The sequence below is a fragment of the Schistocerca serialis genome, chromosome 7, assembly GCF_023864345.2.
Source record: "Schistocerca serialis cubense isolate TAMUIC-IGC-003099 chromosome 7, iqSchSeri2.2, whole genome shotgun sequence".
Taxonomy (NCBI): Eukaryota; Metazoa; Arthropoda; class Insecta; order Orthoptera; family Acrididae; genus Schistocerca; species Schistocerca serialis.
This window is the reverse complement of record NC_064644.1, coordinates 566,800,431-566,872,519: the sequence shown is the minus strand read 5'-3', so window position 1 is coordinate 566,872,519 and position 72,089 is coordinate 566,800,431.

The following is a 72,089-nucleotide window of genomic DNA, read 5'->3' as shown; positions in this document are numbered from 1 at the left end:
TTACGAAGTCACCGCCACACTTTTAATAGCGGGCCGACCGGTCCGCTGGAACAGTGAACAGAAAGATGAAAACCCAAACACTCTGATAAAATAAAAGTCGGTACTTATCTTTATTGACGTAGATACAGCAACACAATAGTGAACTCCGTGTCTACAGAAATCTGTCTAGTTCGAGTCGGAGCGGCTAGGTCAGCGTCGGCTGACGACAAACAACAACTCTGCTGCGATGAACACACAACTGACTACCAGGTACACAATTCGGTGGCGAGTATACAACTGAGCGGCGAATACAGAACTGTCCTAGCGCTCGCTACTCCAGCGCTTAAGAAGCCAGAAGCCAGCGGTGGCGCGCGCAGACTTGCGGCGATTTGCTGTCTCGCTGGCGCTGCTTATGCGGACGGCGTCCGGACTTGGATGCTGCCAACCTTTTGGCAGCGGGCTCGGGTGGCATTACTGGCTAGGATATAACAGCGAGGAAGGGCTCTTTCTTACCTTACCACTGGCGATATGCATCGGAGCTATCAGCGGAGTAAGTAAGTTGACATGTTATCCTTATTGGGTGCATTCTGTAAGATTTATACAAAAGAAATACGCTTATGTTTCTCGTAGAAATAAACAAAGATGTGTGTAATGAATATACAGACCTGCAATTCGAGCTCATTTCTCGAAGACTGTACAGGCGAGTTATTTGCGTTTTAGATGAACTACCAGCAACACATTGAGGTGTGAATCTCGCACCGGCTAGGGACATCTGAAAACTGGAAGAGACGGGGTCAACAACTATTATTTTGGACAAATCTATGAAAGCTGAATATTTATTATCGGCAAAGGATTTCCAGTATGTTGTACCAACTCGATGATGTTATGAAAACAGTAAAATGTAAGCTTTCACGGACGGTATCTCACTCTTCGTCCGAACAGGCCTCAGAAGGGCCAACAGTACCGATCGACGGCCGTGTCATCCACAACTACTGGGCATCGCTGGATGCGGATGTGGAGGGGCATGTGGTCAGCACGTCAGAACGTTATGGGGAAGTATTATCAGATCCTACCTTCCCTGATGAAGAAAAGAAAGGTTTTAAACTGTCTTTTATATTGTCACAATTAAAGAAACGATGGCGTGCTTTAGACAAAGTTGAAAGTACCTTCCTAAAATATAACCATAACTTGCTGTGAAGTATCTTTAAAATTCCCTGTTGCCTATAAAGAGTAGGCAGGCCATCGAAGTTACTCGTAGAGTTAAGGAAACGCAGTAAAAGACTTAAAACAGCAATTTTGGAGCCACAGAATTAACGTATGCCAGTCAAATAAAGTTACGAGCATGTGAAAATGTTTAAGATTCCAAAGTGGTTAGAGATATTACTTCATCTTCTACACGAGGAGCTAAGTACAGACAAGCATTGGATATGAGTTGTAGAGACTTGTTGTTGTTGTGGTCTTCAGTCCAGAGACTGGTTTGATGCAGCTCTCCATGCGGCTCTATCCTGTGCAAGCTTCTTCATCTCCCAGTACCTACTGCAACCTACATCTTTCTGAATCTGCTTAGTGTATTCATCTCTTGGTCTCCCTCTACGATTTTTACCCTCCACGCTGCCCTCCAATGCTAAATTTGTGATCCCTTGTTGCCCCAGAACATGTCCTACCAAACGGTCCCTTCTGCTCGTCAAGTTGTGCCACAAACTCCTCTTCTCCCCAATTCTATTCAATACCTCCTCATTAGTTATGTGATCTACCCATCTAATCTTCAGTATTCTTCTGTAGCACCACATTTCGAAAGCTTCTATTCTCTTCCTGTCCAAACTATTTATCGTCCATGTTTCACTTCCATACATGGCTACACTCCATACAAATACTTTCAGAAACGAATTCCTGACACTTAAATCTATACTCGATGTTAACAAATTTCTCTTCTTCAGAAAAGCTTCCTTGCCATAGCCAGTCTACATTTTATATCCTCTCTACTTCGACCATCATCAGATATTTTGCTCCCCAAATAGCAACATTCCTTTACTACTTTAAGTGTCTCATTTACTAATCTAATTCCCTCAGCATCACCCGATTTAACTCGACTGCATTCCATTATCCTCGTTTTGCTTTTGTTGATGTTCATCTTATATCCTCCTTTCAAGAAACTGTCCATTCCGTTCAACTGCTCTTCCAAATCCTTTGCTGTCTCTGACAGAATTACAATGTCATCGGCGAACCTCAAAGTTTCCATTTCTTCTCCACGGGTTTTAATACCTACTCCGAATTTTTCTTTTGTTTCCTTTACTGCTTGCTCAATATACAGATTGAATAACATTGGGGAGAGGCTACAACCCTGTCTCACTCCCTTCCCAACCACTGCTTCCCTTTCATGCCCTTCGACTCTTATAACTGCCATCTGGTTTCTGTACAAATTGTAAATAGCCTCTCGCTCCCCGTATTTTACCCCTGCCACCTTTAGAATTTGAAAGAGAGTATTCCAGTCGACATTGTCAAAAGCTTTCTCTAAGTCTACAAATGCTAGAAACGTAGGTTTGCCTTTCCTTAATCTATCTTCTAAGATAAGTCGTAAGGTCAGTATTGCCTCACGTGTTCCAATATGTCTACGGAATCCAAACTGATCTTCCCCGAGGTCGGCTTCTACCAGTTTTTCCATTCGTCTGTAAAGAATTCGCGTTAGTATTTTGCAGCTGTGACTTATTAAACTGATAGTTCGGTAATTTTCACATCTGTCAACACCTGCTTTCTTTGGGATTGGAATTATTATATTCTTCTTCAAGTCTGAGGGAATTTCGCCTGTCTCATACATCTTGCTCACCAGATGGTAGAGTTTTGTCAGGACTGGCTCTCCCAAGGCCGTCAGTAGTTCTAATGGAATGTTGTCTACTCCCGGGGCCTTGTTTCGGCTCAGGTCTTTCAGTGCTCTGTCAAACTCTTCACGCAGTATCGTATCTCCCATTTCATCTTCATCTACATTCTCTTCCATTTCTATAATATTGTCCTCAAGTACATCGCCCTTGTATAGACCCTCTATATACTCCTTCCACCTTTCTGCTTTCCCTTCTTTGGTTTGGACTGGGTTTCCATCTGAGCACTTGATATTCATACAAGTGGTTCTCTTTTCTCCAAAGGTCTCTTTAATTTTCCTGTAGGCAGTATCTACCTTACCCCTAGTGAGATAAGCCTCTACATCCTTACATTTGTCCTCTAGCCATCCCTGCTTAGTCGTTTTGCACTTCCTGTCGAGCTCATTTTTGAGACGTTTGTACTGCTTTTTGCCTGCTTCATTTACTGCGTTTTTATGTTTCCTCCTTTCATCAATTAAATTCAATATTTCTTCTGCTACCCAAGGATATCTTCTATCCCTCATCTTTTTACCTACTTGATCCTCTGCTGCCTTCACTACTTCGTCCCTCAGAGCTAGCCATTCTTCTTCTACTGTACTTCTTTCCCCCACTGCTGTCAATTGTTCCCTTATGCCCTCCATGAAACTCTGTACAACCTCTTGTTTAGTCAGTTTATCCAGGTCCCATCTCCTTAAATTCCCACCTTTTTGCAGTTTCTTCAATTTTAATCTGCAGTTCATAATCAATAGATTGTGGTCAGAGTCCACATGTGCCCCTGGAAATGTCTTACAGTTTAAAACCTGTTTCCTATATCTCTATCTTACAATTATATGATCTATCTGATACCTTTTAGTATCTCCGGGATTCTTCGATGTATACAACCTTCTTTTATGATTCTTGAACCAAGTGTTAGCTATGATTAAGTTATGCTCTGTGCAAAATTCTAACAGACGGTTTCCTCTTTCATACTACTAGTAGAACATATTTTGCAGACGCTGAAACATCAGCAGAAATACCAAGTGTAAATCTGCAACTCATTTATTCAGGGCTATTCTAGAGGCTAGACTGATTTGCTCCTTATACTTTTGAGACACAAAGACTGTATGTTCATTTATACCAACGGCATTCTATGTACTCCACTGAAAACAATATTTTTGTGCACGGCCTAGTTGTCATTGAACATGCTCTCTTACCCATAGGCAGTTTGTCAGAAGAAGCCGTCGAGGCTCGCCATAAACACTTTCGTCTGTACAGACAAACGTTTGCCAGGAAACTGTCACGAGAAGAATACACTCTGGACATAATAAGCAGGCTACTACTGACGTACTATCCACAAATAACAGGTATGAGACCGAAGCCAAAGGAAACCAGCAAATCGTTCTTAAAAGAGATATTAGATCTATTGCTCTCGAGCGAAGGACGGATGAGGCAGGTCCCTCAAGCTGAAATAACAGCAGACTGCTCAAATGTACGAGACTGGTAGGCATCATCGGAAAATACGAGACTAACATGAATACTATAATTTTGTTTTATTTTATGTTACATATTATGTATATAGATTAGTATCCCACGGCCGGCTGATGTGGCCGAGCGGTTCTAGGTGCTTCAGTCTGGAACCGCGCTGCCACTACGATCGCAGGTTCGAATCCTGCCTCGGGCATGGGTGTGTGTGATGTCCTTAGGTTACTTAGGTTTAAGTAGTTCTGAGTCTAGGGGACTGATGACCTCAGATGTTAAGTCCCATAGTGCTTAGAGCCATTTGAACAGCCATAGTATCCCACAAATATATTCTCTAGGACCTAATAGCACAAAAATACCAAACACTAATCCTGGTCAACTTTTTGCGATGGCCAGGACATCCCGTATCTACGGACAATAACAGAGGACGGTGTCTTCATCTGTTTAGTGCATTCTCTAGGTTGATCATAATAGCAAAGAGCTTACAATAGAAGAAGTGTATTTCACAGTAGTGAAGATGAACATAGCTCTTGTTGTTGTTGTGCTCTTCAGTCCAGAGACTGATTTGATGCACCTCTCCATGCTACTCTATCCTGTGCAAGCTTCTTCATCTACCAGTACCTACTGCGACCTACATCTTTCTGAATCTGTTTAGTCTATTCATCTCTTGGTCTCCCTCTACGATTTTTATGCTCCACGCTGCCCTCCTATATTAAATTGATGATCCCTTGATGCCTCAGAATATGTCCCACCAACCGATCCCTTCTTCTAGTGAAGTTGTGCCACAAATTTCTCTTCTCCCCATTTGTGTACAATACCTCCTCATTAGTTATGTGATCTACCCATCTAACCTTCAGCATTCTCCTATAGCACCACATTTCGAAAGCTTCTATTCTGTTCTTGTCCAAACTACATATCGTCCACGATTCACTTCCACGCATGGCTACACTCCATGCAAATACTTTCAGAAACGACCTCCTGACAGCTAAATCAATACTCGATGTTAACAGATTTCTCTTCTTCAGAAACGCATACCTTGCCATTGCCAGCCTACATTTTAAATCCTCTCCACTTCGACCATCGTGAGTTATTTTGCTCCCCAAATAGAAAAACTCATTTACTACTTTAAGCGTCTCATTTACTAATATAATTCCCGCAGCACCATCCGATTTAATTCGACTACATTCCATTATCGTCGTTTTGCTTCTGTTGATGTTCATCTTATATCCTCCTTTCAAGACACTGTCCATTCCGTTCAACTGCTCTTCCAGGTCCTTTGCTGTCTCTGACAGAATTATAATGTCATCACCGAACCTCAAGGTTTTTATTTCTTCTCCATGGATTTTAATTCCTAATCCGAATTTTTCTTTTGTTTCCTTTACTTCTTGCTCAATTGACAGATTGAATAACATCGGGGAGAGGCTACAACCCTGTCTCACTCCCTTCCAGACCGCAGCTTCCCTTTCATGCCCCTCGACACTTATAACTGCCATGTAGTTTCTGTACAAATTGTAAATAGCCTTTCGCTCCCTGTATTTTACCCCTGCCACCTTCAGACAATGAAAGAGAGTATTCCAATCAACGTTGTCATAAGCTTTCTCTAAGTCTACAAATGCTAGAAAAGTAGGCTTGCCTTTCATTAATCTATTCTCTAAGATGAGTGGTAGGGTCAGTATTGCCTCAGGTGTTCCAACATTCCTACGGATTCCAAACTGATCTTCCACGAGGTCAGATTCTACCAGTTTTTCCATTCGTCTGTAAAGAATTCGTGTTAGTATTTTGCAGCCGTTGCTTATTAAAGTGATAGTTCTGTAATTTTCAAATCTGTCAGCACCTGCTTTCTTTGGGATTAGAATTATTATATTCTTCTTGAAGTCTGAGGGTATTTCGCATGTCTCATACATCTTGCTCACCAGATGGTAGAGTTTTGTGAGGGCTGGCTCTCCTTAGCCTATAAGTAGTTCTAATGGAATGTTGTCTACTCCCGGTGTCTGGTTTCGACTTAGATCTTTCCGTGCTCTGTCAAAAACTTCACGCAGTATCATATCTCCCATTTCAGGTTCTATCTCCTCTTCCATTTCCAAAATATTGTCCTCAAGCACATCGCCCTTGTATAGACCCTCTATATACTCCTTCCACCTTTCTGCTTTCCCTTCTTTGCTTAGAACTGGGTTTCCATCTGAGCTCTTGATATTCATGCGAGTGGTTCTTTTTTCTCCAAAGGTCTCTTTAATTTTCCTGTAGGCAGTATCTACCTTACCCCTAGTGATAGTGCTTCTACATCCTTACATATGTTCTCTAGCCAAACCTGCTTAGCCATTTTGCACTTCCTGTCGGTCTCATTTTTGAGACTTTTGAAAACCTTTTGGTCTGCATCATTTACTGCATTTTTGTATTTTCTCTTTCCATCAATTAAATTCAATATTTCTTCTGTTTCCCAAGGATTTTTATTACCCCTCGTCTTATTACTTACTTGATCCTCTGCTGCTTTCACTATTTCATCTCTCAAAGGTACCCATTCTTCTTCTACTGTGTTTCTTTCCCCTATTCTTGTCAATCGTTCCCTAATGCTCTCCTTGAAACTCTCTACAACCTCTGATTCTTTCAATTTATCCAGATTCCATCTCATTAAATTCCCCACCTTTTTGCAGTTTCTTTAGTTTTAATCTACAGTTCATAACCAAAAGATTATGGTCAGAGTCCACATCTGCCTCTGGATTTGTCTTACAATTTAAAACCTGGTTCCTAAATCTTTGTCTTACCATTGTATAATCTGTCCGACACCTTCTGGTATCTCCAGGCTTCTTCCATGTATACAATCTTCTTTTATGATTCTCGAAGCAAGTGTTAGCTGTGATTAAGTTTTGCTCTGTGCAAAATGCTACCAGGCGGCTTCCTCTTTCATTCCTTAACCCCATTCCATATTCACCTACTACGTTTCCTTCGCTTCCTTTTCCTACACTCGAATTCCAGTCACCCATGACTATTAAATTTTCGTCTCCCTTCTCTATGGCCGCCCGGAGTGGCCGTGCGGTTCTAGGCGCTACAGTCTGTAGCCGAGCGACCGCTACGGTCGCAGGTTCGAATCCTGCCTCGGGCATGGATGTGTGTGATGTCCTTAGGTTAGTTAGGTATAATTAGTTCTTAGTTCTAGGCGATTGATGGCCGCAGATGTTAAGTCGCATAGTGCTCAGAGCCATTTGAACCATTTGAACCTTCTCTACCTGAATAATTTCTTTTATCTCATCATACATTTCATCAGTCTCTCTGTCATCTGCGGAGATAGTTGGCATATAAACTTGTGGTACTGTGGTAGGCATGGGCTTCGTATCTATGTTGGCCACAATAATGCGTTCACTATGCTGTTTGTAGTAGCTTACCCGTACTCCTAGTTTTTTATTCATTATTAAACCAACTCCTGCATGACCCCTATTTGATTTTGTATTTATAACCCTGTATTCGCTTGACCAAAAGTCTTGTTCGTCCTGCCACAGAACTTCACTAATTCCCACTATATCTAACTTTAACCTATCCATTTCCCTTTTTAAATTTTCTAACCTACCTGCCAGATTAAGCGATCTGACATTCCACGCTCCGATCCGTAGAACGCCAGTTTTATTTCTCCTGATAAGAACGTTCTCCTGAGTAGTCCCCGTCCGGAGATCCGAATGGGGGACTATTTTACCTCCGGAATATTTTACCCAAGAGGACGCCATCATCATTTAATCATACAGTAAAGCTTCATGCCCTCGGGAAAAACTACGGCTGTAGTTTCTCCTTGCTTTCAGCCGTTTGCAGTACCAGCACAGCAAGGCCGTTTTGGTTAGTGTTAAAAGGCCAGATCAGTCAACCATCCAGACTTGCCCCTGCAACTACTGAAAAGGCTGCTGCCCCTCTTCAGGAACCACACCTTTGGCCTCTCAACAGATACCCCTCCGTTGTGGTTGCACCTACGGTACGGCTATCTGTATCGCTGAGGCACGCAGGCCTCCCCACCAAAGTCCATGGTTCTTTTGGGGGGGGGGGGGGGGAAATAGCTCTTAAGGTATGCATTTTAGACATCTTTACTGGACATGTTTGTCTTGCTCTTGTCCATGCTGATACCTCTCAAAATATGAAAAAAGCTTTTGAACACCCTTCGTATGTTCTGGGAAGTTCTAGTTTTGCCGATACTAGGTCGTGGTGTAAGGTACACAATGTGTGGACAAAGATAAGGAAACAAAGAAAACGCAACTGATTACCATGCATAGTACGGTGTAGGGAAACCGTTGGAATACAAAACAACTTCGAGTCGTCTCCGAAGGGATAAAGGCATGCTCAGTATAGTTTTCAAGAGTATCTTTTACGATTTTTGCTCCAAAATATCAGTAAATTGAGGTACCTATGATGGGGATGGGTAGCGATCACATGCCGGCCGCAGTTGTCGAGCGGTTCTAGGCGCTTCAGCCTGGAACCGCGCGACCGCTACGGTCGCAGGTTCGAATCCTGCCTCGGGCATGGATGTGTGTGATGTCTTTAGGTTAGTTAGGTTTAAGTAGTTATAAGTTCTAGGGGACTTATGACCTCAGATGTTAAGTCCCATAGTGCTCAGAGCCATTTGAACCATAGTGATCGCGTACGCTTTTCTCGTAAGTAGAACACAAAGGCTCCGTAATATTCTGGTTTGATGACTGTAGTGGCCGTAGTAGATGTGACGCACACACTTAGTGATCACAAAACCAGTCCTAGACATACAACAGGGACCCTTTCGCCTTGGAATACAGCACCACCATTTGGAAACAAACATTGTACAGTACGGATGGACGTGATCAGCCAAAATGATCGTATAATGCATGTCAGTAATGAGACCTTCCAAAGTGTTCATAGAGCCATCGCAGACGAGAGAAGACGTGGGTGGGCGAAGTTGAGGGGGTGGGGCAAAATTCGTGGGACCCAAGTCTCACAAGAGTTCGGATCCCCAGTGTGCTTAGCTGGCAAATATCTGACTGCTATTATAAAATAAGTTTGTTGACATGCTGGGTTACAGAACTTATCCAAACATCTCAACATTCAAAAGTCAACGGTTCATACACTACTGGCCATTAAAATTGCTACACCACGAAGATGACGTGCTACAGACGTGAAATTTAACCGACAGGAAGAAGATGCTGTGATATGCAAATGGTTAGCTTTTCAGAGCATTCACACAAGGTTCGCGCCGGTGGCGACACCTACAACGTGCTGACATGACGAAAGTTTCCAACCGATTTCTCATACGCAAACAGCAGTTGACCGGCGTTGCCTGGTGAAGCGTTGTTGTGATGCCTCTTGTAAGAAGGAGAAATGCGTACCATCACGTCTCCGACTCTGATAAAGGTCGGATTGTAGCCTATCGCGATTGCGGTTTATCGTATCGAGACATTGCTCCTCGCGTTGGTCGAGATCCAATGACTGTTAGCAGAATATGGAATCGGTGGGTTCAGGAGGCTAATACGGAACGCCGTGCTGGATCCCAACGGCCTCGTATCACTAACAGTCGAGATTACAGGCCTCTTATCTGTATGGCTGTATCGGATCGTGCAGTCACGTCTCGATCCCTGAGTCAACAGATGGGGACGTTTACAAGAGAACGACCATCTACACGAACAGTTCGACGACGTTTGCAGCAGAATGGACTGTCAGCTCGGAGACCATGGCTGCGGTTACCCTTGACGCTGCATCACAGACAGGAGATGGTGTACTCAACGACGAACCTGGTTGCACGGATGGCAAAACGTCATTTTTTCGGATGAATCCAGTCTCTGTTTACAGCATCATGATGGTCGCATCCGTGTTTGGCGACATCGCGGTGAACGCACACTGGAAGCGTGTATTCGTCATCGCCATACTGGCGTATCACCCTGAGTGATGGTATGGGGTGCCATTGGTTACACGTCTCGGTCACCTCTTGTTCGCATTGACGGCACTTTGAACAGTGGACGTTGTATTTCAGATGTGTTACGATCCTTAGCTCTACCCTTCATTCGATCCCTGCGAAACCCTATATTTCAGCAGGATAATGTACGACCGCATGTTGTTGGTCCTGTACGGGCCTTTCTGGATACAGAAAATGTTCGACTGCTGCCCTGGCCAGCACAATCTCCAGATCTCTCGCCAATTGAAAACGTCTGGTCAATGGTGGCCGAGCAACTGGCTCGTCACAATACGCCAGTCACTACTGTTGATGAACTATGGTATCGTGTTGAAGCTGCATGGGCAGCTGTACCTGTACACGCCATCCAGGTTATGTTTGACTCAATGCCCAGGCGTATCAAGGCCGTTATTACGGCCACAGGTGGTTGTTCTGGGTACAGATTTCTCAGGATCTATGCACACAAGTCCGCAGCTCGTGGTCGTGCGGTAGCGTTCTCGCTTCCCGCGCCCGGGTTCCCGGATTCGATTCCCGGCGGGGTCATGGATTTTCTCTGCCTCGTGATGACTGGGTGTTGTGTGATGTCTTTAGGTTAGTTAGTTTTAAGTAGTTCTAAGTTCTAAGGGACTGATGACCACAGATGTTCAGTCCCATAGTGGTCAGAGCCATTTGAACCATTTTTATGCACCCAAATTGCATGAAAATGTAATCACATGTCAGTTCTAGTACAATGTATTTGTCCAAAGAATACCCGTTTATCATCTGCATTTCTTCTTGGTGTAGCAAGTTTAATGGCCAGTAGTGTAATAGAGTTCAGCGCCGCCTAGTCAGCAATACCATAGTTACACCTCCACCAACTTAAGATTTCAAGTGGCAGTTCCACGTACGACAAAAAGAAAAAAAAAGAAGCGTGCAACGCGCACTGTGTAGAAGGCTAATCTATGTCCATGGACGCCACATGGCAAAAGGTTCGTTAGTTGCACAAAACGCTGTACCACTTCTAGAGTCACGTGACAGTTACCCGGAATTGTTATTAAAGGACCAATGCTTGCATTACTTTGTTTTTAATATTTCAAACAACGGAAATTTTATCAAATAAAAATATTTAATATAGAAACTGCAAATTTTGTCACCACTGAGACGGCGTGTTAAATTTTTGCCAACTTTCTTTCCCCAGTTATCAGTTACGTCCTTCTTTTAAAAAAGTGATTATAACTGAGACCAATAAACAAACGAAATGACTGGTTAACAAGATGTAAACAACCTTTAGATTCACCCCATCTGTGTCCCTCAGTTCTCTCACTGTGAATGGCAGACAGCATCCGCCAGTGCCAAAGTAATGAATTACTGCAACTGTGCCGCTTCTGGGATTCCTCTCGCTATTGCTGAAGATTACCGTCCTCGCGAACACTTGTTACCTGTCAGCTGGCTGCCCGCTGTGGCGGAGCGGTTCTAGGCGCCTCAGTCCGGAACCACGCTGCTGCAACGGTCGCAGGTTCGAATCCTGCCTCGGGCATGGATGTGTGTGATGTCCTTCGGGTAGTTAGGTTTAAGTGGTTCGAAGTCTAGGGGACTGACGACCACAGATGTTAAGTCCCATAGTGCTTAGGGCCATTTTTGAAGCTGTCAGCTGCGCCCATAACGGGGGAACTACCTGAGAGCAGTTGTATTGTTAGTCCAGCGGTTTCACGCATAACGATACCAAGAGCTGAGAGCAGCACGCCTCGGCGTCGGCTCGAGACCATTGAGTTTGCAACTTTGACGGAAATTTGATCTAGAATCCTTGGACGGTCGTAAGTTTTGTTTGCAAGCTTGATATCAGTGATTTTATCATGGCAATGAACGGAAAAGAAAAAAAATAATTATTTAAGTAAAAAGAACTTTTTAATACAGAGTCCGCCAGAAAAATGTACACACACTTTATGGAACGAAAAGTACTACTTATATGTTTATTTTACATTTAACAATTGATCATATATGTTGAACAACCTTCAGTTTAGTGCATGGTTGCTTTAAATTTCAAAGTGTTCACCGTTGGTGGCTGTATACATAACGCAATGATTAGCGGTCGGCGCTACGACAGTCAATGTTACTGTGGAGATCGCTGCACATGTCGCTGTAATCTCCTGGCGAAGTTCCTCCAGCTTGCTTGGGTTTCGTTCACAGTTCCCCACAAGTAAAAGTCCGTAGGTGTTAGATCTGGCGACCGTGGAGGGAACTCAATGGGCCCTCTTCGTCCAGTCCAATGGCCCGGAAAATTGTCATCCAGGAAAGCTCGTACAGTTAGGTGGTAGTGTGATGACGCCCCGTCCAATTGGTAGAAGACCTCTTCATCAGTTCCATAATTCACACGTATACCTGGCGCCGCGCGGGATTAGCCGAGTGGTCTATGGCGCTACAGTCACGGGCTGTGCGGCTAGTCCCGGCGGAGTTTCGAGTCCTCCCTCGGGCATGGGTGTGTGTGTTTGTCCTTAGGATACTTTAGGTTAAGTAGTCTGTAAGCTTAGGGACTGATGGCCTCAGCAGTTAAGTCCCATAAGATTTCACACAAATTTGAACAAAAGTGATTTTCGTAACATTTCCAGGTGCACTTCTCCAGTGACAGTAGCATCAAAGAAAAAGGGTCCTACTAAGCCCCTAGATGATAGTCCACACTACACATGAACCCCTGGTAGACTGACCACTTTATCCACATAAAGATGCGCATTTTCCAGTGCGCAGTACACGCTGTTATGCCGATTCACGGTTTCATTAAGATTAAATTGTGCCTTGCCACTCCACACTACCTTCGTCACACATTGTTCGTCATGAGTTACCATTTGCTGATACCATTCGAAAAATTGCATTCGGCGATCAGGATGGTTCAAATGGCTCTGAGCACTATGGGACTTAACATCTGTGGTCATCAGTCCCCTAGAACTTAGAACTACTTAAACCTAACTAACCTAAGGACATCACACACATCCATGCCCGAGGCAGGATTCGAACCTGCGACCGGAGCGGTCACGCGGTTCCAGACTGAAGCGCCTTTAACCGCACGGCCACACCGGCCGGCTGGCGATCAGGATCTTCATCATTAATCGCGTGCAGTAATCGTGTAAAGTAAAGTTTCCACTTTGCAGCATTCAGAATTCTTCGTTCACTTGTACTGATAACCCCCACTTCACGGGCACACTGCGTAGCAGACTTCTGTGGAGAATTAACAAAGGCATCTAACACGAGCGGCAACGAAGCAGGACTTGTAGCTGTACGCTGTCTTCCTGATCTTCCTTTGTGAATATCACAAATGGTTCCATGAAATTCAAACTTGCAACTGACGCGTTTAATTGTTAGACAGGTTGGCGGTACTGTTTGAAACTCCCGCCTCCACTGACGTTGCACTTCAATGGCATTATCAATCTTGAAAAACCACTTCACAGTACGTCTTAGTTGCCCGAATGTCAAGCATGCTCCAGCTATCTTGTTTTCTCGATAGCGAGATGAAAGTACTAACATCTGTTGAGCCAAAGTCGATACTACAACAAACTCGTTACTTAAATCGAACGACAATATCGATATCTCGATACTGTAAACCTTTTTCTGGCGGACTCTGTGTAACAGGTTTTTAAAACGGACTGAAAAGTATAAAATAATATTTCCTAGGGCCATACAGTTCCATAACCCCATGCAGATATCCTGTAGATCTGTTGTTGTTGTGGTCTTCAGTCCTGAGACTGGTTTGATGCAGCTCTCCATGCTACTCTATCCTGCGCAACCTTCTTCATCTCCCAGTACCTACTGCAACCTACATCCTTCTGAATCTGCTTAGTGTATTCATCTCTTGGTCTCCCTCTACGATATTTACTCTCCACGCTGCCCTCCAATGCTAAATTTGTGATCCCTTGATGCCTCAAAACATGTCCTACCAACCGATCCCTTCTTCTAGTCAAGTTGTGCCACAAACTTCTCTTCTCCCCAATCCTATTCAATACCTCCTCATTAGTTACGTGATCTACCCGCCTTATCTTCAGCATTTTTCTGTAGCACCACATTTCGAAAGCTTCTATTCTCTTCTTGTCCAAACTAGTTATCGTCCATGTTTCACTTCCATACATGGCTACACTCCATGCAAATACTTTCAGAAATGACTTCCTGACACTTAAATCTATACTCAATTTTAACAAATATCTCTTCTTGAGAAACGCTTTCCTTGCCATTGCCAGTCTACATTTTATATCCTCTCTACTTCGACCATCATCAGTTATTTTACTCCCTAAATAGCAAAACTCCTTTACTACTTTAAGTGTCTCATTTCCTAATCTAATTCCCTCACCATCACTCGATTTAACTCGACTACATTCCATTATCCTCGTTTTGCTTTTGTTGTTGTTCATCTTATATCCTCCTTTCAAGAAACTGTCCATTCCGTTCAACTGCTCTTTCAAGTCCTTTGCTGTCTCTGACAGAATTACAATGTCATCGGCGAACCTCAAAGTTTTTACTTCTTCTCCATGAATTTTAATACCTACTGCGATTTTTTCTTTTGTTTCCTTTACTGCTTGCTCAATATACAGATTGAATAACATCGGGGAGAGGCTACAACCCTGTCTCACTCCTTTCCCAACCACTGCTTCCCTTTCATGCCCCTCGACTCTTATAACTGCCATCTCGTTTCTGTACAAATTGTAAATAGCCTTTCGCTCCCTGTATTTTACCCCTGACACCTTCAGAATTTGAAAGAGAGTATTCCAGTTAACATTGTCAAAAGCTTTCTCTAAGTCTACAAATGCTAGAAACGTAGGTTTGCCTTTTCTTAATCTTTCTTCTAAGATAAGTCGTAAGGTCAGTATTGCCTCACGTGTTCCAACATTTCTACGGAATCCAAACTGATCTTCCCCGAGGTCGGCTTCTACCAGTTTTTCCATTCGTCTGTAAAGAATTCGCGTTAGTATTTTGCAGCTGTGACTTATTAAACTGATAGTTCGGTAATTTTCACATCTGTAAACACCTGCATTCTTTGGGATTGGAATTATTATATTCTTCTTGAAGTCTGAGGGTATTTCGCCAGTCTCATACATCGTGCTCATCAGATGGTAGAGTTTTGTTAGGACTGGCTCTCCCAAGGCCATCAGTAGTTCTAATGGAATGTTGTCTACTCCCGGGGCCTTGTTTCGACTCAGATCTTTCAGTGCTCTGTCAAACTCTTCACGCAGTATCTTATCTCCCATTTCGTCTTCATCTACCTCCTCTTCCATTTCCATAATATTGTCCTCAAGTACATCGCCCTTGTATAGACCCTCTATATACTCCTTCCACCTTTCTGTCTTCCCTTCTTTGCTTAGAACTGGGTTGCCATGTGAGCTCTTGATATTCATACAAGTGGTTCTCTTCTCTCCAAAGGTCTCTTTAATTTTCCTGTAGGCAGTATCTATCTTACCCCTAGTGAGACAAGCCTCTACATCCTTACATTTGTCCTCTAGCCATCCCTGCTTAGCCATTTTGCACTTCCTGTCGATGTCATTTTTGAGACGTTTGTATTCCTTTTTGCCTGCTTCATTTACTGCATTTTTATATTTTCTCCTTTCATCAATTAAATTCAATATTTCTTCTGTTACCCAAGGATTTCTATTAGCCTTCGTCTTTTTACCTACTTGATCGTCTGCTGCCTTCACTACTTCATCCCTCAGAGCTGCCCATTCTTCTTCTACTGTATTTCTTTCCCCCATTCCTGTCAATTGTTCCCTTATGCTCTCCCTCAAACTCTCTACAACCTCTGGTTCTTTCAGTTTGTCCAGGTCCCATCTGCTTAACTTCCCATCTTTTTGCGGTTTCTTCAGTTTCAATCTGCGGTTCATAACCAATAGATTATGGTCAGAATCCATATCTGCCCCAGGAAATGCCCTACAATTTAAAACCTGGTTCCTAAATCTCTGTCTTACCATTATATAATCTATCTGATACCTTTTAGTATCTCCAGGATTCTTCCAGGTATACAACCTTCTTTTATGATTCTTGAACCAAGTGTTAGCTATGATTAAGTTATGCTCTGTGCAAAATTCTACAAGGCGGCTTCCTCTTTCATTCCTTTCCCCCAATCCATATTCACCTACTATGTTTCCTTCTCTCCCTTTTCCTACTGATGAATTCCAGTCACCCATGACTATTAAATTTTCGTCTCCCTTCACTACCTGAATAATTTCTTTTATCTCGTCATACATTTCATCTATTTCTTCATCATCTGCAGAGCTAGTTGGCATATAAACTTGTACTATTGTAGTAGGCATGGGCTTTGTATCTATCTTGGCCACAATAATGCGTTCACTATGCTGTTGTAGTAGCTAACCCACACTCCTATTTTTTTATTTTATTTATATATATATATATATTATATATTATATTTATATATTTATTATACTATTTTTATTATATTTATTATATTTTTTATTATAGATTATTAAAGCTAATCCTGCATTACCCCTATTTGATTTTGTATTTATAACCCTGTAATCACCTGACCAAAAGTCTTATTCTTCCTGCCACCGAACTTCACTAATTCCCACTATATCTAACTTTAACCTATCCATTTCCCTTTTTAAATTTTCTAACCTACCTGCCCGGTTAAGGGATCTGACATGCCACGCTCCGATCCGTAGAACGCCAGTTTTCTTTCTCCTGATAACGACGTCCTCTTGAGTATTCCCCGTCCGGAGATCCGAATGGGGGACTATTTTACCTCCGGAATATTTTACCCAAGAGGACGCCATCATCATTTAATCATACAGTAGAGCTGCATGTCCTCGGGAAAAATTACGGCTGTAGTTTCCCCTTGCTTTCAGCCGTTCGCAGTACCAGCACAGCAAGGCCGTTTTGGTTAATGTTACAAGGCCAGATCAGTCAATCATCCAGACTGTTGCCCCTGCAACTACTGAAAAAGCTGCTGCCCCTCTTCAGGAACCACATGTTTGTCTGGCCTCTCAACAGATACCCCTCCGTTGTGGTTGCACCTACGGTACGGCCATCTGTATCGCTGAGGCACGCAAGCCTCCCCACCAACGGCAAGGTCCATGGTTCATGGGGGGGGGGGGGGGGGATAAAAAGATTTGTGAAATACGAAACCGAAAAAGTAGCGTGCATGTCATAATTAATTGATGTATGAATCTTTTTACAGCTATTAAAAATTCGCAAGCACAAATTTTGAGAACTGCGTGGTTGTAGGAAGCCGTCTGGGGCTATGAGAAATTATTTTATACCTTTAAGTCCGTTTTAAAAGCGTGTTATATTTTAAAAAATTATTTAAGTAATATTTTTTTTATCTTTTCTGAGTGTGTTGAAATGTTTCGACAGTTTTAAACTTTGCATAAGATTTCAAAAGACACGTATGTTAAAGTTAAGGTTTATTTCAGTTTCTGTTCCCCTGAGTTGACAAATATATCGCTTCCTCCTACGTATACCTCGTGAAAAAGACAATGAAGTTACAAAATTAGAAATATTCTAGCCCATATGGTTGCATACCAACAATCGTTGTTAGCGTGAAACGTTCGTGACTATAACAGCAAAAGGGTGCACAAAGTATCCTTTGCCACATACCAACAAGAAAGCGAGTTGGTATTGCATTGTCATCTAGTTTTGAGGTAAGTTTCATGTCTCTAGCTCATTGGGTACATAATCTGAAATCAGTTGTAAAATTTGTACTGATCAGACAGACAGAAAAACAAAGTACCCTGCGCCAAACATCAGGTACTAAACCTACATAACATTTCATTGTTATGTATTTTTAGGCGTGTTGAAAGCTTCAGGTTTCTAATTCATCAGGAAGTCATTTAAACTGTCAGTTGGAGATTTTCTACCGAAGAAACAGAGTAGAAAGCGACCCGATAAATTGTTTTTATAAAGAGAGAAAGACAACAAGGAAGAAAATGTGACACAAGTTTATCTAGCCTCGAATCTGCTTCTGTCTCAACGAATAATGATAAAGGAAACGACAAAAACCCACCACGGTAAAGGTGTTATGTCACTGTGGAATAATCACTGTTTATTGAATTGTCATATCATATAATTTTATTTCCTGGAGTGCATTGTTGCGTATAATATCAGCTCATAGCTGGGTAGATAAACAGTATAACATGTCTGCAGTGACCAATAGTATTGCAGGAAAAACAAGTCATTCAACTGATGTTCAAGAGTTGTTTTAATTTAAAGATAATTATGCTGAAATTGAACCACTGGAAAACAGGATAAATCACTTTATGCTGCCTAGCGGCTGCAGTTTGGCCTTCCCTCTGACCGGATATGTCAGTATATGTCGGAAGTCGTTGTCCTTCAAACAACTGCAGGTGTATGCAAACTAACACTGGATAGCGTGTGTCGGTTCAGTATACTGTGAGTGACGCGCCGGCTGAAGTGGCCGTGCGGTTCTAGGCGCTACAGTCTGGAACCGCGAGACCGCTGCGGTCGCAGGTTCGTATCCTGCCTCGGGCATGGATGTGTGTGATGTCCTTAGGTTAGTTGGGCTTAAGTAGTTCTAAGTTGTAGGGGACTGATGACCTCTGAAGTTGAGTCCCATAGTGCTCAGAGCCATTTTGTACAGCAAATTATTGCTGCAGAGCACTCTTTCCCCACACCGTTCTTCATCGCGCTGACACGGCCTCACCCAAACGGTATAAGATGTTCATCTTATCTTGCGGCATAGCTTTGAGTTGCTTATGTAATCACCTTGAGGTATAGCGATGTGTGGCTTATAGAACAATGGAGTAAGCACCGTTGCCGCCGCGCGGGATTAGCCGAGCGGTCCCAGTGTCGCCTTGCGCGTCCAGCGAGCGGGTTGTTGACTTCCGCCTGTGCCGCAGCGCCGCTTGTGTCGAAGCTACTCAGTCTTGGTGTGTCGGCCGCAGTCACATCGTAGTTGCGTAGCGGAGTTTGTTGTCGTTTTTCTGTTGGCGGCGGTGTTTTCTGCCCGCGCCGTGGTGTCTGTCGAGTCTCCTAAATCTGTTCCTCGTCGAGCTGCTGTTCGTTTCAGTTTTGACAAGAGTACGCGTCGTGTTCAACCTGGCTCTTTAGAAATTCACGATTGGTTGGCTGATGTTATCCGTGTTACACCTGATCAGGTAGATACTGCTTACTTTTATTCTGATTTGTATGCATTCTTTGTGAAGTTTTATGATCCCGTTCTAGTAGAAAGACTTCTCTCCCGGGTTGGTTCTAAAGTGTTGTTTACGCATCGCGACGGTTCCGTTAGTCAAGTCCTCCTTGAAAATGCGGCACTCGAGTATACTCCGTTTAGAATTTATCACCTTCCTCCTGAATTGGACGATTACTTTCTTAAAACAGCGTTGCTTCCGTTTTGAGTAATACGGCATATCCGATGAGAACTCTGTTCAGAACAACATCGCCTCCAGTGTTATAATGGTATCCGGACTGTGGACATGTGCGTTAAAAAGAATATTCCTTCCCACTTAACTGTTTGTGGTTACCGAATCTATGTTACGTACACAGGGCAAGAAGGATCTTGTTTTCTCTGTAACGAAAGAGGTCATCTCAGATCTGATTACCCGCGCCGTACTACTGTTCTGACGTCGTTAGCAGACATAGTAACTTCGCAGTCAGCTGGCAGCCAGTCTCCAGCTTTAAGCGATGTAGGGGCGACATTACCCCCAACTCCTCACTAATTTCCACCGTTACCGACGCGTACCAGTGCGGCCCCTGTCCACGAGGGGACGACGGCTCCTTCAGCACAGGTCAAACGCCGGCGGACTGAGGACGATACAGATTTCGAGGACGCCCCACTCTAGCCTCGTTCTTCTGACACGGCGTTGACAGAGGGTGCACAGTCTGGCGGTAATGCGTTGTCTACTGATGTTAATTGTGATTCCAGTATTATCAAAGAGGATGTAGCTGCTTCTGTTGATGTTGAAACTTGCGTTCAATCTGCGCCCCCACTTCACTTGTCGACGTGACGGTTCCCGTGGGTTCCGTTGTTCCCGCAGAGACGTCGCTGCTGGCCAGCCTTTACAGTGTTCTAGTGCGGTACCACCCCTCCTCCACGCTGAGACGGTCGAGCAACAGGATTCTACGGGTTCACTTCCTGATGTTCAGGAGATGCCACCCGACACCGGCACTGCAGTACCTGTCTCTTCTGCACCTGATGTTGCTGTTGTGTTCCCCGATTTCCGATAAGTGCGGTGACGATGGCTCCTCTGTCAAATCGGAGCTTGACGTGTCCCCAACCCCTCCAAATCAAGAGTGTATATTTTCACGGAGTGGTGTGAAACAGCGTTTTCAACCTGCCCGTGCCGCGGCGCGTCGTAAAGAGAAAAGCGAGGATTCCTCGACGTCAGGTGGGGAGGACTAGCATTATACCTTCTTTTCCCCGCCTCCGAACGATGGGGAGAGACGGACGTGATAGTGCTTTTTCCTTCATGTTGTTTTATTGACCTTACATGTGTTAACGGATGCAGGCGTATACATTTCTAACCCTCAATGTTAATAGGATACGTTCCCAATTACGGCTTGCTGCGTTACGCCAGTTTATTTACGATTCCCAAGCTGATATCGTGTGTTTACAAGAGGTATTATTTGATGTGTTTTGTCTTCCTGGATATTCTATGTTTTTCAATGTCGCGCATGAAAATTCTACCGGTATGGCTTTGCTTTATCGAGATGGAATCCCGCTGACGGACTTCGAAACGCTAGATGATGGTCGCGGTATAGGATGTAGTTTTTATGACCTTAATTTTTCTTTACGCTCCGTCTGGATCCGGTCGTTCATCCGATCGCGCGCGGTTTTATAAGGAAGAAGTTGTTTATTTACTCCGACGGAACCCGTGCAAGGTTTTGTTAGGGGGCGATTTTAACTGCGTCTTACGCCGTGCTGATCAGAGCCCCAATTAGACACTTTGTCGTGAAATTAATGATATGGTGACGTCCTTGCATCTCCAGGATGCTTGGGTTTGCAGATATCCTACATTGGCGCGGTTTACGTTTTTTACACCTTCTTCAAGTATCCGATTGGGCCGCTTTTATTTATCTGCCCCCCATATGTAGTCAGCTTCTATAGATTGATGTCATTCCTGTCAGTTTCACTGATCACTGTGCTGTTTCCATGACTTTCGACCACGTCCCTCAGCGGGTCCATCTTTCGCGCCCTTTATGGAAGCTAAACACTCTACATCTCACGGACCCCTCTCTGGAAGGCGTCATCGCAGACGTATGGTGGCGGACAATCCAGTCCCAGACGCGTTATTCCTCACTTCTCGAATGGTGGGTTACGTTTTCTAAACCCCGGATTCGAAATACACTCAAGCATTTTAGCGCTGAAAAAGCGGCTGAAATAATGCACACTAGGGAATTTTATTATGTAGTCCTCCGCGATCTTTACGATTATGCTCGTCGACGACCACCATGTGAAGGCAAAACAACTCAAACGTAGGCAAATGGATGGGGTCCGACTGTGTTCCCAGCCTCGTTCACAAGCGATCTCAAAGGACTTGTCTTTCTACCATTCGTTATCCAGATGGGCGTGAGTGGTCCTCCCAATCTGATATCATACATGAACTTTACCAGTACTATTCCGAGCTTTATGTTGAAGTGGATTCAGACGGTCCACCGTCTGTTGATTTCACCTCCCTCCTTCAACGTGTTGTTACACCAGCTCTCCAGGAAGCGTTTTTCTCTGTATTCCATCGCGATGATTTGATATTGTGGCTCGTTCTCCCTCCCATAAATCACCTAGACCCGATGGCCTTCTCAAAGAATTTTATATTCAATTTTGGCCCCTGATAGGAGATACGATAACTTGCATGGTGAATGAAGTGTTCCACGGAGGCCTTCTCCCACCCAGCTTTAAGGTTGTTAAAATAGTCCTGATTCTCAAAAAGCTGGGACGTTTGCGTGTGGATCAGGTCAGCCCGATAACGCTCTTCAACTATGATTATAAAATAGTGGCGCCAGCGGTCAATAGCCGACTATCGGTATTGTTGACTACCATCGTCGTGAGCCATTACAGTTGTCTTCCGGGTCGTACTCTCCTGACTCCCGTTGCTGAATGTCTAGATTTAATTTCGATTGCTTCCACCATTCCCGTGCCGAATGCTTTGCTTTTCATTGATTTTCACCAAGCGTTCGACCGCGTCAATCATGGATTCCTTATGCGAGTATTGACGACTGTTGGTTTTAACAATGCTGCACGACGGCTGTTTAGCCCTCTCATCACTGGTATTCGGGCGTCCATTGACGTAAATGGCCGTCTTACCTCCACGATCGCGGTGTGTCAGGGCGTCCTTCAAGGGAGTCCATTATCAATGTCACTCTACGTACTGTTTCTGGAGCCATTATTGCGAACTATAGCTTCTCGTTTGAGTGGCTGGTCGCTGCTGGGGAAAGGTTTACCGTTCGTGCATATGCTGATGACGTTATAGTTCTTCTCCGTACCCATGATGATATACCACTGCTGAAGGAAGTTTTGGATGCCTTTTGTCGTCTTACGGGAGCGCGGGTCAATGGCCAGAAATGTCGTTTAATCAATTTGCGAGGATTTGACGCTGTTGAAATTCCATGGGCTTCGAAGGTCTCCCGATATCGATCGTTGGGTGTAATTGGCAGCTTTCCACTAAAGATGGCTACGATAAACCGGAAGTCTGTCACGAATAAGATTCAGTGTGCAATCATTGAACACGAGCGTCGATCCCTCTCATTTCTTCATAAGGTTCGGGCCATGGAAACGTATGTGTTAAGTAAGGCTTATTTTATTGCACAAATCTTTCCACTTCCTGCGATGATGTCCCGCAAGTGGCAGTTTTATCTGGCGCCACTCTGTATCTTGCGTGCGTTATGCGGTCATGGCGCGGCCCCGCTTGCAGAGAGGTTTGGGCCTCCCTGACATTCGTGTTAAGGCTTCTGCCTTGTTCATCCGTCGCGTCGTGTTAACGAATCACCGCGCCCCCCAGTCACTTACAGCTCGCCTTTGTGACTGTATCCGATCGGCGAGTTTAACACCTCCAGTAGATATTGGTGGGGTTAGTTATAAATTATGGCACGTCAAGGAATTTTTTCTTGAGGTCAGTTATTTAGGAGTAAATATTCTTTCCCAAGCGAATCTCTCTCTAAAAATGCTGTTAAGCTGCTGCCAAGTTCCTCATAGTATTCCCTCTGTGGAAGCCCTGTCGCCAGAAACGAACTGGAAGATTGTTTGGTCTAACGTCAGCCTCCCCATTTTCCCGATGGAAGTGGCGTCCACGTGGTACCAAGTTGTTCATGATATTGTACCTACCAACGTGTCTTTTTCGTATTGGCCTCAGTGTAACGGATCGCTGCAATCGTTGCCCTGAAACTGATACATTATCTCATCGGTTGATTTCCTGCAGTCACGACCATTGGAGATGGCTTTGCCGACAACTGGCTTTTCACCTCAGGACGTCGGAGGTGGCTATCTCGGGGGAGATTCTCGTGCGTCCCGATTCAACCTTCTTTCCTCGATCGAAGAGCAATACCATCATGTGGCTTGTTCGGCATTATGTCCACTACGTGGATGTGAGTGGATATGACGGAGATCCGTGTGTCTTTTCCCAATATATGGCCATCGCTCATTGGACGTGGCTCAGGATGCCCCGTTATCGTATTTTTCTAATATCTTGTATCTTCCCGGAATGATGTATCTTGTTTTTCATCGACAAGGCGTTGGATGAGTTGCCATATCCCCCTCACCCCCCTCTTTCTTAATTTCTTTTTTCATTTTTGTGGGCACTTCTATGGATTTAGATGTTCCGCCATGTAGAAGTGAAGGAAGAAAGAATGTTTGGGCACGTTAAAATTGACGGTCCATTCCTTCCTATACGTTTTTCTGATTTCACCCGTTTGTTTTTGTCGAAGCGACTTCTTTTGTTTTATTTTAATTGATTGCTTTCAATGAGTACTTTGGAAAAAAGAGTGAATATTTTCGTTTTTTGAAGGAGTACACCGCCATTTGAGTGTATAATTTCGGTGTGTTTCCTGTGTCGGGGGGGAAAAAAAGAAAAAAATTAAAATTGGTCGCGGTATTGTACTGTGGGGTGTGCAAGCAGTGTAAAAAAATTAAAAAAAACAAATAAAAAGAAAATAAATAAAAGTGGTTAGCGTTCAAGCCCCGTGATCGCTGGATCGATGAATCGAGTCCCGTTCGTCAGCTTTTTTATTTCTAACACAGTTATTTTCTTTGCTATTTGTAAAAAAGTGGTTTGCGCGCGAAAATTTAAAAAAAAGGAGAAAAAGCGGTCTAAGGCGCTGCAGTCATGGACTGTGCGGCTGAACCCGGCGGAGGTTCGACTCCTCCCAAGGGCATTGGTGCGTGTGTTTGTCCTTAGGATAATTTAGGTTAAGTAGTGTGTAAGCTTAGGGACTGATGACCTTAACAGTTAAGTCCCATAATATTTCACAGACATTTGAACATTTTGTTTGAACTATTGCCGCCGCGGGGAGTTGAATGTTGCGGGGGAAGATCTCCCGCAGTGCTGACATTTTCAGCTCGCGCTACTTTTTGACTGTTTACTGTGATGGAAACTACGCACGGAAGTAGCAAGCTTTCGTGTTTGCGTGAAACATTAACGTTCATGTTCACTTACAGTTATTTGTAGCAATAAATATGAAATGAAATTACGGTCACAACTCGGGGTCAAACAGTTCATTGCGCGTAGTGGCTACCGCACAGTGTGCCGGTCGCTGTGGCCGAGCGGTTCTAGGCGCTTCAGTCCGGAACCGCGCTGGTGCTATGGTCGCAGGTTCGAATCCTGCCTCGGGCATGGATGTGTGTGATGTCCTTAGGTTAGTTAGGTTTAACTAGTTCTAGGGGACTGATGACCTCAGATGTTATGTCCCATACTGCTCAGAGCCATTTGAATCACATAGTGTTACGCGTTACTGAATGGCAGCAGCGGTGAAATTGCAACAACTGTTGCAGCTAAACTCCAAAGGTGGTCAAAGGTGCCAGGTTTGACATATTCTGTCAGATCTCATACTCCGACGTAAAAACTACTACATGGTCAGGAGTGAGTAGATTTTAACACTCACACGATCCTCCTCCACTTTAAGTGCTCTCCCATCACATCAGCCGACGCCGAGTGCAGCCTTTCGACGTAGAAAGTCGTGTTGGATAATTACCGATGAATTTTCAGCCTCGAAAAACTGAGAATGCCACTGCAGTCGCTTCCTTCGAGTCAAGGTATCATAACCAGCTTTGATCCGTCATCGTTTACGTTAAGTACAGTTATTATTCTGGCGTGCTATTTTCAAAGCACAGTCTCTACCGTGCACGCTTATCTTTATCTTCGTGATCGCCGTTATCGTTTCTGCGGTACTCGAACATATAATCAGCGTGTTTCGTTTTTTGGCCACCTGTAGCGCTAGTTGACACCTTTGCTCTCTTTGCGTTGGCCAAAGGTTTCGATTTCCCATTTCTCATTTGCTTTTCTTGGAGCGGTCATCCAACACCACAAGCAAAAAGTAACTGTAGAAGTTCTGAATTATCTCTGCTCTCCTTGTCGTTATTCTTGCGGTCTTCAGTCTGAAGTTTGGTTTTATGCAACTCTCCGTGCGACGCTATCCTGTGCAAGCCTCTTCATCTCTGAATGACTGCTGCAGCCTACATCCTTCTGAATCGGCTTACTGTATTTATCTCTTGGTCTCCCACTGCACTTTCTACCCTACATTCTTTCCTCCAGTATTAAACCGCTGATCCCTTAATGACTCAGAATGCATCCTATCAACACATCCCTTCTCCTAGCCTAGTTCTGCCACAAATTTCTTGTCTTCCCAATTCTGTTCAATTCCGCCTCATTAAGTGCCTCGTTTCCTAATCTAATTCCCTCAGCGTCATCTGATTTTGTTCGACTGCATTCCATTATCTTAGTTTTGCCTTTCTTGATGCTCATATTCTCCTATCAAGACACTGTTCATTCCGTTCAACAGCTCTTCCAAGTCCTTTGCTGTCTCTGATAGAAGTACCTTGTCATCGACGAATATGAAAGTTTTTGTTTCTGCTCCTTGAACTTTAATTGCTATTCCAAATTATCGTTTAGTTTCCTTTACAGCATGTTGAGTGCCTGTGGTTTGTTGGGTAGACTATAGGAAGAGAGATATGGTGCGCCGCCACGATTCTTTAAAACACTGTAACCTCCCCACAAAATTTTTGAAAGAAAAGACATTACTCAATAGAAATGGGAACCAAGTGTAACCTCGCCCACAAAAATGTGCTGACAATGGCATCCAAAAACGTGAAATTCGCAATCTGACTCAAATATAAATTCCTCATGAAAAATTAAAGTCCATTCAGTGATAAGGAAATTCAATTAAACCGAAATATCGGTCTTTGGCCCTGTGTAAAACAATCAGAATTAAAGTCTTACCTCAGAATAAATCGATGTCACATATCTGCTCTTGTTGTTGCGCACCGCTTGGAGGAACTGCATTGCAAATAATAATATTTCCTTTTTTTGTGATTCTAGTGAAATTTTTCTTCAAAAGAAGTGGAATGAAATGGGAAGTGCAACGAAATCTTTAGTTCAATAAAAAATTAAATTTTTGAGAAAATGCTTTTGAAATAAAAATTATTATTGGGGAACTTGTTGGATAATAGTTACAATAAATAAAATTTTTCATTATCTAATGATTATATTAATAAACAGTATACCTTATTCACCATCTTGACCAGTGTTGCCGACCGCTCTCCATGACGACTATTGGCGTACAGCACGCGACGACTACTGACTGAGTACTCGCAACGACTAGACAGAGCTACAGACTCGCAACGACTAACTGACTGACTCGCAACGACTACTACTGACTGACTCGCAACGACAGACTGACTGACTCGCAACACTCGCGCGGTCAAGCGCAAACTCTCTGGTCACAGATGCTACAATGCCTCGCCATCGCTGCTGCGTTACATACGTGTTTCATAACCCTCCACTGGGGGGGCAAAAATTTGGCAGCGATGGTGAGTCATTTGGACTTGCCAATCGCGGCAAAATTTTTCTTTAATTAACAAAATCCTACAACTTACAGAATATTTAAATGTTGTGCACACGCACTAAGTACAAAATATATCAGACAAAGACAAAATGTGAGTACAAAACATAGTAGCAAATCAGAAAAATGTATATACAAATTATTTGACAGATAATAAAGTGCACAGGCACTGAAAAAAAATTCTTTAGCATATGCAGAACAAATAAACAGACTGGCAAGAATAATTAGATGTAGTACATAAAGTAAATGTTGTGCACACGCACTAAGTACAAAATATATCAGACAAAGACAAAATGTGAGTACAAAACATAGTAGCAAATCAGAAAAATGTATATACAAATTATTTGACAGATAACAAAGTGCACAGGCACTGAAAATTCTTTAGCATATTCAGAACAAATGAACAGACTGGCAAAAAATATTATGTTGACAAGTGACATGAGTGTACTCGCATTGGAGTTCAGCGAATCGAAAAATGTATAACCTATGAACATAAATGATGTTACCAAAAAATTTTTTCTTTATGTGACAAGAATCAGGATAGGAAAGGGAAGGATTGCATCATGGTTGTAGCACTTTAGATTGCACACAGCTGCTCTGAAAGTCCATATCTTTCCACAGAAGTACAACACCAAGTGACACAACTTGAAGTTCTTTTCCCATCAGAATTTATCAGTGTAGCCAAGACACTGAACTGTCGTAGTAATGTTCCATGTTTTCATTTTGGCAGTACATTAGGTACACCAAACAGTGGGACCATAATAATGTCTTCATCGCTCATGGTGGTGGACAGCATGTCGTGTCAACACCACACTCTTACAAGGCACACCAACGTAGAATTAGTGCAAAACCAAATATAGTGCTCCATGATCACTGGGATAGACAGGACAAATGGACATTGCAATAATTCAGGGTCGTCAGCTTATGAGGTGAAGGACATCAAGTCACATAATATTGACAATTACAGACTTAATTAGTAGTTTGTGGCATTCATAGCCCAGTTATTGAACATTTCTGTACCAAGTATGTAGTATTACAGAAAAATGTTCATTAATTGTTGTACATAGAATCAGTAGCCTTCTTTTCCTGGTTACAAAGCATTATGAAATAATCGCATTCTTTTCAGTTACAGAGTATAATTAAGAATCATTAACCTTCTCCTAATTACAGTTAATTAATCATTTGTCATTCCAATAATCATTAGCCTTTGCCTAATTACAGTTAATTAATCATTTGTCGTTAATTAATCATTTGTCTAATTACAGTTAATTAATCATTTGTCTAATTACAGTTAATTAATCATTTGTCGTTAATTAATCGTTTGTCTAATTACAGTTAATTAATCATTTGTCGTTAATTAATCATTTGTCTAATTACAGTTAATTAATTAATCATTTGTCATTTCAATATAGTAAGAATTATTAGCCTTAATTAATTACAAAGCATTATTAAACAGTCACATTCTTTTCTGGTTACAAAGTATCAACATTGGAAACAAGAGCTAATCAATGGCATAATTAATCACAATTCTTCAAGTGACAATTATTGGCACTCAGTGGCCAGCAAGTATTGAATAGAATCATCATTCAGTATTATTCAGGTTATTACGAAGTCATTATTAAAAATCAGTTAATTACAGTCAAATCATTAATAATCACAGGCATTATAAGTGGTATCATTACAATAAACAGTGGCAGTTATTAGCTAGTGACAAAGCATCATTTTGAATATAGTCTCATTAAGAGGTCATTAATCAAGTGACATGCTATTCAGAGTTGATCAGTATTATTCAGAATTATCATAAACTAGTGACATTATGTGGGACTGGTAATACATGTTTTTTGTTAGCAATGCATTGCGTTGGGATCGATAATTAATTGCTGAGGCATAATACTTTTCGCTTTTGACCTATTGCTGCAAATGAGGATAGGTAACGTCATTCGTCATGAGTCAGCTGTAGCAAGATTATGTAACAAGGCAGTACATGTGATCACATTTATAAATGATAAACACAAATGGGTAAAAAATATAAAAATGCAAGTACTAGAACAGGTATAATAAGTAACAGGTTTAGTAAGTGTCACGAAAAACTTCTCCTGGAAAAAATACAAAAACGGATTATTGACCTGAAAGAAGAAACGCACACTATGCTGAAAAGTAGTGAACTTCGAATTAACAAGTAGTGAAATGTGTATAAAATGTGTTCCATAGCTGTCCTTTCCAAAACTCTCCGTCATCCTACTATGCAATGTAACACCTGCTGTCAAAGCAAACTGCAACAAATACTTAAATAACTACGTAGCATAAATACATAACTTCAACATTATCCTCATCTGTAAAGAAAAAAACTTCATTATCCATATCATCATAACCTCACCATTATCATCACCTGTAAAGAAAAACTTCATTATTCATAATACCATATCCTTCATCATTATTCATCAGTATTCATTATCATCTGCAAAAAATCACTTCATTACTCATTATACAACTATTCCTTATCTCTAGCATATTTCATCACTAAAACTAAGATGTGTAGTTCAGTCTGACAGCCTGCATCAATCACCTTGTATTCTGAAAGAAAAAATTAGTTAAGACTGCTATTCTGTGATGAGTATTGTATATTCTTGTTAATGTTTGTTAATCCTGATCCATTTACTCTTCCTCATAAAGTTATTGCATCTCCTTTCGTTTATTCCGTAGGTGAAATTCCCATTTCTGTTGAATTTATTTCTTACACGCACCATTTCTTTCTGAAATTGATGACAGAGATTAATGTCTTGCATTTAAATCATATACCCACTAAATAATGACTGGTTTATGGTGACATAATTAGCCATACAGCATAACATGACAGAAAACGTAATATGTCAAAAACATTGACAGTGTTCAAAAACAAAAATATACACAGAATAATACTATGCAGCAGCAAAAAAAAAAAAAAAAATGTGAAACAGTCACGATGTTGAGATGTCATAAGGCAAAAAAAAATGTCAAAGTCGACTGGTGTGTGTTATATCTTAACTATTTCATAGTGCATACAAACAAAACTGGAGTACAATCATACACACAAAAAAAAGTGGAAAATGTGCACGGTCTGATGTGTAACGACAAGAAAAGCGACCTGCTAACCTTACCTTGCCGGGCACTTGCCAAGAAAAAATACGATAATCATCAATAAGTAGTCACATAAATATAATTGCAGAAATAGTCATAAATGTGTAAATTCATCTGGAAAAATATGCATGGTCTGATGTGTAACGACAAGAAGAGCGACCTGCTAACCTTACCTTGCCGGGCACTTGACAAGAAAAAATACGATAATCATCAGTAATTAGTCAGGTGAATTAATTGCATTAGTAAATGGCATCATAGTGTGTTGAATCATACAGTGGTTTCACTCAATAAACGGTTTAATGTTTGAGATATGGTGATTGCCTTTCGATTTTCTGGTTCTCAAAGTTTCGACGTGTACAACATTGGGGTGAGGGATGCTGCGAATCCGATATGGACCTGTGTATAGAAGTTCAAATTTACTGCACTTACCTTTTAATTTGCTGGATAAATAGTGTGTACGTACTAGTATCTTCTGTCCAACGTGAAAGACGCGGCGTGTACAAACCTGTTTTTGCTGTCTTCTCCGGCGCTCTGCGGCACGTTTGATGTTGTTCAGCGCAATGTCAATTATTTCGTGGTGTCGTAGGCGACGACTTTTGGGAAATTCTATTAATTCTTTAATTTTGTTCGGTGGTTCAACGTTTTTCAGTATAACAGTCGGAGATAGCATAGTGGATTCATTTGGAATGGAATTAATTACATCTTGGAATGAGAGTATGTGTGTATCCCAATCAATATGTCTTTTGTGGCAGTATATTCTACACAGTTTACCAATTTCCTTCATTAATCTTTCACAGGGGTTCGAAGAAGCATGGTACTTGGATATATAGATCGGAGAAATGTTTCTGGCTCGTAACATGCGTGTCCATACGCTACTACGAAATTGTGATCCATTGTCAGAAATTACTTTCATTACATGCCCTACATGAGACAGAAAATGTTTTACAAATGCTTTAGAAACAGTTTTAGCAGTAGCTTTGCGTAACGGAGTGAAAGTAACAAATTTTGAAGTGAGCTCAACAGCGACAAAAATGTAGCAAAAACCTCTGTTAGTTCTGGGAATCGGACCAAAAATATCTACTGCGGCCATGTGTCTTAATTTAACAGGTATAATGGGATATAAAGGAGGAATATGTGAAGTGGTGTCTGATTTAGCTTTCTGGCAAATTTTACAAGACGCTAAAACTCGTCGTATACGTTTCTCCATGTTGGCAAAATAACAGTTCTGTCTCAGTATAAGAAAACATTTTCGTGTTCCGTAATGTGCGTAACTTAAATGAGTGTACCAAATTAATTTGTTAACCAGTTCGTCAGGAATGCATAATAACCAGCTGTTGCTGTCAGGATGAGAGCGGCGAAACAGAATGTCATTACTTACAGTGTAATGGTTTCTAATCGTAACATTATTCCTATCTTGCCAAAGCTGTTTAATTTCTTTCCACACGTTGTCTTTATTTTGCTCCTTTGCTATGTCCTGTAATGACGATGAAATAAGGTTTTCAAATGCAACTTGTTGAATGTACATGACACTGAAATTTGTTTTGCAGAAGTTGGTTGCTACGTCTTGCTGATTGTTGCCGAGAGAACGCGATAGTGCGTCTGCTATAACATTTTGTGTGCCGGGAATGTGAACAATCGTAAAATTAAATTCTTGCAAATAAAGTTTCCATCTGCTTAATCTGTCGTGAGTGAATTTAGCCGAGAGTAAAAATTGTATCGCTCTGTGGTCTGTGTAAACGGTGGTATGTCTGCCATAAAGAAAGTGCCTAAATCTCGTAAAAGCCCATACAACACACAATGTTTCTAATTCTGTAACGGAGTAATTTCGCTCAGCAGGTGACAAAATGCGACTTGCAAATGCGATGTTTTTAATTACTATTGAACCATCTTCTTCTATTTCCTGGAAAATGTGTACGCCTAAAGCGGTGTTGGAACTGTCGGTGGCAATGGAAAAATTTCTGGTAAGATCTGGGTGCGATAACAGTGGAGCATTCAACAGAGCATGTTTCAGGTTCATGAATTCAGAGTGTGCTTGCTTATCCCAAGACCAAATACTGTTTTTACCTGTTAATTGACATAATCTGGGTGTGTCTAAAGCAGAATGATGAATAAATTTACGAAAAAAGTTAATTAAGCCCAAAAAACTGCGTAATTGTTTCTTCGTCGTAGGAACACTAATGTCACGTAGAGCCTGAAGTTTTTCTGGATCAGGCGCAATGCCTTCTGCTGAAATCACGTGTCCAAGAAATTTTATAGAAGTTTTGCCAAAGTGCGATTTACTAAGATTAACTGTAAGTCCTTGTGCATAAAAAGTTTGTAACAGTTGTTCAAGAATCAGATTGTGTTCAGACCAGTTAGCTTCTGCGATAAGAATGTCGTCTACATACGTCGTGATTCTGTCTCTAAGTTCTGTCGGAAGTATTGTGTTCAAACCGCGAATAAAAGCTGCAGAAGAAATAGTTAAGCCGAACGGTAATTTGCAAAATTGATAACAGTCGCCGAAACAGAGAAAAGCTGTATATTTTCTACAATTCGGATGAAGTTGAATTTGCCAAAATCCCGATTTCAAATCTAATGTGGAATAAATAGCAGTGCCGTGAAATGTCTGTAAAAGTTCCTCTAATGTCTGTGGTCGATCTGTTTCATTAATAATAATGTCATTAATGTGACGTGAATCAAGTACAAGGCGAAGTGAGCCATCTTTTTTCTTAACAATATGTAGCGGGTTTATGTACGGACTAACTGCTGGTTCAATAATTCCTTGATCAAGCATATCCTGCAATTCTTTTTTAACTTGTTCTCTATGAATATACGGGATAGGATAATGCTTAGCTTTAAATGTGTCGTGCTGTTTCACTTGAAATTCATACATAAATCCGGACATAGTACCAAGAATGTTGTCAAAAACTGGAGCTTGCTGTAAAAGAATCTTGTGTAACTGCGTTCGCTCGTCGTCTGTAGTTGCACTGCTCTCTTTAACCTTATCAGAAATCAATTGCATTACGTCGAAGTCAGCTTCGTCTGGAGTATTATAGTTGTGTACGTACGTCTCCGTGAACAATGTAGGATTACAGTCTATGTCACGTGTTGCGGAAATGACCTCTGTGCGGTTAATTGTTTGCTCTTCCGCAGATAGTGAGTGCTGAAATTCTAAAGCTAGTTGTACGTTTTCATCCTTTAACATTAAATAAGAATTCTGAAAATCGATAACTGCGTCGTGTTGTACCAGAAAATTCGTGCCTAAAATAATGTCTGTTGTCAATAAAGGAACAATCCAAAAATTAGAGTGGAAAGTATGACCTCCAATACAAAATGATAAATGCGTCTGTAATTTAACGTCTACTCCTTTACTCGATACTGCTCCCTCCACTTTTGTTTTGCCTAAAGGTAATATCGGATAAGTATTCTCTTTGTTGCACTCGTTGAAAGTCTCCTCATTTATTACTGATATTGGTGATCCGGAATCGATTACTGCTGAAAATTTCGATGAACCAATTTTAATTTCGATAACAGGATGTGAAATGGTTTTCTGAATAACAGGTCTTTCCTGTAAAAGAGTGTCTCTGATGTCGTCAAAAGTAATTACATTTTCGTGAACAACATTTTGCGTGTCAAAGGTAGTGCTTGTGTTATTAGAAGATGCGTCCTGTGCAGTATTTAGTCAGATTCTATCTGACGTGTTATTATTATTAGGAGGATTCTGTGGCATTTCGACTATTTGAACTGTCCTATTACTTCTTCCAGGCGTGTTACGCTCTGGATGGTACCTACTGTCGGGTTCATTCATGAGAAAATGTTCTTGCGTATGATTTTGCTGTTGGTATGACCGACTGTTGTTAGATGTTCGCTGAAAATTGTCCTCATTATTTTTACGTCTGTCGTAATAGTCATTCCTATACGGTGCATTACGATAGGAATTGAAATACTGTCTTCTTTGTACGTAGTTGTTTCCTTGCTGACGTACGTTACTATTTGTTGGACCAGGGGCTATACGTCCACGCGGCGAAACATTAAAGCCTGGTTGACCTTGTGTATTCCATTGTTGGTTAGGTATGCTAACCGGCTGGTTTTGATGTTGTTGTTGTGAAACACCTCTATTGTTACTAAAGTGTTGTTCCTGTTGCTGAAAATTTTGACGGTATTGATAATTAGAATTTTGCCTGTTATTAAAGTTTTGGTAGTTGTCGTTCCTAAAACGTCTGTTATCTTTCCGATTGGAATTACGTCCCTGATCATAATTGCAGTACTGTTGTTGACCTTGGTTGTTACACGAAAAGTTTTTGTTTACAAAAGAATAATCGGATTGCTGTACTTCCAAGAGCTGTAAAAGATCTCTGAATGCTGAAATGTTTTCTTTTTGCTGGCCCGTTAGAAGTGACACTCGTAATGACCGTGGTAATTTAGAGATGCATAGTTGTATAAGTGCGGATTCACTGTACGGTTCACTTAGGTACTGGTTTTGTTGTACCATGTGCTCAAAAAATTGCGTTACACTGGGAAAATTTGAGTTCTCGTAGTTTGGCAAACTAATTAGTTGGTCTTTAATTCCGCGCTGTGTCGTCTTCGACCAGTACGCTGACAGAAAAGCATTCTGAAATTCCTCTACTGAATAGCATTGCCTTGCGATCGGTCTCATGCGAGTTGCCGGTTCGCCTTCCAAAAAACTGCAAATAAATTCAAGTTTGTGTGTTACAGGCCAATTCGGTGGAAGAGCAAAGCTAAATTGTTGAATCCAATCCAGTGGGTGAATCTGCGTTCTATCGTTTTTAAAAACTTTAAACTTTCTCACTGACAGAAAATGTTTGTAGTCGAAATTGTCATCTCTGTGTGATGGAACAGGTTCAGGATCGTAAGAGAATCTATTGAACTGTGGTTGATCGGAATCTAAGTCCCGTACTCTCTGTAGATTACCCAAATTATACGCGCTGCGTGAGTCTGACACATGTTCATAAAGTGGCGTCTGTTGCGGTATGTTATTAACTGAAAAGTTTTTTATCTCTGTTACTTCTTGTTGTAAATTTGACAACTTCCTACGTAACGTGTTGTTAGATGAATCGATCTCATTAATTGTCTGCTGTAAATTTTGAAATTCAGGCGTTTGGATAAATGAAACCGGTGCAGTATCGTCTGATTTATTGTCATTAGTATTTTCGATAGCATCAATACGACTGGCCAATTCATCACATTTTTCAGTCAGTATTTTAACCTGATCATCGGTTTTAGAATCAGACGCATTAATCTGTTTTTGCAACTTGCGCGTAGTTTCGCTCAGTTTTTTAACATCACCTTTGATAACATCACCATCCTGTGTTAGATCTAATTGTTCGAATCTATCTGTCACTGTTTGAATATTTACTGTGTGTGTATCTGTTTTTGATTTAAGGTCAGAAATTTCATCCCGTAATTCCGCGTTCAATTGTTCTATGGTATTAATTTTGTCGGACACTGTAGTAATATTATTGTCTACATACGTCTTCGCTTTCGCGAATATTTTACGTTTGTCCTCTTGTCTTTGTGCAGTGATTGTTTCCATGATTTGTCGTTTTACTTTGTTTTGATCTTGAATAAATCTGCGGAAACGCGTATCACTGTTCTGTATGTGCTGACTAAAGCGCTCGTTAATCTGAGTGCTCTGCTGTTCGAATTTCGCGTCTATCTTTGCGTCCATAGTGCGCGAAAGTTCTACCGTCATTGTTCTAAACTCGTCCCGTAGTTGTGCAGCTTTTTCAGAGCATTGTTTAGCGACTCTGCTAATTTCGTCTCTGAGTGTATCTGTCGCGGCTGTTTGCATTTCCCTTAATTCTTGCGCAACAGACTTTATTTCTTCGCTATTTTTTTGTGAACAAGCCTCAATTTCCACGCGCAACTGTTCCTTAGTGTCATGGCACTGCGCGGCAACGGCTGTAATTTGTTCACTAAGTTGTTTGAAATTTTTGTCATTATTGTCAAGTTTTTCATTTAAGTGTTTGTTATCTTCCCTAAGTTGTTTGACCTGTTCATTGAGTTGTTGTTTGAGATTTTCGTTATCTTGTTTGTTATCTTCCCTTTGTTTGTCTAATTTTTCGTCATTTTTATCAAATCTTTCATTAAACTGTTTGAAATTTTGCCGCAAAAATGCCATAATTGGATCCGATTCAAAATTAGCATTTCTATTCTCTGTACTGTGTGGTGGTATATGTGCAATTGTCACGTTCTGTGCGACCATTTGGTCATTCTGCATTTTAGAAAAAGGTTTACCAGTCAAATGTACATTATCAGTCATTGTTTCGGAATTAAATAAATCCGCCCTACTTTGTGTGATCTGTTCATATTCATTAGACAAATTTGTCTGTTCGTTACTTGGGTTTTCCAAATCGGGTGTGTTAAGCTCTGCAGCGCTCATTACAATAGAGCGTTCTGCGTCATCAATTGTCGTCAAGTTAACAGACGAGACAATTGAGTTCGTTTGTTCATCATTAAGGTGAAAGTCATCATTAGTGGTTGGAATGCACTGATTGTTAGTGAACGCAGGATTGTCATCTTTACGTTGCGTATCACAATTACTATCGGTCACGTTGTTTAAGTCGGTAATTTCATTCACAATACTTCGCGATACACTATTCACAGTCTTTCGCGGCATTTTTACAATAGTCAAAATTTTTCACAAAACAAATCGACACAGTGCAAAAGCAACACAAATACAACAAAGCAACAAACTGCCGTTGACCTGTAGAGAGAAAGTCACAATATTATTAAAAGCGTTGCGCTAAATCCTAATTATATCTAAGCAAACAAGAGCAGATATCTGACTGTTGTTCAAAAGACTCTCAACGAAATACGATCCTGGACTGGGTGTCGCCAAGTGTAACCTCCCCACAAAATTTTTGAAAGAAAAGACATTACTCAATAGAAATGGGAACCAAGTGTAACCTCGCCCACAAAAATGTGCTGACAATGGCATCCAAAAACGTGAAATTCGCAATCTGACTCAAATATAAATTCCTCATGAAAAATTAAAGTCCATTCAGTGATAAGGAAATTCAATTAAACCGAAATATCGGTCTTTGGCCCTGTGTAAAACAATCAGAATTAAAGTCTTACCTCAGAATAAATCGATGTCACATATCTGCTCTTGTTGTTGCGCACCGCTTGGAGGAACTGCATTGCAAATAATAATATTTCCTTTTTTTGTGATTCTAGTGAAATTTTTCTTCAAAAGAAGTGGAATGAAATGGGAAGTGCAACGAAATCTTTAGTTCAATAAAAAATTAAATTTTTGAGAAAATGCTTTTGAAATAAAAATTATTATTGGGGAACTTGTTGGAGAATAGTTACAATAAATAAAATTTTTCATTATCTAATGATTATATTAATTAACAGTATACCTTATTCACCATCTTGACCAGTGTTGCCGACTGCTCTCCATGACGACTATTGGCGTACAGCACGCGACGACTACTGACTGAGTACTCGCAACGACTAGACAGAGCTACAGACTCGCAACGACTAACTGACTGACTCGCAACGACTACTACTGACTGACTCGCAACGACAGACTGACTGACTCGCAACACTCGCGCGGTCAAGCGCAAACTCTCTGGTCACAGATGCTACAATGCCTCGCCATCGCTGCTGCGTTACATACGTGTTTCAACACCAATGTTTTTGTATTCAGAGGGAGATCGCAGGGAGATCGTGAAAGATTACCCTCAAACCTCGTTGCTTAGGGACACGAGATGAAAACTGATGTCGTCAAGCCCTGAATGAAAATTGCGCAACGGAAAAGTGGGGAGGGGAGCTTGAGAGCCCTACCTAGAGAGCTTGCGCTTTCTGTACGATGCTAGGCAAGGGGCTGGAGGGCTCACACGCAGATGTGTGGGTCCCTGCATTCTATATCTTTTATTTTAAATGAATTCCTTAACTTGACTTCTTTGTGATTTTTAGGGTATGTTAAAGATTGATGGCAATTGATTATCTATTTATTTTAAACATTATCACTCGACTTTACAGCGATTGCAGCAATTGTTCCAGTTCACAGATATTACAATTTTACAACTTATAGCTCGGGTATATTATATACTAACCTGCACGCACATTTCTACGGGAAAGACTGAATTGCGTTGCCCAAATGTATTCCACCAAAGTCTCCCAATATTTTACATGGGGCATCCACTATGTGAGGAGGATAACGGGCAAACTGGGGACCAGATACATTAACATAGGGGGTCAAATTTACGAAATTAAATGAGAACATTCATTTCCTTACACAATCCGAAGCTGGAAATAAAAGAATTAGTACAAATATTCAAATACCTCTCTTCCACGTGTGAACATTGAGGCAGACGCACTGAGGGCACGTCTGCTCACTTACCCGTCTTCTGTAACACACCAAGAATATGGCGGGCACCCGGAGGTCTTCCTGGGCCCCGGTGGAGGGGATGGTCGAACCACTTGGCCGTGACCAACCTCTCCACCCCAAATCTTATGACACTGGAACGTCTTTGACTCTTACCTGCCTGTGCTGTCTCTCTGATCCCCTACCCAGGTGTAAGGTTGGCACTACTATACTACAGAACTACTTCCCAACTGAGATTTGGCCATGCCTTATGGAAAGGTGTGAGGAGAATTAGGAAAGTTCATGTTCAGATTCACATTCACGTACAAGAAATGCATAATACACGACACATATAAATATGTATTATGAAGCTTGACACATTTCTTTCCACCCGTCCACTTGGGTTCTGTTGCACCCGCGGCCGGCCGCGTCGTGTAATAAAACTGGCTGCGGAGCCGCCTCTTCTTTTTCCCGGTGCGAGCGAGCAGCGAAACCTGCTGCTTATGGAGCGGAAACTACTGTACCGTTTCAATCGTTGAGGGGCCGACTCTGTGTTTCTCATGGCCAGCCACGGTAAGCTCCGACATGTCTGTTTCTTTCACTTGGGTTGCTGCTCTCAAGTTTTTTTTGTACCTAACATGCTGCTAGTGTTCGCTACTTTTGTTAGATCCCGCCCCATGCATTCAGACCTGATTTCTGTTGTGTAACCATCTGCCTCCTTTGCTTTTTTCTAATGTTTAGAATTAGCCTTCATGTAGTAGTTAGCCTGATCGCAAATAAACGGTGCCAATGAGACCCTTCAATACCATGAGTCCCCTGCTGCAGTCATCCTGTCGAGTCCCAAAATCCGCACTGTGACAGTGTTTGGCAATGATCGAAGTCATCGTCCAGGCTTCACTGGGAATTTGTCTTCCTGCATTTGCTCCTCACCGCTCGGAAATTGCAGACTGACCTTAAACACCCTGTCTTCCCTCTATCCTGTGTCAGGACATGACACCAAATTCTAAATTTTTGGACAACATAGTTGTGTGGAGATAAACAGCGATTAATTTACTTATAACCAATTATTCAAAATGAGTCACAATCGCATTATTTCTTTTGCCGCCAACCGGTTTCAACCCGCGATGGGGTCATCTTCAGAGCAATTCACACCATTTGGTGGCTCGCTGAAGTCGTCACCCTATCTGTGCACGGTTGGTAACTTATTGCCCTGAAGATGACCCCATCGCGGGTTGAAACCGCTTGGCAGCAAAATAAATAATGAGATTGTGACTGCCATTTTTAATACTTGACTAACTTCTAACATAAGTCGTGGGGTCAGTACTGCCCCCCCCCCCCTCTCCCCCTGTTCCTGCATTTCTCCAGAATCGAAACTGCTCTTCGCAATGTCGAATTCTACCAGTTTTTCCATTCTGCTGCGAAGAATTCGCGTACGTATTTTGCAACTATGACTTTTTTAACTGATAGTTCTCTTATTTTTTTACCTGTCAGCAAATGCTTTCTATGGAATTGGAATTATTACATTCTTTTTGAAGTCTAAGGATATTTCGCACATCGAATGGAAGACTTTTGTCATGGCTGGCTCTTCCAAGGCTGTCAGTAGCTCTGACGGAATGCGTCTACTCCTCCGGCCTTGTTTCGATTAGGCCTTTCAGTGCTCTGTCAAATTATTCTCGAAGTATCTCATCTCCCAGTTCATCTTCATCTACTTTCTCTTCCATTTCCATGATATTGCCTTCTAGTTCATATCCCTCGAACAGAGTCTCCATATACTCCTTCCACCTTTCAGCGATCCCTTCTTTGCTTAGGACTTGTTTTTCATCTGAGCTCTTGATAGTCATCCAGCTGCGTCATTGGACAGCTTACTACAATAAGGACATTCATAAATATGATTAAATGAACGGTTTTGGGAGTTCGTAGTTTACAATCAGAAACCAGGTCTTGCTATCGCACATTCACTTCGCAGCGGTCATACACTCAGTTCCTATCAGTGAACGCCGCGCACAAGGTAACGATAACGTAAGTGGGTGGGGCTTAGAAAGGATCTCGGACGCATTGTCGTCGGTGGACTCCTGTTTTAAAATTTTCTCCGTGTGCTAGCTGCAGCTGGGAGTTGTCACCAAGTTGACACCGTTCTTTTTTCGGAGTGATTCAACAATCGTTGAATTGCGGTCCACAACGACAGAAAATTCTGGAAACAATTCCTACTTTGGAGACATTACTTTCGAACCATTAGATCTTTGGAATGAGATTGAGAATTTTAGAATTTCAAGCTTACTTACGAATATATGTGAAGTTTTGCTTATCTTTCTCACTCTTCCAGTGACTGCAGTGAATGAGGAAGGTCATTTGTAAGTTTATCAGTGGTGTCAGTTTTCTCTCTTGCCACGTGGGTCTTGGTTGAGCAACCAGTTCTCTAGCTGTGGTGATCTTGCGTTCCTGGTAATCTTTCCATGACTCTAGGTTTTGCATCCTCTCAACACTTGATTATGACATTTTCTGTAGAAAAGACTGAGTAAATCCTGTGGGTCCCTATCTTCTAAAAGTGTGGTTCGGGTTCCAACACTTCTCCGGTGGCGTGTAGTAGTGTCACGAATACAACAATTCTTTGGGGCGACCCAATTGTCATATTACGCAGTGGAAAGGAATGCCTGTCCAGTCCCCTCTCTTCTTCAGAAGAGTGTACCCATAACACCAGTAATAAATGTCTTATTAAAGCTGTGGTTAGCTGAAAATTTTCATTTCTGACGTGAAATGTCATGCAGACTGTTAGTGAGATCACCGTAGCCTGGGAGCCAATAATCAAGTGCCATCAACAAATTAGTCGTCGGCAGGCGGTAGGCTGTGGCGTCGCGTCGCCTCGGAGCTGTGCAGCGCAGGTCGGCTGACCTCCCCAAGTGTCGCGCGCCTGCGCAGTGAGGGCCTGGACGGGTCTCCATGTTGACAGGGAGCCGTGAGTGTCGTGGCCGGGGCAGCCCTACGGCGCTATCGGAAGGCGGACGCAAGGCAAGGAAATTCCATGCTCAGTCGACTGCTTCATTCTCAAGCATCGGAACAATGTGTGCCCAACGCTTGTAACAGTCTTGATAATGAAAATGTGAGAAAGACGCCACTAGCCTATTCAAGACAGAACATGAAACAGTGGTCAATCATTGGGCGGCATTGCAAATTTAGTCCGCCAATGGAAACGCCGAGAGGAGAAAAAATTAGAGGTGTCGGTAAGCTTAACGAAGTGAGGAGAAGTGAAAAGAAAGTGGGACAGCGCAGAAGTCAGAGAACATGTGGGCTCATTCATCAAAAAAAAAAAAAAATGGTTCAAATGGCTCTGAGCACTATGGGACTTAACATCTGAGGTCATCAGTCCCCTAGAACTTAGAACTACTCAAACCTAACTAACCTAAGGACATGACACACATCCATGCCCGAGGCAGGATTCGAACCTGCGACCGTAGCAGCAGCGCGGATCCGTACTGAAGCCCCTAGAACCGCTCTTTCATCTACCGCCTACTTACTCTGCTGGCCTTGAATCTGACCCAGACTCTCATCCTATTGTTCGTCGTCGCTTGTTCTTTTCCAGTTCCATGTTAAGTAGATGAATCCTTACTGTCCAGTAAGCCGTTCGGTGTTGTGAACTGTGGATGCTTCATTCAGAAGCTGAAAAAATTAAAACTTGGACCAAACGACATGCGTGTCAGCTTTGATGTTGTTTACCAAAGTGTCGCTCAATTATTCTGTGGAGTATATCGGTTCCATTTTCCAAGAGACATTACCGAGCTCACCACGAGCTGTTTCATGTGGAATGGCAACTTCTACAAACACCTGGAAGGCGTCGCAATGGGTACTCTGCTTAGTCCAGTGGTGACCAACTTCTTCATGGAACATTTCGAAGCACAGGCGATGGACTTGGCACGTTGTAAACCTAAAATGTGGTACAGATACGTCGGCGATACCTTTGTTGTGTGAAGCCACGGTGAGACATCTGACAGTCTCCATGCAGATATAGAATTTACCATGGAGGAGAAAAAGACCAATAACTACTCTTTCTAGATGTGCTGGTCATTAGGAATGGTGAAAACCTGGGTCACAGCATGTATCGAAAACACACTCCAGACTATTAAATCACCACCCGACCGAGAAAGGGAGCGTGATTAACACGCTCGTGACCAAAACAAGACGAATGTGTGAGCTTCAGTACCCCAGACCTAAGATGCAACACCTGGACAGTGTTCTGATGACGACTTGGTAGTCCACCACTTACAAAAGAACTGTCACAAAATGAAACACTCGGCCAAATATCACACCGGAAAAACGTGTGTCGGGCACGGCATTTTTTTTTTCCATACATTCCAAGAGTGGCGGACATAATTGGCCTATATTGCACAAACATGGCGTAAAGACTATTTATAAACCGACCAAGGAGATCAAAGGGTGTCTCTGGCAAAGGAGGAAACGGATCCAGTTGGAGTGTCGGGAATGTACCGAATACCATGTACATGTGGAAAAGTCTATGTCAAAATGACTGCACGCTCAGTCAACACCAGGATCATCGAACATAAGCGGCATTACAGGTTGGGGTAGGTAGAGAAATCTGCGTTGGTGGAGCACGCACTGTGTGTGATGTGTCGACAGAAGTGCCGACACAGTGTGTTTTGAGGAGACCGAAATGCACGCTATAAGCTCACGCAGGATGGCGTGAGGTCTGAAACAGGATACGTAATGAATGCTATAAAGAAAAGTACGTAGCTGCTGGAATACTTAACTTTAATCCATCATTGCTGTACATCGCTCTTACGATACAAGTGAGACTCTGTAGATACATGCAATGTAAGGCTAATGGCGCCTTGCTAGGTCGTAGCCATTGACTTAGCTGAAGGCTATTCTAACTATCTGCTCTGCAAATGAGCGAGGCTTCGTCAGTGTGCATCGCTAGCTAAGTCGTCCGTACAACTGGGGCGAGTGCTAGTCAGTCTCTCGAGACCTGCCGTGTGGTGGCGCTCGGTCTGCGATCACTGACAGTGGCGACACGCGGGTCCGACATGTACTAATGGACCGCGGCCGATTTAAAGCTACCACCTAGCAAGTGTGGTGTCTGGCGGTGACACCACAGTGTGAAACTGAGCACATAGTAAAATTCGACGACACGGAAACTCTTGCTGTCGAGAAGAACTATTACACCCGCTTGTTCAGGGAATTTATAAAAATACATGTTGTTGTTGTTGTGGTCTTCAGTCCTGAGACTGGTTTGATGCAGCTCTCCATGCTACTCTATCCTGTGCAAGCTTTTTCATCTCCCAGTACCTACTGCAACCTACATCCTTCTGAATCTGCTTAGTGTATTCATCTCTTGGTCTCCCTCTACGATTTTTACCCTCCACGCTGCCCTCCAATACTAAATTGGTGATCCCTTGATGCCTCAGAACATGTCCTACCAACCGATCCCTTCTTCTGGTCAAGTTGTGCCACAAACTTCTCTTCTCCCCAATCCTATTCAATACTTCCTCATTAGTTATGTGATCTACCCATCTAATCTTCAGCATTCTTCTGTAGCACCACATTTCGAAAGCTTCTATTCTCTTCTTGTCCAAACTATTTATCGTCCATGTTTCACTTCCATACATGGCTACACTCCATACGAATACTTTCAGAAATGACTTCCTGACACTTAAATCAATACTGGATGTTAACAAATTTCTCTTCTTCAGAAACGCTTTCCTTGCCATTGCCAGCCTACCTTTTATATCCTCTCTACTTCGACCATCATCAGTTATTTTGCTCCCCAAATAGCAAAACTCCTTTACTACTTTAAGTGCCTCATTTCCTAATCTAATTCCCTCAGCATCACCCGACTTAATTAGACTACATTCCATTATCCTTGTTTTGCTTTTGTTGATGTTCATCTTATATCCTCCTTTCAAGACACTGTCCATTCCATTCAACTGCTCTTCCAAGTCCTTTGCTGTCTCTGACAGAATTACAATGTCATCGGCGAACCTCAAAGTTTTTATTTCTTCTCCATGAATTTTAATACCTACTCCGAATTTTTCTTTTGTTTCCTTTACTGCTTCCTCAATATACAGATTGAACAACATCGGGGAGAGGCTACAACCCTGTCTTACTCCCTTCCCAACCACTGCTTCCCTTTCATGTCCCTCGACTCTTATAACTGCCATCTGGTTTCTGTACAAATTGTAAATAGCCTTTCGCTCCCTGTAATTTACCCCTGCCACCTTTAGAATTTGAAAGAGAGTATTCCAGTCAACATTGTCAAAAGCTTTCTCTAAGTCTACAAATGCTAGAAACGTAGGTTTGCCTTTCCTTAATCTTTCTTCTAAGATAAGTCGTAAGGTCAGTATTGCCTCACGTGTTCCAGTGTTTCTACGGAATCCAAACTGATCTTCCCCGAGGTTGGCTTCTACTAGTTTTTCCATTCGTCTGTAAAGAATTCGTGTTAGTATTTTGCAGCTGTGACTTATTAAGCTGATAGTTCGGTAATTCTCACATCTGTCAACACCTGCTTTCTTTGGGATTGGAATTATTATATTCTTCTTGAAGTCTGAGGGTATTTCGCCTGTTTCATACATCTTGCTCACCAGATGGTACAGTTTTGTCAGGACTGGCTCTCCCACGGCCGTCAGTAGTTCCAATGGAATATTGTCTACTCCGGGGGCCTTCTTTCGACTCAGGTCTTTCAGTGCTCTGTCAAACTCTTCGCGCAGTATCGTATCTCCCATTTCATCTTCATCTACATCCTCTTCCATTTCCATAATATTGTCCTCAAGTACATCGCCCTTGTATAGACCCTCTATATACTCCTTCCACCTTTCTGCTTTCCCTTCTTTGCTTAGAACTGGGTTTCCATCTGAGCTCTTGATATTCATACAAGTCATTCTCTTATCTCCAAAGGTCTCTTTAATTTTCCTGTAGGCGGTATCTATCTTACCCCTAGTGAGATAGGCCTCTACATCCTTACACATGTCCTCTAGCCATCCCTGCTTAGCCATTTTGCACTTCCTGTCGATCTCATTTTTGAGACGTTTGTATTCCTTTTTGCCTGTTTCACTTACTGCATTTTTATATTTTCTCCTTTCATCAATTAAATTCAATATTTCTTCTGTTACCCAAGGATTTCTACTAGCCCTCGTCTTTTTACCTACTTGATCCTCTGCTGCCTTCACTACTTCATCCCTCAAAGCTACCCATTCTTCTTCTACTGTATTTATTTCCCCCATTCCTGTCAATTGCTCCCTTATGCTCTCCCTGAATCTCTGTACAACCTCTGGTTCTTTTAATTTATCCAGGTCCCATCTCCTTAAATTCCCACCTTTTTGCAGTTTCTTCAGTTTTAATCTACAGGTCATAACCAATAGATTGTGGTCAGAGTCCACATCTGCCCCTGGAAATGTCTTACAATTTAAAACCTGATTCCTAAATCTCTGTCTTACCATTATATAATCTATCTGATACCTTTTAGTATCTCCAGGGTTCTTCCATGTATACAACCTTCTTTCATGATTCTTAAACCAAGTGTTAGTTATGATTATGTTGTGCTCTGTGCAAAATTCGACCAGGCGGCTTCCTTTTTCATTTCTGTCCCCCAATCCATATTCACCTACTATGTTTCCTTCTCTCCCTCTTCCTACACTCGAATTCCAGTCACCCATGACTATTAAATTTTCGTCTCCCTTCACAATCTGAATAATTTCTTTTATTTCATCATACATTTCTTCAATTTCTTCGTCATCTGCAGAGCTAGTTGGCATATAAACTTGTACTACTGTAGTAGGCGTGGGCTTCGTATCTATCTTGGCCACAATAATGCGTTCACTATGCTGTTTGTAGTAGCTTACCCGCATTCCTATTTTCCTATTCATTATTAAACCTACTCCTGCATTACCCCTATTTGATTTTGTGTTTATAACCCTGTAGTCACCTGACCAGAAGTCTTGTTCCTCCTGCCACCGAACTTCACTAATTCCCACTATATCTAACTTTAACCTATCCATTTCCCTTTTTAAATTTTCTAACCTACCTGCCCGATTAAGGGATCTGACATTCCACGCTCCGATCCGTAGAACGCCAGTTTTCTTTCTCCTGATAACGACATCCTCTTGAGTAGTCCCCGCCCGGAGATCCGAATGGGGGACTATTTTACCTCCGGAATATTTTACCCAAGAGGACGCCATCATCATGTAATCATACAGTAAAGCTGCATGCCCTCGGGAAAAATTACGGCTGTAGTTTCCCCTTGCTTTCAGCCGCTCGCAGTACCAGCACAGCAAGGCCGTTTTGGTTATTGTTACAAGGCCAGATCACTCAATCATCCAGACTGTTGCCCTTGCAACTACTGAAAAGGCTGCTGCCCCTCTTCAGGAACCACACGTTTGTCTGGCCTCTCAACAGATACCCCTCCGTTGTGGTTGCACCTACGGTACGGCTATCTGTATCGCTGAGGCACGCAAGCCTCCCCACCAACGGCAAGGTCCATGGTTCATGGTTGAAACATGACAATATCTCCAAAAAGAAAGAAGACAACCTCGAGGTGAACGCATCCTGCATTCCCGTGCTGCAGAGAACGACCGTAGCAGGTAGCAAAGGCAGATCGGCAGCGGAATTAACCACAGGAAAACCACCGGACGTTGGCGCACCAGGTACATGCAGTATAATCTGCGGCTGTGAGCTCGACTCCATTCCACTATCAGCATTAGTGGGTGAAGCTTTGATAATCCGAGCCACTCGTCCTGGCGAAACGTCAACAGAAGCTCACATTCAGTTTGTCAACAAGTGGCTTCGAAAGCCTTACCTGTTACAGGGATCCTTTAAGACCAACAGCCACTTTAAGAACGCATGTTCTCTTACTACTTTCAAGTTATACCCATAAAGGTAACATCTAAAGCACTTGATCTCATAGATCACCGTTAAAATTTCTTTCTCTGTGCTAGAGTAATTGTGTTCTGCTCTGTCTAACTGTCCAGAACTGTAATCCCCAGGATGCTCTTTTCCACTTTTCCACTGACTCAGGACACAACAGAGAGCTGTTTCGCTTGTACTTCCTTGTCAAAATCTGGAAACACAAGTACTTGGTCTTTGATTATTACTTTAACGCCCAAAAAGCGCACTCTACCGACCACACACATTTAATCGCTTTCCTTAACATATGATTTAACGGTTGAGCAATTTGTGCAAATTCCTTTACTAACTTTTCCTTACAGCTACAAAGGTCAAGAAAAGATTGTAATTGTTTCGTTGCGTGTGGAGTTGCAAATTCGGAAACAGCTGATACTAAACAGCGGTCGATTCTAATACCCTCCTCACTAGTGACATCGTTTTAGTTGCATCTGTATGAAACTATTTTTGTCAATACGCAGCGTAAGATGCTCAGTTCTTAGTCTGTCGAAAACTTCTTTAACAGTTTCACGTGTTCGTCAGCATTCTTTGCAAAAACTACGATGTTATCGACATACACCATGCACTTCCTAAGTTTCAGGCCACGTAAAACTCCATCTGACTATCTGTGAAATATAGCTGGCGTATTACTGATTTCTATAATGCCAGCTGCCAGTTTTTGGTCGATAAATTGTTCCGTGAGTGCTTGTAAATATTTCGATGTATGATGGTTCAACTGGCTCTAAGCACTAAGGGACTTAACATCTGAGGTCATCAGTCCCCTAGACTTAGAACTACTTAAACCTAACTAACCTAAGGACATCACACACATCCATGTCCGAGGCAGGATTCGAACCTGCGACCGTAGCAGCAGCGCGGATCCGTACTGAAGCCCCTAGAACTGCTCGGCCACAGCGGCCGGCTCGATGTATGATATGCTTCTTATAAACTGCTGCACTACTCCCTGTTGGTATGCGTTGTTGGGTAACAGGAGTAGCTAGTAATGGACTCTGAGCATTAAGTCCCGTTCACACTGTCCGATACGGCACAGTCAAGTCAAGGTGTATTCACACTGAAACTTGCTGACAGATTGGAAATGTGTGCCGGATCGAGACTCGTACTCGGGATCTTTATCTTTCGCGGGCAAGTGCTCTAGTTTCGAAGGTATGACACGAGCTACTGGCTGAATTACGGCTGTGGGGACGCCTCGAGAGTTGTGCTAGGGGAGCCCAGTCGGTAGGTCACTTGCCCGCGAAGGGCAAAGGTCCCGAGTTCGAATATTGGTCCGGCACACAGTTCTAATCTGTCAGCAAGTCTCATATCAGCGCACACTCCACTGCTAAGTAATAATTTCATTCTGTATTCACACGGCATTTCAAGTCAAGTTACTTGATTTCAACTCTCACTGCTCTCCTCGACTGTTCTTTTCGTAAGAATTGCGATCTTCACAAAATAATTTTCAACTTTTTCACCCGCGAAGTGCACACAATCACATACACAACGCAGTAGCTTATATGCGCGGATAGTGGAGTCCCCATTTGTACGAAAATGGAATTTATTGGACTCAAATGGTTTGCAGCTTGCAGGGACAGCTTGTATGTAAAGAGAAGGGATAGAAGTGTTAAACAGTACAAATAAAGTGTGTGGCTCCGAAAAGAATTCATTACGTGATACAGAAGAGGAATTTAATACATTACACAAAGGAAGGGTAATCTTCATTTTACATTTTAGGAAATAGAAGCGTCAGTTTTTGTATTTGGTACCTCAAACCGCACCCAGAATTACTACACTGTAGAGCCAAAGCAATTGGTACAGCTGGAAAATATCGTGTAGGGCCCGCGTGTGCGCGCAGAAGTGCCGCAACACAACATGACATGGCATGGACTCGACTAATGTCTCAAGTAGTGCTGGAGGGAATTGACACGATGAATCCTGCAGGGCTGCCCATATATCCGTTATAGTACGAGGGGGTGAAGAACTCTTCTGAACAACACGCTGCAAGGCATCCCAGATTTGCTCAATAATGTTCATGTCTGGGAAGTTCGGTGGCCAGCAAAGTGTTTGAACTCAGAAGAGTGTTCCTGGAGCCGCTCTACAGCAGTTCTGGACGTGCGGGGTGTCGCATTGTCCTCCTGGAATTGTCCAAGTCCGTGGGGATGCACAATGGACATGAATGGATGCAGGTGATCAGACGTGTGTGTCACCTGTCAGAGTTGTATCTAGACGTATCAGGGATCCCATATCAGTCCAACTGCGTACGTCCCACACCATTAGAGAGCCTCTATCAGCTTGAACAGTCTCCTGCTGAATTGCAGGGTCCGTGTGTTCATGAAATTGTCTTCTTACACGTACACGTCCATCCGAAACGAGACTCGTCCGACCAAGCAACATGTGCCCAGTCATTAACAATCCAATATCGGTGTTGACGGGCCCAGGCGAGGCGTAAAGCTTTGTGCCACGCAGTCATGAATTGTACACGAGTGGGCCTTCGCCTCCGAAAGCCCATATCGACGATGTTTCGTTGAATGGTTCGCAGGCTGACACTTGTTGACGTCGGAGCATTGAAATGAGCAGTAATTTACGGAAGTTTTGCACTTCTGTCACGTAGAACGATTCTCTTCAGTCATCGTTGGTCCCATTCTTGAAGGATCTTTCTCCACCCGCTGCCATGTCGGAGATCTGATGTTTTACCGGATTCCTGATATTCACGGTACACTTGTGAAATGGTCGTACGGGAAAATCGCCACTTCATTGCTACTTCGGAGATGCTGCGTTCCATTGTTTGTGCGCCGACTATAACATCACGTTCAAATTCACTTAAATCTTGATAACATTCCCTTGTAGCAGAAGTACTTATATAACAACTGCGACAGACATTTGTTATCTTATATGGGCGTTGCCGACCGCAGCGCCATTTTCTACCTGATCACATATCTCTGTATTTGAATTTGCATGCCTACATCAGTTTCCAAGGAGCTTCAGTATAAAAGGAACACAGTGTTACGAGCAGACATCATATTCCACCTCCAGTGAAAGTTTTTGTCCATTAGTCATATCTCCCTCAATACTTTTCCCTTCAAGATATATAGGTTTCCTTTATTTGTTGTCTCTGGCTGTTAGTGATTCAGGTGTCTATTTTGCACTGGTCTTATTTAGTGAAACCACATAAATATAGACCTCTGATGCCTGTAAAAACTATTTCACACACAATGCAGAAAGCTGCTTAACAAACAACTTGCAGTGTCTGACAGTTTCAGTGAATTACTTTATGTAATACTAAAAACGCCTGACAACACACAAGGTGCGTTCCATAAGTAATGCGACCAAATTCATAAAAAATCATTTATTGAATGTATTCGTACAAATTATGAAAATTTTTTAAAATAGCACCATCTTGTGTCAATACACTTCTGAAGGCGGTGTTTCCATGCCTGGAAGGTATCCTGGAATGCGTTTTCCGGAATGTCCTTTAGAGCTGATGTAACATGCGCCTGGATGCTTTCAATTGTGTCCCAATGTTTTCCTTTCACGACTCCTTTTAACAGAGGAAACAAAAGAAAAGTCAGCGGGAGCCAGGTCAGGACTGTAGGGAGGCTGGGAAACCAATGAGGTCTTGGTCCTGGCCAGGAAGTCGTTGACAATGAAGGCGCTGTGACTCGGCGCGTTGTCGTGGTGAACTTTCCACCTGTCCTAGATGTCGCTTCGGCAGCGCGAGATCCTCCTTTGCTGGCCGGGGTGGCCGAGAGGTTCTAGGCGCTACAGTCTGGAACCGCGCGACCGTTACGGTAGCAGGTTCGAATCCTGCCTCGGGCATGGATGTGTGTGATGTCCTTGGTTAGGTTTAAGTAATTCTAAGTTCTAGGGGACTGATGACCTCAGATGTTAAGTCCCATAGTGCTCAGAGCCATTTGAACCATTTGATCCGCCTTTTGAGCACTTCCAAGTAGAAAGCTGAGTTCACTGTAGTCCCGGCAGGTACGAATTCGTCGTGGACAATGCCTCTGACGTCAAAGAAGACAATGAGCATGGGTTTGATACTGGAGTTGCTCATGTGTGCCTTTTGGGACGGGGCGACGATGAGGTGTGTCACTCTGAACTCTGACTTTTTATCTCAGGGTCGACTCATCACCAGTGATAACTGAGTTTAAAAAATGAGGATCATTTTCACTCATTTCCAACATTTCTAGGCACCGAAGCACTCGCATGTGCTTGTGTTCGTCGGTCAACACTTTTGGGACGAGTTTGGCACACACCTTTCTCATGTTCAAATCTTCGGTCACAATGCGGAAACGATTGTTTTTGGCATGTTTAGAGTTTGTGCTATCAATTGAAGGCTCAGCTGTCTGTGAGAGTTCAATCGCGCACACGAGTAACATTTTCGTCGACTCGTGCGGTTGATGGCCGTCCACTGCGAGGTTCGTCGGTGATCTCTTTTCGGTCCTCCATGAACGACTTGTGCCATCGAGAAACTTATGATTGGGCAAGCAATCAGTCCCAAAGGTTTGCTGAAGTAATGGAAACGTTTTGGTGGCGGACTTCCCAAGTTTAACGCAAAATTTGTTAGCATACCGTTGCTCTACAGAATGATCCATTGTGCCGTGTTACGTAAACTCAAAACGGGGTTGACGGAAACGCACGTCCTGACTCTCTGGCAGTTCGCAGCCGAATGAGACAAAGAGCGTTTTGAAGCTAACACCCCCCTCCACTTAGCCCAGCCGATTACAACACGCTGTGGTGTACTGTTGCGTCAGAAAAAAATTGGTCGCATTACTTATGGAACGCACTCTGTACACTGGTGCCAAAAAATTAAAGCAACAGCTGTTATTTTCCCATTCTAATTCTCGATACAATCATGCAAACTGTCAACAGATGTCGCTGGAACCGTATTCTGCAAGGAAGACGGCATTCTGATCAACGGACAACGACGCCAGCAGTGACGTCAGGGCACCTACCAAGCCGGGTAGCCCCACACCCATGGTCGATGTGTACACAGTCACAGACGGTGCAATATGACACAGAGGAGACGCCTATACTCTCTCTGCCGTGGAAGGCCAAAGGAAGAATGGCAGCAGAAGAATCGCAAACTGATTTGGCCCGTTGGCTTAATGTGGATCGTTCTGTTATTTCTCGGATGAGGCGAAAGTTTATAGGGATCGAAACTGTATTCGGGAGACCAGGACAGGGCCAACCACGTGTGACATCAGAAAGAGCGGACCGTTATTAGGCTGTAAGGGCACGACGGTACCTCCTTAGTACCGCACTGCAACTGCCATCTGACGTCGCAGCATCCCCTGGAAGTGTTGTATCGAGGCCAATGGTGGACAGGAGGCTTCAGCAGAGTGGCCATTACTGTTGGACACCTTCTGTCTGTTTACCTCTGGCGTGTCTTCACAGAAGGGAACGTCTAGAGTGGAGGCATGGACGATGGGCCAACGTTCTTTTCACAGATGAATCCAATTTGGTCTGGAGAGTGATTCTCGACAGTATCGCATCTGGATCCAAACACTGGGGAAAGAGACCGATATCAATGAGGATGCCTAATGGCGTGGGCAGGGGGTATGCCGTAGCTGTTCTGTAATCTTTACATCGTTTTTACTTTACTACCACCTATTTATACATTTTTGTTGCAAAATAAACGCAACCTTGCAAAATTTCCATTTCTTGCTTTAATTACGGACACCAGTGTACAAATAAATTCCACCTGCTAATCAACCTGATTCTATCCACAGTACGTTTTTCATTTGAAGTTGCAAGCCATTTCATTGTAAAGTATTAATGCCTTACTGCTATCTACAAAAATCCAAGCCTAAATGGTGTAAATGGCAAGTAATTTAGTACATCTATGTCGAACAATTCGGACTGCCTCAATTAATCATTTATTATAATTTTTAACAGAAAGAATAACGAAACAATTTATAGCAAATAACGACAACATGCAACTGATATCAACCACGACGAAACGAAATAAGGTGATCTGCCCTTGGCCGTATATTGGGAGAAAATGAGCTAGTGGGTCACGCGTAATCGGCAACGGACGGATGACGTCAGCCGTCGTCCAAACTCTCCTGCAGAGAAACATTGAGGGTGCCGTGACGTGTCGGGACGACCAGTGTGGATGCTGGCGTTTGAAATGCGCTGCAGAAAGTTTGGACGGGACGGGACCACGAGGCCAGTGTGAAGTGACCTCTAAACAACTTCTTGTATTGTAACAATAACGTTTTCATAACTTACCCGTCACTGAAGATGACGTACCTTTTTCGTAACCTAGAATCTCTGACGTTAGGCTTGTGGTTGTGGTCGGCATACGACCTGTCTATAACCTCTTCCTCTAAAATATGCAATGAGGTGATAATGAAGCCTTCGGTGGACTCGTGTCGTCCATACCGAAATTATCCAGGTTAACCAGAACCGTACATTCCCTATTCCCAATACTCAAGCACGCTATGCTTCTGCCTTCACAACAGCGCACTGTATCCAGCTGTTCGCCATTCTCCAGTGTTTCCACCACGCGTAACATTTCCTGTGGAAAGTCTATATCCTCACTAGTTTCCCTGTGCCTGATGCCACCTTGTCAAAAGAACCCGTCTTTAGTACGCGTGCAAGCAACGTAGTCGGCGACACCTACATGACTGGCGTGCATGGCGGCTGGTGTAGCCGAGCGGTTCTAGGCGCTTCAGTCTGGAGCCGCGCGACCGCTACGGTCGCAGGTTCGAATCCTGCCTCGGGCATGGATGTGTGTGATGTCCTTAGGTTAGTTAGGTTTAAGTAGTTCTAAGTTCTAGGGGACTGATGACCTCAGATGTTAAGTCCCATAGTGCTCAGAGCCATTTGAACTGGCGTGCATGAAACGTTGCTTCGCTAGCAGCGGGGTAACCCAGCGTAAACAATGTTCCAAGTTCCGCTGTACTCTGCGAAAGATTGATTTTGGCACGATGTTTGGTAAGGAAAGCAATACGCAGAATCACAGCATATTCTTCTTCCCCTTTGTCAACAACTCCGAATGATAGGAAAAAGTCTTAGTCCCAATGCTAAAATTGTTCCCAGTAAATATGTATCGTCCTTGCCTTCTCCACGTGATCTATAACGAGGATCTCCTAGTCTTTTCTGCCCACGAGATCTAGAGCGACGGTCGATATACGCTCCTCTGCATCTATTAAAAATCCGTGTTCCTTGCCACCAACAAAATCCCATAAGCAGCAGTTCGTCTCCGCATCTAACTGTGCAGTAAAACATCTTATTGTTAACGTTTTCCGGCGGCTGATACGTTCCCATTCGTGTTTAACGAACGCCTCGTTTCCTTTCCCTGCTTTCCCGCGCTTTGTGACCCACTTGTCCACTTTCTTAGCACTTTGGCTGACGATACTGTTTTCGCGGATGCCCATCACGCCAACACCAGTGACGCTTTATCAAGACCCTCGAGCGCTGAATCCATTCCTCTAAACACGTAGCTACTGTAATAGCCGTGGCCAAACACAAAGGATTCTTCATTCTAACCCTATGTGATATTTCTCATGCAATGACGCGCAAAAACACATTGAGAGCCCTATTTTCAGCTTCTCGGCGTAACACCGTATTCAATTCATCATTTCGTTTCACTTCATATGTATGAGTATTGAATCTACGGATCCATCCAAGAATGACTCGACCGACTCGTTGTGCTTTCCAGTTAACGCGTTCAATTTTTCTCTGCAGGAGCGAATTTTGTTCTCTTTGCGATACCTGCGCCATAACCCCTCGGCTAATTGTTCGAATGTTTCTGCATCCCGCAAGATTCCATGGTAGATGATAAATGGTTTAGCTTCCGCAATAAATCGTAAATTGGGCATAGGAAGGCATGTTTCGTCAGACCAACCATCCAGCTTGGCTGAAGCTATAACATCACTGAGAAATACAGTTGTGTCTTGCGTTAGTTTTTCAGAAAAATGGTGTTATTAAATTTGCTAGTACAGCCTCGATACAAGGAGACAACACACTCTGCGTAGTTTTAATTTCCTGAAACTGTCGCAGTACCTATTCCTTATCGTCCTACAGTGCTTCTGCCTGGCTTTTGCAACGTTTTAATTCCCCATTTTTTTCTCAGGCTCAGCTTCTAATCTAACAATTTGTTCCGTCACAGTGGCGAAAGAATCACTCGTATTAGTGAAGCCTGTTTCCATCGCCATATTGGGTACTCTACTATTGTCTAACCAAAGAAACTTACAATATGAGGGAAGTGAACAAGTTCCAAGCACAAGAAACATAAAACACAAGAAATTACTCAAACTCCTTCCACTTACCATAGCCCATTTACATTTATTACCGTCCTGTCACAAATGACCCCAATGCCCAAATAAAATATATGACTGGCACAGCCTTGGTTCATGGCAACTTGTGTCCAGAAAGTTTACAAAATACACAATTAACAGGTGACAAATAGGTTTCGACACAACTCTCTCTGAACTGGGGTAGGCCTGGAGGTTCCCAATGCGGTATCAGAGTTACGATTAGAATGAACGAGTCTTTGTTGTACCATGGCCAACAATCAATACAATGAAACAAAAAGGCCACTTACAAGGTAGAAAAATAATTCTCACTCACCTTCATTTTGAAGTGCAGACTGCAAGACGAGTGAAACTAATTACATCAGTATCAACGTAATGACAGGTTGCGACCATGCCAGCCACCTCTGCACACCAGCACCACAGTGTACGGCCTCGTCGTACGTCGTCAGCCACTGCCGAAGTCAGTTGTATGGTATAGGGTGTCGCTGAACGCTACTTCTGACTACCAGTTGCAACAGTCACCCCTCGGGGCAGCTGGTCAGAGGACGTCGAGATTCGCCAGGTGAGGCAGTGACGCTACAATATGTCCGAGGCCGAGCTCTGAGGCCTCAGAGGAAAAGCTGTTTCTGAAATAACATTTTATTAACCTGTCTGCTACAACGAATGTCCTCTTCCCCAGTGCTCTTTCCCAGATGCTCGCCCATGCGTCGGCGAGAAGTGCTGGACACAGCACCCAAACAGCTTGCCTTGTGTGCGGCAGATTCAGAGGCTGACAAAATGGTTCAAATGGCTCTGAGCACTGTGGGACTTAACTTCTGAGATCATCAGTCCCCTAGAACTTAGAACTACTTGAACCTAACTAACTTAAGGACATCACACACATACATGCCTGTGGCAGGATTCGAACCTGCGACCGTAGCGGTCGCGCGGTTCCAGACTGTAGCGCCTAGAACCGCTCGGTCACTCAGGCCGGCCCTCAGGAGTTGTCTTGCCATTAGGTCACTCCCTGGAAACTCTCCTGAGAGTCCAGAAAATGATGCACCACTGCCTGTTTGTTGCAACCCTCGCACCCTCACATTGACGATACGCCACAGAAATTGATTCCCGATATCATACTACACGCTCCTTGCCGACTTCTCTCCAAGACAATAATGCTCTCAGGAGTTGTCTCGCCAATAGGCGGGTGCTGGGCTATTGCATAACCTCGACGACTTCGTCGGAGTCATTCTGCTAGTGTACTGCCGCCGCTACGGAAACCTCTCCTGAGAGTTCAGTAGCTTGTAACCGATGCACCGTTGCCCCTTTACTGTGATCAGTGCACCCTCACATTGACAATGCGACAAAGAGATTGCTTCGCTATTGCATACTACAGGCTCCATGCCGACGACTCTCCAAGAGAATGCACACGGGACTCGCATTCGGGAGGACGACGCTTCAATCCCGCGTCTGGCGATCTTGATTTAGGTTTTCCGTGATTTCCCTAAATCGCTCCAGGCAAATGCCGGCATGGTTCCTCTGAAAGTGCACTGCCGACTTCCTTCCCCGACCTTCCCTGATCCGACGAGACCGGTGACCTCGCAGTTTGGTCTCTTCCCACAGACAACCTATAACACTCCCTGTCCGCTACTGCTATACCATAACCTTAAAGTAGGAGTCAGTTTGCAAAACAGAATTATTTTGTTATAGCAATTATGGTATAATGCAACAGAGCAGTGTTACCCTCTGAGAGGAATTTTGTTGTGTTGACCTTGTTATTCCTAATGGGGGTGGCTTATCGGAAGTGAAAGTCAGAATTACGTAACTAATTAAACAGTGACAAATGAAATATTGCCTATCTACACTGTTTAATTGATAAAGAAAACGGTCGCCAGCCTAACTAGGCAAGAGAATGATTAACATTCTCATTCAAGAAAATAGTTATTAGTAACTCTAATGGGTAAACACAACCTTTACTTGACCACAAGCGAGTGCAATTAACTCTGACACATACATATGTTTACGGTAAGGTTGAAACTAACAGTTAGAGCAGCACAAACTATTTGCCAAATTATAACAGCTACCGAAACACACTATTACTTTCAGGGCTTACACAAAGTGAGTGGTCTTTATACTGTTAATATGCACACAAGGGAGACAAACGCTTAGTAATCCTGAACATATAATTTCCTATTATGCAATTTTCCACTTTTACTACCATGAGACATAAAATTAACATTTATGTAAGATACTAACTCACTTTCTGCGATTAACAACAGGTGGTAATGTGATCATTTACTAAGCAAAACTTTATAAGTCTTGGTCTTAAGAACTTTTACTTTGAAGTTGGCAACAACACATTAATAAGCATTTTTACTAAGAAAATTATTTTCAGCAAGCAACATTAATTCTAACTCACTCTCTTGCCACATTAACTTTAACTTTCACTTTACTATGTTCAAAAGGCACTAATTAGAAAACTGGATTTAACGTACTTTCAGTAAGGACACTCGGTAATCACTTTAGTTCAAACGGAGAGGACCCTAAGAGGTGTTACGATGAGGAGAAAAGTCAAGGTAGGTACACAAATTCAGATATAAATTACCTTATATTTCAGCACATTAGCACATCCATCAAGCTGATCCTTCACTGTACATCATTATAGTATTACGTTACAGTGATTGCGCAACGTGGTGGCAACTGCATGTTGGTAGGTGGATTCGCAGACTGAATTGCTGGACTCTGTCATTTCTTGGTGGCGACGACAGATACAAATTCCAGAATAGTTCCAGCTATTTATCCATCCATCCGAGGCCTTGGAAAGAAGCAGGAAAAGTCTCTCTCGGAATCAGCACAATATGCATCTTTTACATGGCAGTGCACGGACTCGTAGCTCGTCTCCGATTCGTGGCTCGTCCCCGACTGGTGGCTCGTCCACGACTGACTATCAGTTCCCCCTTTTCCACCTAGGCCAACCACAATTTGCGCGCGCTACACAGTTCCGTTCCCGAGGGGAACCACTACAGCTCTTGTACACAGAATTACTAAGATTCCTAAGTGAGGATCAGCAGTTTACATAACAGTAAACAATCATTTTAAACAAAACAGAACATTTGCACATATTGACATTTCTACCAAAAATTATTCACACAAAATTACAATCATATACATTAAGTTTTGTTCCCTCCAAATGGGTCAAAGCATTTAAACGAGAGATATGCTACACAGCATACAATCAAATCATGACATCAAAGTTTTAACAAAGAAAGGAGTATACAGTTTTGTGTTACCTATTCTATCAAACACACTTACAGAAGCTCAATGTAACATTAAATGAAACAAAAGCAAAATAAATCAGTACAGCATTAGAGCTATGGTGTTAGAAACCCAACCCAACCCAAGAGACTACTGCCGGCGTCAGGAGTTTTCCCATCATTAGGTGGGTGCTGGGTTATCGCATAAGCCTCGAGGACGTCGTCGATGTCATGCTGTCACTTTTAAAACACATTTGCAGGATGGGCGTGGATATCAAAAACGTAGTTATAATTTCATAAAATATTTAGTATAAGCTGTTGTATCGATTGTGGCCTGCAACCGCTGAAACATTACAATAATTATGCAGTTCAATTGTATTGCCGAGAATACGACACTTATTTTCTTTTGGAAGCCGTCCTGATCGGACTCATGTCTGACACCGCTGCCATCATTATATATACTGAGACGCTATCTCACTGGGTGTACTCGTAGTGGCACACAGTGACAGAATTAATACAAATGTCTAAGTTATTTAATTTAGTATAATATTTTGTGAATACAGTGGTATTATTTGATTTTATGTTTCATTTACGTTGCAAGCTACTGTTCCAATTAAACGGCGTCTTGGAAGGTTACAGGTTCCGTGTTACAAATTATATCAAAGGTCCAGTGCGAACCAAAGCTTTGGAATTATTCAATCAACGCAGTCCGATAAAGAAAGTCACTCATAATCCAATTTACAATGAGCAGACCTTACGCAAAAAGCCATTAAGCGCGAAGGTGTATATAACCTGATCACATATTATTATCATTAATTATTATTTGCTTATTCTTCAATATACTCAAACCAGACAGGAAATTCCATGATAAATCAAACTGGCGACTTCGTGTCTGGATCTTTTATTGTATTTGTTACATTGTTTTTCTTTGTTGCATCAATAAGGGGATCATATTTGATGACCCATTCCCATTGAATATTTGTAAAGAACCAAACAAAAAGACGAACCATTGTTGATGAAACCTGGAATCTACATTGAATATCCAAGGTAAGACGTCGCATTCTTACATTAGCATGCTAGTTCAAGCGCTTTCAGTAATTGTAGCTTGCTTTCTAGCTTTGTCAAAATTTTCCGTAACCATAAAAAGTCATTCTTATGGAAGACGCGTATTCCAAATTATTTTCATCATACGGTTTCTTACAACAATACAGTCATACAATTGCACAAAATAACCTAATTGTGTCTTGTGCAACGAAAAATAGCTAGCAGCCATTAGTGTTAATTTTTTTGCAATTCTTACTCAGTTGAGCCAACTTTGTTGCCATACGAGATTAATTACATGGCCGGCCGCTATGGCCGAGCGGTTCTAGGCGCTTCAGTCTGGAACTGCAGACCGCTACGGTCGCAGGTTCGAATCCTGCCTGGGGCATGGATGTGTGAGATGTCCTTAGGTTAGTTTAAGTAGTTCTAAGTTCTAGGGGACTAATGACCTCAGATGTTGAGTCCCATAGTGCTTAGAGGCATTTGATTTTGAACCATTAATTTCATGAATTCATTCTCAAAAGAGTTTAAAGTTTTTCCTGAAATATACATGACTCCAGAGTAGACTACAGTAGTAACGATCAGTCAGAGTTAACATTGTCTAGTGACGGAAATTTCATAAAAAGGCCGACCACTAGTCAAATAGCTAAATCCAGCTGAGAGCCCATTCTTGTCCGTGACGTCATGTCAAATGACTTGGTGGGGCAGAGAGCAGTTTCAGTTGACAAATATTGCCAGCATGTTTGACGCTATTATCAAGCAAATAACAGAAAACAAAAATCACATTACATCAAATCAGATCACTAAAACCAAGGAAGACAACGACGCACATGTGTTATCAACACATAATCAGATGACTGAAAACGAAAAAAAAAAACATTGGCGAACACATGACAGTTTTAAAAACGGGAATGACGAGATTAAGGAAGAATTAAGAGCACTAAAGACATATAAAGATAAAAACGTGTGAAAGAGTAGACGAGATTAACACGAGACTGAGAGACAAGGGTCCGAACTTAACTCAAAATTTTCCGAATTGAACTTTTTTTTTTTGGTCATCAGTCTACTGACTGGTTTGATGTGGCCCGCCACGAATTCCTTTCCTGTGCTAACCTCTTCATCTCAGAGTAGCAGTTGGAACCTACGTCCTCAATTATTTGATTGACGTATCCCAATCTCTGTCTTCCTCTACAGTTTTTGCCCTCTACAGCTCCCTCTAGTACCATGGAAGTCATTCCCTCATGTCTTAGCAGATGTCCTATCATCCTGTCCCTTCTCCTTATCAGTGTTTTCCACATATTCCTTTCCTCTCCGATACTGCGTAGAACCTCCTAATTCCTTACCTTATCAGTCCACCTAATTTTCAACATTCGTCTATAGCACCACATCTCAAATGCTTCGATTCTCTCCTGTTCCGGTTTTCCCACAGTCCATGTTTCACACCATACAATGTTGTACTCGAGACGTACATCCTCAGAAATTTCTTCCTCAAATTAAGGCCGGTATTTGATATTAGTAGACTTCTCTTGGCCAGAAATGCATATTTTGCCATAGCGAGTCTGCTTTTGATGTCCTCCTTGCTCCGTCCGTCATTGGTTATTTTACTGCCTAGGTAGCAGAATTCCTTAACTTCATTGACTTTGTGACCATCAATCCTGATGTTAAGTTTCTCGCTGTTCTCATTTCTACTACTTCTCATTACCCTCGTCTTTCTCCGATTTACTCTCAAACCATACTGTGTACTCATTAGACTGTTCATTCCGTTCAGCAGATCATTTAATTCTTCTTCACTTTCACTCAGGATAGCAATGTCATCAGCGAATCGTATCATTGATATCCTTTCACCTTGTATTTTTATTCCACTCCTGAACCTTTCTTTTATTTCCATCATTGCTTCCTCGATGTAAAGATTGAAGAGTAGGGGCGAAAGGCTACAGCCTTGTCTTACACCCTTCTTAATACGAGCACTTCGTTCTTGATCGTCCACTCTTATTATTCCCTCTTGGTTGTTGTACATATTGTATATGACCCGTCTCTCCCTATGGCTTACCCCTACTTTTTTCAGAATCTCGAACAGCTTGCACCATTTTATATTGTCGAACGCATTTTCCAGGTCGACAAATCCTATGAAAGTGTCTTGATTTTTCTTTAGCCTTGCTTCCATTATTAGCCTTAACGTCAGAATTACCTCTCTCGTCCGTTTACTTTTCCTAAAGCCAAACTGATCGTCACCTAGCGCATTCTCAATTTTCTTTTCCATTCTTCTGTATATTATTCTTGTAAGCAGCTTCGATGCATGAGCTGTTAAGCTGATTGTGCGATAATTCTCGCACTTGTCAGCTCTTGCCGTCTTCGGAACTGTGTGGATGATGCTATCCGAAAGTCAGATGGTATGTCGCCAGACTCATATATTCTACACACCAACGTGAATAGTCGTTTTGTTGCCACTTCCCACAATGATTTTAGAAATTCTAATGGAATGTTATCTATCCCTTCTGCCTTATTTGACCGTAAGTCCTCCAAAGCTCTTTTAAATTCCGATTCTAATACGGCATCTCCTATCTCTTCTAAATCGACTCCTGTTTCTTCTTCTATCACATCAGACAAATATTCACCCTCATAGAGGCTTTCAATGTATTCTTTCCTCCTATCTGCTCTCTCCTCTGCATTTAACAGCGGAATTCCCGTTGCACTATTAGTGTTACCTCCGTTGCTTTTAATGTCACCAAAGGTTGTTTTGACATTCCGGTATGCTGAGTCTGTCCTTCCGACAATCATATCTTTTTCGATGTCTTCACATTTTTCCTGCAGCCATTTCGTCTTAGCTTCCCTGCACTTCCTATTTATTACATTCCTCAGCGACTTGTATTTCTGTATTCCTGATTTTCCCGGAACATGTTTGTACTTCCTCCTTTCATCAATCAACTGAAGTATTTCTTCTGTTACACATGGTTTCTTCGCAGTTACCTTCTTTGTACCTATGTTTCCTTCCCAACTTCTGTGATGGCCCTTTTTAGAGATGTCCATTCCTCTTCAACTGTACTGCCTACTGCGCTATTCCTTATTGCTGTATCTATAGCGTTAGAGAACTTCAAACGTATCTCGTCATTCCTTAGTACTTCCGTATCCCACTTCTTTGCGTATTGATTCTTCCTGACTGATGTCTTGAACTTCAGCCTACTCTTCATCACTACTATATTGTGATCTGAGTCTATATCTGCTCCTGGGTACGCCTTACAATCCAGTATCTGATTTCGGGATCTCTGTTTGACTATGATGTAATCTAATTGAAATCTTCCCATATCTCCCGGCCTTTTCCAAGTATACCTCCTCGTCTTGTGATTCTTGAACAGGGTATTCGCTATTACTAGCTGAAACTTGTTACAGAACTCAATTAGTCTTTCTCCTCTTTCATTCCTCGTCCCAAGCCCATATTCTCCTGTAACCTTTTCTTCTACTCCTTCCCCGACAACTGCATTCCAGTCGCCCATGACTATTAGATTTTCGTCCCCCTTTACATACTGCATTACCCTTTCAATATCCTCATACACTTTCTCTATCTGTTCATCTTCAGCTTGCGACGTCGGCATGTATACCTGAACTATCGTTGTCGGTGTTGGTCTGCTGTCGATTCTGATTAGAACAACCCGGTCATTGAACTGTTCACAGTAACACACCCTCTGCCCTACCTTCCTATTCATAACGAATCCTACACCTGTTATACCATTTTCTGCTGCTGTTGATATTACCCGATACTCATCTGACCAGAAATCCTTGTCTTCCTTCCACTTCACTTCACTGATCCCTACTATATCTAAATTGAGCCTTTGCATTTCCGTTTTCAGATTTTCTAGTTTCCCTACCACGTTCAAGCTTCTGACATTCCACGCCCCGACTCGTAGAACGTTATCCTTTCGTTGATTATTCAGTCTTTTTCTCATGGTAACCTCCCCCTTGGCAGTCCCCTCCCGGAGATCCGAATGGGGGACTATTTCGGAATCTTTTGCCAATGGAGAGATCATCATGACAATTACAGGCCACATGTCCTGTGGATACACGTTACGTGTCTTTAATGCAGTGGTTTCCATTGCCTTCTGCATCCTCATGTCGTTGGTCATTGCTGATTCTTCCGCCTTTAGGGGCAATTTCCCACCCCTAGGACAAGAGAGTGCCCTGAACCTCTATCCGCTCCTCCGCCCTCTTTGACAAGGCCGTTGGCAGAATGAGGCTGACTCCTTATGCCGGAAGTCTTCGGCCACCAATGCTGATTATTTATCAAAATTTAGGCAGTGGCGAGGATCGAACCCGGGACCGAAGACGTTTTGATTATGAATCAAAGACGCTACCCCTAGACCACGGGTCATTGAACTTAACAGCAGGAAAAAAACACTCTGAGCACTGTGGGACTTAACTGCTGAGGTCATCACTCCCCTAGAACTTAGAACTACTTAAACCTAACTAACCTAAGGACACCACAAACATCCATGCCCGCGACAGGATTCGACCCTGCGACCGTAGCGGCCGCGCGGTTCCAGACTGTAGCGCCTAGAACCGCTCGGCCACCACGGCCGGCACCGCGCTGCAACTGTCCAAAATAAGGATTTGGTAAACCACTGAGCCTACGGTCGCGACATACAAGAACACTGATGTCAACTCCACTGGTGGAGGAATTTTGGATATGACTTCAGGGAATGTAATGTTCTCGGAATACGACGGCCACTCTTACCTGGACAAATCGAGGATCGATGCCAGCAGTTTGCCGTCCGAAGTCTTCACGAAACTTATATTGTGGAATGGAAATCCACTGGTCTTCAATCAAGCGATGCAAGACCTAGGAAGAGCAGTGTTATCAGTGAACATAGACAACACGACGAGTGAACACGCCCACATATCGGTTGTCAAATCTGTGAACAGTGACGTCGATATGCAATAACATTTACGTTAGGCAAACTACCAAACCAACACTCACCTTTGCGCTATTATTGTATGTATAATGTATATGAACTGCAAACGACGACACGTCGTACAAGGACAGCTAATCTGAGTCAGAAAGATTATTGTACCTGTTACGGATGTTAGAGCATATTTTTTGTAAGGGCTTCTTGGAATGACCCGTCACAGTGATGTCTTGCGCACACGCACATACGAATTATAAACAGTGATCACCGTGTTGCGGGTTGAACTTATGGTTACTGCCGCAGTGAAATACACGCGACTGCGCATGCGCGGCAGCAGCGCTGCCAATATCGATTTCTTCTGGGTGCACGCACTTCATTCAAACGTTGTAGTCCATAAACTGTATTTAAATATGTATGCGAATATTATACTGAATGTGCTTTAGGATGAATTGCTCGCCTGTAGATGCGTCCTTTCGCCTTGCAATTCAGGGGGCAATGTAAAGCTACATTTGCAGGGTGGGCGTGGATATATAGAAAAAACGACCTGCCGTTGTGGCCAAGCGGTTCTAGGCGCTTCAGTTCTGAACTGCGCAAGGTCGCAGGTTCGAATCCTGCCTTGGGTATGACTGTATGTGATGTCCTTAGATTGGTTAGGTTTAAGTAGTTCAAAGTTCTAGGGGATTGATGACCTCAGATGTTAAGTCTCATAGTGCTCAGAGCCATTTGAACCATTTTTTATAGCAAGTTATTTAATTTAGTATAATATTTTGTGAGTACAATGATATTATCTCAAATGGTTCAAATGGCTCTGAGCACTATGGGTCTTAACATCTGAGGTCATCAGTCTCCTAGAACTCATAACTACTTAAACCTAACTAACGTAATGACATCACACACATCCATGCACGAGGCACGATTCGAACCTGATACCGTAGTAGGTAGCAGTCGCGCGGTTCCGGACTGAACTGCCCAGAACCGCTCGGCCACCGCAGCCGTCAATGATATTATCTAATTTTGTGTTTCATTTATATTGCAAGCTATTGTTCCAATTGAACGGCGTCTTGGAAGACTACAGGTACCGAGTTACAAATCATAGCAAAAGTACAGTACGAACCGAAGCTTAAGAAATATTCGAAAAACGAAGTCTGATAAAGAAAAATCACGCACGGTCCAGTACACAATGAACGGATCTTACGCAAAAAGCCATTGACAATCGCACAAAGTTTGTATAAACTGATTACATACTATTATCATTAATTATTATTATTTGCTTGTCCGCCCCTGGTAGCTGACTGGTCAGCGCGATGGAATGTCATACCTAACGGCCCGGGTTCGATTCTCAGCTGGGTCGGAGATTTTCTCCCCTCAGGGTCTGGGTGTTGTGTTGTCCTTGTCATCGTCATTTAATCCCGATCGACACGCAAGTAGCCGAAGTGGGGTCAACTCGAACGACTTGTACCAGGCGAACGGTCTAACCGACGGGAGGCCCTAGGCACACGGCATTTCCATTATTTGCTTGTTCTTCGATATACTCAAAGCAGACAGGAAAAGCCACGATAAATCAAACACTGTACATCTATGATACTGGCGCCGCTGCGGTAACCGCATGGAACCTATACTGGGAGTCCAGTAGCTTGTAACCGATTCACCACTGCTCGTTTACTGTAACCCTCGCATCATCACGTTGACGATGCGACACAGAAATTACTTCGCGATTGCATACTACGGGCTCTCTGTCGACGTCTCTTCAAGAGACTAATGCTGCGCTAATAAACTGCCTCGCCATTTGACGGGTGCTGCGCTGTTGCATATGTCCCGAGGACATTGTTGGAGCCGGCCGGAGTGGCCTTGCGGTTCTAGGCGCTACAGTCTGGAGCCGAACGACCGCTACGGTCGCAGGTTCGAATACTGCCTCGGGCATGGATGTGTGTGATGTCCTTAGGTTAGTTAAGTTTAATTAGCTATAAATTCTAGGCGGCTGATGACCTCAGAAGTTAAGTCGCATAGTGCTCAGAGCCATTTTGATTTTTTGGCATTGTTGGAGTCATACCGCGCATCATCAAATTCTCCAAAACCTGTCCCCAAGTGTAAGTAGGATCAAGCCCCACGAGATATGATTGGCATTGAAGTCTTTCAGTAGCAGAAATGGCCAGGGGAGTTATTCTGTAAGATCTCTGAGAGACTCTAGGGCATTTTGTGGAGATGAATACAGGGTGCAAATAGTGATTCTCTGGCACACATTAATTTCAGCTGCAGCTGCTTGGATGTCAGTAGGCAGAGAAAGAGCAGAGGAGTGGTGTATGTTACTGTAAACACAGCGACCGCTCTCTTGAACGCTTGACTCTTTTTTTTTTTTTTTTTTTTTTTTTTGAAATTTGTGGTAAGGTGTTATAGTTCCAAACTGCTGAGATGATCAGTCCCCTTGGCTCTTTCCCCAGGTCATCCTTGCAGTGTAGGATATAGTCACATAGCTCATGTGTGTGAGTATCTGTAAAACGTGCTTCTATTTAACGCAAGCACAAAGGGCACACCTGTGCTAGGAGTTTCAGTTCCTCCTTATGAGTCGTGAATCCATTCGTGTTCGGCAGTAGTTTGGGAGCCATTTCATCGGCGTAGTTTTAATGTACCCCTATTTTTTCAATTGTGAGTGAGGAGCAGTGGAGAGGCTGCCAGGGTCTTTCAACAAGGCCTCCTCATTAGTCAGACATGCCACAATGACGTCTGACAGCGTCTGAGACAGCTAATGACCTGAACGTTGTCATCCTTTACCTACACCCTTTTTCTTCTACGATGATAGGGAAAGGAATGTTGAGAGGCGCTCTGCTTTTCGTGTGCCTCCTTGATGCTCACTGCGGAACTGTTGCTGGTATTTTTGTTCCATCTACCTGGACTGCTTTGTCTTAACTCTGTTTTTCTTAGCATGTACATGTGCAAAAACAGGTTCTTATGGTAGATTGTGGCATGCTGGACGCCATCTACTTCGAAACGACCACCTTTGGAACTTCTGCACCAAGGTAGCATACGAAATGGCAAAGACTGGAATTTCGTCTTCTTGTATTCTGTTTTGGCTTCGGCATCGTGGATCACTTTTCTTCCCTATATCTTGCCTTTCCCAGCAAAAACAAGGTGTCTCTGCTACAGCCGGTGGCAACGAGAGCAGGTGAGAGCAGGTGATGCAGATCGCTGTACAGGGGAAGTCAGTCCCAGCTTCATGGTCTGGCTTTCCACACATTCCGCACGTCGCTTCACCTCCACCTCCACAAAACTCGTGATTGTATGGCCAAAACTCTGGCATTTATAATCCCGCAAATGGTTAGGCCAACTGTAAGTCGAAGGAATCCTGCCACAATACGTTCAGGCAACGTTTTCTCCATCCTTTGCGTTCATTCCTCCACATCCACCAGCCCCTGTGATGCCCATCCTTGTTTCAGCTCCGCTACGTACAAGTCCATGATACCACAGCTCGTGAGCACAACGTTGCTTGAGCTGAGAGAAACGTCGATCTCAACAACGATGTCGTATTCAGCCAATCTGTGCGATTTCTTAAGAAATTCAATCTGCATTGACTAGTTAGTTTCGACCAGCAAGAAACCATTACATAAGTGTTTAATAGACTTTAATTGGCCAACGTGTCCCCCCAGGCCTTTATGAATCCAGAAGGCGGACACTTTTTCAGTCGTCGCCTCCTTCCTCTTAATCACCAGGAACACATTGTGATTTACGACGCCTTGTGCCTTGTTACTAACGTCCAGTTGATTCCGATAATCAGGAGGGCTAGCGTCCCTCACTTGTTTGGATGACTGGGTGTGAGTACACTCAGGTGGTACACCCGTCAATCTGGGAGGAGAAGAAGATTTCTAGGGCTCCATCTTGGTTCCACAAGCAGCCAAGAAAGTAAGGATTCACCCAGTGTGCTTCAGTAAGCCTTATGCAGCTGAGGTGCAGCAGGTTGCCCAGAGGGTGCCCGCTAACAACTGTTTCACCTCCGCAGCCGCTCAACTCATCGGCACGCAGCACACATGGAGATTGAGCGTTTTTTTTATTTTTTATTTTTTTAGAGGTTTTCCATCCTCACGGTCTAGGCGGTCAGGCCAGGATCCCCATTCCCTACGACGCACGAAGTTCCACCGCCGCTGCGGCACGCCCAGAGCTTACAGCGACAGAGTACTGGCGCCGCTTCTCGATCCCCAGTTCAGAAGCCCTGGGGTCGACAAGCCAAACGGTTGTATTAGGGACAGATCTGAAGATGTTGCTGGGAATGGGAATATCTTAATATCTTGCATAAGGTTTGTAGGGATGCGAGGTGCCGTAGGTTAGGTTAGGTTACATTGGGCTAGCAGTGTATTTAACACTAAATTCTTCTAGAATCTTCATATGCAAATGATGTTCTAAGCCTCCCCCCCCCCTCCTTTTCTAACTCCGACTTTTGCTGTTGCACATGGATTAAGAAGAAACGCGAATTGAATCTAATTGACCCTGCAAGTGGAGCAATAATTTAATTTGATAGAAATTAATTTGATAAAGGAAAGTTTCATTAACATAGTGAGAAATGAAAGGGTTGCTTTACCGATCCACAGAATGAAAGTTCTGTCCAAAATAACAATTTGATTTATTATGACTAAACTCAAAATAATAAACAAAACACATGAAACATTTAGAATGCGTCAAATTCGATACACAAATAAATGCTGTGAAGGTGAAGTTGTCCATAAACTAGTTTGTGACAATTATGACCAAGTGGTATATGGAGCCAATGCCTTGCAACTCAAATCTGAAGAGAAACACTCAGCCAACCCAATATCAATTGCTGCTACAGTAGTGAGAACTCAGACACTGAACACTCAACACAGAACCACGTTAGAAAAGACTGGATGAGGCGCGCTCTACTGAGCTCTGATTGTCACATAGCTAAATTCCTTAATCTGCCGGTGCTGTGCACATACATTACCGAGCTGTCTTCTTAACTGCAAGGACACGATCTGGCATACCGGAGACGATGGCTGGTTGCTTCGACGTCCCGTCGTGATGATGATAATGTCGCGAGTATAGCCCGAAACAAATTATCCTGGTCTGGTTGTTCCAGACTAAGGACTTCCTAAAAACACAAATGCACCTTTGAGGGAGACGAAGAAGGCTCGCTACACAATCACTGATGGTACAGTGATTGATTTTAACAAGCGAAGTCACACAACTCCGATACAGTCAATTTTAGCCAAAACTGTTCAAAACGGACAACATAGGCCACTTGTATGCAGAACGCTCAATTGCCAACTGTACTAGGAAAGTTACGTTGAAGTCGAAACTTTAGCAACTTCGTCAAACAGTTACAATCAAATGAAAGTATATTAGACAGCCAACGGAAGGCAGGCTGTCCAGAGCAGCGAGAGCTCAGTCTTGTAACCTACACCGACCGAAAGGCGAGAGCCGACTCTCTCAAGAGAACCCGTACAATCCGAACCCAGAACATTCCCGCCCCCATGACAGTGGCCATTGTTAAACGTTCCAATCAGCAACTTGAAAACCGGCGGAAAATTCTACTCTATTGCCGAGGCACCACTATTCCACCAATGGAGATACTTGGCGCCAATTTCTGCGCCGATTTTGCTACGTCACGGAGCTATCCCCTGAGCAAACCAATCACAGTTATGATTTTGCAGAAAACGAGGGAATTTGCCCGCCAAGACTGCCTGGGAACACAATCATTCTCACGCCTTGCTGGTAGCCAGTCAGAAAGTGTTTTCACTAAGTCTCTGTGAAGTAATCTCTAGCCCCAGCCGCTCCGTCGGGTCCCTGTGGGCGTGTCGCCCCCGCTCTTACGACAATGTCAGTGTCTGGACAGCATCCACTCGACTCCCTCACAGCCGTCAGCATAACCTTTTCAGATCAGCAGAACCCGCCTGTCACCGAACCACCTGGGTGACGAGATACGCTGCGTGGGAGGGACGTGTGTGAAGCAATAGCAACTTTTTACCACATGCAATTACGGAGGAAAATATTCATATTTTCTGAGTTCTCAATACTAGCCTTGTAATGACAATACTAGGCCATACTTCCCCAAATCGAATTGCTCAGAGTAAGATATAAATATGAGAGGGGGCAAGTCACTGAGTGCATCTAAAGGCATGCTACCTCTCAGGGAAACGTACAAAATGTGGACGAAAAACAATATCACGATAGTGTCGCATGATATGCATCTCATAAACACAGGAAGTCATACGAGATGGCTCCGAATACCTTGACAGCTCGAGTATCAGCACTGTAGCTCTCCAAAACACTGAAATGCCGCCATACTCTCGCTGACGATGGACAATCAGGGAGGGGCGGAACCGCGATTCACTGTGTGACCTCACTCATCAGGAGTTCGCGCTTTCCAGTCATGGGACGGCTATAAGAGGAGTCCTCTGTGCTGAGACGATAACGTCGGCCTACTAATGGGACGGTGATTCCCTGATCTGGTTGTTCCTGGTCTCTGACCAATGGTGCCGGATGACGCAGAATGTTGCATGGAGTCCATTATTTACTTACTGATGGGCGGCGCCGGTGTCGAGGGGTTACGATACGTCTGGCTCACAAATCGGTGATTACCACCTGTGGTGGTCACACGCTGTCGACTGGAATCCCGACGACGAGCACGCCTGCCCTCAGATCCCATGGAGTCCAACATTGCGCAGGCCACTGTGTCATCCGAACTCCCTGCAAATCTGGATATTGCACGTTTCGACCAAATGGAGACCAAAAAGAGGCCTATTTAAAATTCTGCCTGTGCTGATAACGCTATCTCAGACGAGTATGCGGCAACTACGTGTCCTTCACAGTGATCACTCAACACCTGGCACTCTTCACACCCATTATGTACCCTACTGGTCCTGGTAGTAACACGAAACGCGAACAACAACAATGCGCTCTCGTGGCCGTTCTACCTTTCACAGAAACTGCAACTCGTATCCATTAAATAATCTCGCCAATAGTGTGCACTGCTTGAAGTGACAATGACGTCCAGCGATGTCTTCCGGTTGCTTCGGTTTTTCTGTCAGACCGCGTACCTCTACGACGTTTTGTTAATTAGGTCACCTGGAAAATTAAAAACCTCACAAACAAGGCTCATCAAGGCCGACTACAAGCAATGGTCCTTGACAGCAACTATCTGATATGGTAGTCACTCAGTGTCAAGACAGTCATCATGCCAAAATCACTA